Source organism: Trematomus bernacchii, unplaced genomic scaffold (assembly GCF_902827165.1).
Source record: "Trematomus bernacchii unplaced genomic scaffold, fTreBer1.1, whole genome shotgun sequence".
In the NCBI taxonomy this organism is placed as follows: domain Eukaryota; kingdom Metazoa; phylum Chordata; class Actinopteri; order Perciformes; family Nototheniidae; genus Trematomus; species Trematomus bernacchii.
In genome coordinates, this window is record NW_022987851.1 from 3,011,493 (window position 1) to 3,083,581 (window position 72,089).

The window sequence follows — 72,089 nt, forward strand, 5'->3', positions numbered from 1 at the left end:
AAAGGTAAGTTATCCGTATCATTTCCAGCAAAGGTCTTTGTTTTACCTTATGTCCGGCATCTTCTAAGATCTTTGCAGCAGTCAGTCCAGCGATGCCCCCGCCGACGATTGCTATGTGACGAGGTGTCTTAGTGGGAGGCAGACCTTTATCCACAATGTCCAGAAGCTCACTGTAGTCTGTGTCTTGTAGGCACTCATACAGAGGGTCTCCAAAGATCCCACTCACAGCGAACACCACAAGCCCGATGAGAACCAGAGGAACTGATGGAACAATAAACCGTGAATTCAAGTGAATTAAAAAAATCATGGGGCAAATTCAGAAATGGAACAATACTTCCATGCTGTAAAAGTCAGAATGTAACAGCTTGCACTGAAAAAAGAAACAAAGCGTCCAACTTCCAGTTTCCTTTCCTTAATCCTGAGCTCACAAACACACAGCACAGCTCTAGCAGAACTAAGGATGTATGACCAATCATTGATTCCTATTGCACCTTCACAATAATCCACCTGTTTGGCAAAATATCTCACTTTCAAGATGCAGATTCAATGATTAAATCCATGTCAAATAATAATTGTAAAATATATATAATACACTATTAATGTAATGTAATAGCAGTTTAATTAGTACTTACATAATTTGCACAGTGCCATGTGAGGGATCATCTTGAGAATGGTACTCCACTTCTTCCTTCTGATACTGACACTATTAGAGGAAGCCTAACAAAGACAGACATGTTACAAGTTAAGTGGATAAATGTTCAGGAAGTACTGTCAAAGCAATTACTAGATACAAATCTCCTTGTAGTACTGTAAATGTGTTCACTTGAAACTGTTTTTTTTCTTAGAAAACTCTAGATTCTTAGAATTTGGTTCAAAAGCGACCAATCATATCATACGCAAATCATCTTAAATGGGTGAGAAATTCTCCTAGTTCAGACAGGACTATCTCTGTGTTCCACTCACCTTTGACAAAGGTAATGTCTTGTAAGTTGTCCTAAGCCTATGCATGACTGAGGAGAAATGACTGAGTCCCTGCTAAAACTAAACTTTCTAGTCTTTGTCTCTCCATCCATAAAAAGCCTGGAAAACCCGGACGCGTGGTATGTGTGAAATCCCACACAACGTCATTCTAATGAGGGACTGAGTGGCTCCTCAGGTCTTCCAGAAAAATGTTCCCACACCGGCTCAAGAGTCAACCACACTGAACAAATCAGATTAGTGAGGGTATACTAGTCACTAGCATACCTCATTTCCTCCATCTCCACTCTTTTTAATATCTGACCTGAAAGTGAAAATGTACTGGTATCTAAAAATGTGAAACTTAATTTAAACTTAAAAAATGTAAAAATGTTTGCTGTTACAAATAATACATTCAAATTGATTTAACTTCTTACCTGTGTAGTCTTTTTGCCAGATTAAAGCACTCATCTAACTTAATCTTAATCTGTCAGCAGAGAATGGCAAATAAACAGCTTTTATAGGCTGTAGGAAAAAAAGCAAAAGCAAGAAGAAAAAAAAAAGAAGCCAAGTTTTATTTTCCAGACAGCAGCAGCTGACATTGAAATGGTTTTGTGTTCAAAGCTTATGCAGGCAGAAAAACTACTGTTATGGAAATTGAAAGTGACAAAAGTAAAAGAATGAGGAAATATTTTTATTCAAATGGACAAAAACAAGCAAATAGATATAAGACATAAAAGTCCAGTTGAAGCCTCGGAGACAGACACCTTGCCTAATGAAGCTCGCGCTGTCATCATATTTCAGATAGTTTGTCATTATGACTTACAGGACACTTATTTCCCCTTATATTTACAGTTTAAATGTAACTTCATCAGTTTATGCTGCTCTACACACTGCAGGTATAACATATCATTAATGTTTAGGGACTTAATCCCTAATTTTCTGCATCATCATCAGAGGCTTGGTCCATTAGGGTAGGTCTTAGTTTTTTTTCTGCATATGTGACTGATTTCTTCTTTTATACTCTTTATGGTAGTTATTGAATGCCATACCAAGGGGGCTCAGTTACAAGTAAAAGTCGTGCAATCAAAATGTTCCTCAAGTAAAAGTACAAAAGTATTAGCATCAAAATATAGGCTACGTAAAGTACCAAAAGTAAAAGTACTCATTATGCAAATTGGCCCATTTCAGAATAATATATTATATTTATGGATGCATTAATGTGGTTATCAAAGCTGGTAAAAGATGATAAAAGCCTTTATGACCGGATATTTTTTTCAAAACTGACTTGTAGGGCCTACAGTGAGTGATGTGTGTATGACCATTTTCTTATTGAACAACATATCCCATGAACCTCAGCCGCCAACAAAGCATCATGGGAGCTGTAGTTGTTGAATGTCAACACAACTATCTGTCATTTATCTTTTTAAACGTGTAGTATATAGTGCCGCGCACATATACCATCAGGACGTTACTGATGTGGGGCGGCTGCGGAGTGATACGTGTGTATGCAAGCCCGCATCTTGAACGCATGTATATATCATGGCTGAAGACCTGCTCAGTAAATAAAGATGCCTCATACAAAGGTCTACGGATACCTTATTACTCTCCATGACCTGCGGTCAACTATATAGCATAAAGGACTATTACATGGTGTCAGAAGTCGGTCCAGTTCGTCATTTTGCTGTAAACAGATGAAAGTTTTGTTAGCCTAAAGCCTAGCTAACAGGTGCGGTCCCCAGAGAGCGGGAGTCGCAATATTTTTTTTGGAAGAAAGAAAAAAGAGAGAGATGGATCGATTCGAATTACCATCTCCACTGGTACTCACTGGCAACTTGGGAGAAAACTGGCGACGATGGGAACAACGCTTCCAAATCTACATGACCGCGAGTGGTGCAGACGGTAAGGACAGGAAGATTAAAGTGGCCATACTGCTGCATGCACTAGGAGAGGAGGCTCTTGAAGTTTACAACACGCTAGACATCGCACACGGTGAAGATGAAGGTGAAGAAGAAGATGAACAGACTGTTAATGATATTCTAGCAGCATTCAGAGCCTATTGTCTGCCGAAGAAGAACACAGTGTTTGAGAGACATCAGTTTTGGGCACATCCTATGTCAGGTAACACCACGATTGAGAAATATGTGACGGAGCTCAAGCAAAAGAGCAAGGATTGTGAATTTTATACCACAGAAAATGACATGATCAGAGACAAGATTGTGTTTAGTATGAATGACCAGAGACTGAAAGAGTGACTTTTAAGAGAACCTAATCTCACATTAGAAAGGGCCATAGACACCTGCAGAGCTGCTGAGATGGCCAAAGTTCAAATGCTAGCTATGAATGCAGCAGCCCAGGAGATGTCTGTACTTGCAGTGCACAAGAATAGTCGACAAGGACAAAAGACACGCACACCGCCTATACAACGTACACAAGACATGGGACAAAGACATGAAACATGCAAACAATGTGGTAAATCACACCAGCCAAGACAGTGTCCAGCATATGGAGTATCCTGCCATAATTGTGGAAAACAGAATCACTATGCAAAAATGTGTAGGTCAGCTAAAGCCCAACATCACAAGACAGTACATGATGTTTCTCCGGAAATAGACACCCTATATATTGGGACAGTGAACATTGATCAGCTAAAGTCTAAAGCTGACAAGTCGTGGCATTCTAATGTAAATGTTGACTGCATGTGTGTCAAGTTTAAGTTGGACACAGGAGCAGACCCCAACGTCCTGCCACTGAAAGTATTCACAGCGATGACTCGAAAAGCCAGACGTGAAAAGAACACACCTCAAACTACAGCCTACAAAGACAGTGCTGGTGGCATATGGAGGGATGAGATTGAAGCCGGAAGGGGTGGTAACACTCAAATGCTCCACTCCCAAAACACAGGCAAGTCTGACATTTTATGTATCCAGGCACTCATCCATTCCCATATTAGGAAACGAGGCATGTGAAGAACTGCGCCTGGTGAAAAGAGTGGACATTGACTCAATAGAAGTGAAACATCCCACAACAAAAGAGGAGCTCATAGCTCAGCACCCAACTGTCTTTGAGGGTTTAGGTGAGTTTGCTGGAGAATATCACATCCACACTGACCCCAAGGCCACACCTGTCATACATGGCTGTAGGAAAATACCACTGGCAGTAATGGACAGACTGAGAGACACTCTCGATGACTTGTTACAAGCTGATGTTATTGTACAGGTAACTGAGCCTACACCATGGGTTAATAGCCTGGTGATCACAGAAAAAAAAGACAGAAAAAAGTTACGGGTTTGCTTGGATCCCAGTGACTTAAACAAAGCTATACTCAGGCAGCACTACTCCATTCCAACGACCGATGAAGTTCTGTGCAAACTAGCTGGTAAGAAACTTTTCACAGTGCTGGATGAAAAAGATGGATATTGGCAAATAAAGCTAGATAAAGAGTCATCCCTACTGTGCACATTTAACACACAATGGGGGAGATACCGCTTTAAACGTCTTCCATTTGAGATCAAGTCAGCAAGTGAGGTTTTCCAGCAACGCAACTGTGAGACATTTGGAGATATCCAAGGGATCCACATCATTGCAGATGACATGATAATTGCTGCATCGTCAGAGAAAGAACACGATGAGATATTACAGAAAGTGATAGCCAGAGCAAAGGAGGCTAATGTGAAGTTCAACAAAGACAAGATACAGTACAAGGTGAGCAGTGTCAACTACATGGGCCATACTGTCACTTCAGAGGGTGTTAAAGCAGACAACGCTAAGATCAAGGCTATCACAGGCATGCCAACACCAACTGACAAAACAGGACTACAGCGATTGCTGGGCATGGTAAAATACCTAGCTCAGTACATCCCAGGTGAGGCCACCATATCAGCACCACTGAGACAGTTGTTGAGAAAAGACAGTGTGTGGCTGTGGCAGCACGAACATGATGAAGCAGTCAAAAAACTGAAAGATGCTCTCATTACAGCAAAGAAACAGCTCATCATACAGGCAGATGCATCCAAAGATGGTTTGGGGGCATGTCTAATGCACGAGGGCCACCCAATTGCCTATGCATCAAGAGCACTAACACAAACAGAAAAGAACTATGCTCAAATAGAAAAGGAACTGTTAGCAATTGTCTTCTCTGTTAAGAGGTTCCATCAGTACGTGTACGGATTGAAAGTGGATGTGCAGTCAGACCACAAACCTCTGGAAAGCATTCTGAGAAAGCCGCTTGGAGCAGCTCCTTCCAGACTCCAACGGATGCTCCTCCAGCTGCAGCGATATGACTTGAATGTCATCTACACACCAGGTAAAGACCTACTGATTGCAGACACACTCTCACGAGCTGTCACACATGATGAACATTCAACAGTTGATGACATCACAGATGAGAAAGTTGTCTATGCTCTGGAGCCAACAGATGCTTTGAGCACTGAGATGCTGCAAAAGCTCAAAAGTGGAACAGCTAATGATGAAATACTACAGCTGCTTCAGGAAACACACAGACAGGGCTGGCCACGACACAGAAAACAAGTACACACTAAACTGGTTCAATACTGGCCTATCAGACATACTCTGTCAGTAATAGATGAGATAATGTTTGCAGGTGACAGGATAATCCTCCCGAGCCCGATGAGAAGTGACATGCTGCAAACATTACATGTGGCTCATCAAGGAATGCAGCGGACAAAAGCACTTGCCAGAAGGCACTGGTACTGGCCAGGTATGTCAAGAGAGATAGAACAAATGGTCGAGAATTGTGGGACATGTCAGCAGTTCCAGCCCAGAAACCAGAGGGAGCCTCTGATATCACACGACATTCCTGAGCTTCCTTGGCTCAAAATAGGGGCTGACATCTTTGAAATAAAAGGACAATCATTCCTATTGACGGTCGACTACCTGTCAAAATATCCTGAGGTGCTTAACATTAACGACAAGACTTCACACACTGTCATTAAGAAAATGAAATCAGTCTTCTCCAGGATAGGAATACCAAAAGAGATAGTGTGTGACCATGTCCCATTCGCGAGTCAAGAAATGAGGAACTTTGCAGACTCATGGGGCATAAAACTCACTCATTCCAGCCCAGGCTATGCACAGTCCAATGGCCTGGCTGAAAGGACCGTACAAACTGTTAAACATGTTCTTAAAAAAGCACAACTAACGAACACAGACCCTCATCTTGCCCTGCTCATCCTGAGAAACACACCTGTAACAGGCATGCAATACTAACCCGCACAAATGCTCATGGGGAGAGTGCTAAGGAGCACCTTACCGAGCTCCACCGTGGTGCTTCAGCCTGCTGTGCCTAAGGATGTTCACTCGACTCTCGAGAATCTACAGAGGAGGCAGCAGCAGTATTATGACAGAGGAACGAGGCCGCTTCCTGAGCTGCAACCAGGAAGTACTGTTCACATGGAAACTGAACAGGGTTGGCGTCCAGCTTTGGTCACTGCACAGAGAGATGAGCCACGTTCCTATGATGTTGTCACATCTTCAGGTCAGCACTACAGGCGCAACAGGAGAAATCTGAGGAAAACACCACACGATGCCCAAATGGACCCAGAACCTGACTTACCTGAAGACAATCAACTATGCATGCCAGATGCAGACACATCAGAGACTGTTGAATGTGAAATGTCATCACCGCAGAGCACAAGAAGAACCAGATGTGGCCGACTTATTCGACCACCTGAGAGATACAAAGATTTCCTAATTAGCTCAGGCTAAAGGTTGTGATAAGACAGAGTTAATACGTTAAAATCCTTACTCTATTTGCTTAAAAGAAAAAGAAAAAAGAGAAGAGTAAGGTGTGTTGTTTATATACAGGATTCATGTTTATATGAGGATGTTGGAGTGATATACACTGATTCTAAGTTGACATGTTAATGTTCATACAAAATATAATTCCATATATTCTTATGTTAACAAGTGAACAATGTTAATATTGAGACCGTTTATTAAATAAATAAATAAATAATTTAATATATATATATATATATATGTATATATATATATATATATGTATATATGTATATATATGTATATATACGTATACGTATATATGTATATATACGTATATGTATACGTATATATGTATATATATGTATATATACGTATATGTATACGTATATATACGTGTATATATATATGTATATATATATATATATATATGTATGTATATATATGTATATATACGTATGTATATATATATATATGTATTTATTAAATTATTTATTTATTTAATTTATATATATATATATATATATATATATATTTATTAAATTATTTATGTATTTATTTAATTTTTATATATATGCCTATGAAATACATTCTGAAATAAATCAATGAGGCAATACATATGTATACATGTACATTTAAATACACATTTATTTATTTCAAGAGACTTTTATTTCATAATGACACATTTATTTATTTCAGGGGACTTGTATTTCATAATGACACATTTATTTATTTCAAGAGACTTTTATTTCATAATGACACATTTATTTATTTCAGGGGACTTGTATTTCATAATGACACATTTCCATTTCTTATATGCAAATGAAGGGGCGTGGTTAGCTCACAGATCCAGACCAAAGCAACAGCACCGCAACACTGATTTAGCTCTGGTTCTTCCTGTTTCAGCCACAGCGGAGCCGGCTCTAAACACCGAACACCGGTTCTTAGCTGACCCCACTTGGCTGCCCGGCAAGAACCACGCTCACGTCGGAAGGGGGCGAGATTAACCTGAGCCATAATAACAGTTTATGGCGAGTACGGAAAATGAAAGTTGTAACAAGCAGTAGCGCTGAGCAAAGTGACTAGAACGCAACCACACACTTATAAACAATCACACTTTATAAAGTCAGGCAACACTAACCAGGCTTAGTGTGATTCTGTTTATTTGTATCTTACTTTGACCATCCGTTCGCTGTTATTGATCATTGTGGAGAGCAGGCAGACGTTTTGTTTTGTATTATAGCAGCTATCAGATGGAATCAATACATGGGCTGTACAGGTTGTCATGTCCGACTATCACAAGTAGAATCATAATGAAAAGGTAAAATGTGCCTGTAGAAAACGGCTTATGCCACAATAGGATAGCAACAAGTAGTCAAGATAATCAGTTCAGCTTCGGTTGCTGTTGCATAACTGCGGTCAACTCAGCCGTATCTCGCGTTCGCTTGGTCAAATCAGCAGCTATTCATTTTTGAGTGCGCAATTAATAGCGCCTTTACGGTAATCGCTGTACAAGAGTAAAATAATGCATGTTTTTTTCTGCTTTATTTGCAATACAAGTCATTTGTACTATAAGTTCTTAATAAAACTGACACTGTTTGACTCAGTCCTAGTTTGACTGCTACAATAAAATGAAGTAGGCTACTTTTACTGTGTACTTTTTGGGTAATACTCTCTCAAAGTCCCCTCCTGAGAACAAACTCATGCCACTTCTGCTATATTTGATGAGAGATAAAATAATTTTTAGCCATAAGTTCTTAATAAAATTGGTACTGTTGGACTCAGTACTTGTTAGACTACTACCACAAATACAATGAAGTAGGCCTACTTTTATTGTGTACTTTTTGAGTAATACTCTGTCAAACTCCCTTCCCAAGTACAATAATGCATGTTTTTAGCTATCTTTGGTGAGAGATAAAATGGTATTTTGCCAAAAGTTCTTAGTTAAATTGATACTGTTGGACTCAGTACTACTTGGACTACTACCACAAGTACAATCAAGTACTTTTACTGTGTACTTTTTGAGTAATACTAGGTCAAACTCCTGTCCTGAGTACATTCTTTCATGTATTCTGCTATCTTTGATAAGAGATAATAACTATATTTCAGGTATTTATTTAAATAAGAAGTGACCTTTGAATAAATATTGCAAAACAAAGCCTATATCACCTGCAGGCTTAGCCAGTGTGTATTTCTTCCTGCACTACAAGATTTCGATGTGTACACATCTGGGCCATTTATTGTGTAATTTCTCCAAACATATACAAATGCCTGTATTGGAGTCAAAAAGGTGCAGTAGAAGGACTTTAGCAGCATCATAAGAGGCCAACAAGAGTGACAGGGGTGTGTCACTGTGCTGAAGGAAGGTTGTGAACAGCTATCCAGGATAGTCTCTAAAGACTTTCCAAGGGGTAACAATGCTGCTGCTGGAGTACTGATCTAGTGGATCGAGTGTTGATGTCATCTGTCTACCTTATCCTCTTAAAATACTCTGTCTAACATTATCTGTACATTACATTACATGTCGCTTTTATCCAAAGCGACTTACATACATTCAGTACTGTGGACAATCCCCACAGGAGCAATTTGGGGTGAAGTGTCCTCCCCTGATTCGAAGTCCAGCACACTAGCCACTGAGCCACAGCCTCCCAGTATTGTGAACGCTTTTAACGCTTATTAAATATAGCAGAAAACATGCATTATTCTACTCAGGAGGAGAGTTTGACAGGGGATTACTCAAACACTTGATTGTACTTGTGTGAGTAGTCCAAGTAGTACTGACTCAGTACAGTATCAATTTCATGTAGAACTTGTTGCAAAAAATCATTTTATCCCTCATCAAATATAGCAGAATACATTAATTATTGTACTCAGGAGGGGAGTTTGACAAAGGATTACTCAAGAAGTACACAGTAAAAATACTTTATTGTACTTGTGGGAGTAGTCCAAGTAGTACTGAGTCCAACAGTCCCAATTGTATTAAGAACTTATGGCAAAATATCATTTTATCTCATCAAAGATAGCTAAAAACATGCATGATTGTACTCTGGAAGGGAGTTTGACAGAGTATTACTCAACAAGTACACAATAAAAGTAGGCTACTTCATTGTATTTGTGGTAGTAGTCTAACAAGTACTGAGTCCAACACTGCCAATTTTATTAAGAACTTATGGATACAAATCATTTTATCTCATCAAATATAGCAGAAGTGGCATGAGTTTGTTCTCAGGGACTTTGAGAGAGTATTACCCAAAAAGTACACAGTAAAAGTAGCCTACTTCATTTTATTGTAGCAGTCAAACTAGGACTGAGTCAAACAGTGTCAGTTTTATTAAGAACTTATGGTACAAATGACTTGTATTACAAATAAAGCAGAAAAAAACATGCATTATTTTACTCTTGTACAGCGATTACCGTAAATGCGCTATTAATTGCGCACTCAAAAATGAATAGCTGCTGATTTGACCAAGCGAACGCGAGAGACGGCTGAGTTGACCGCAGTTATGCAACAGCAACCGAAGCTAAACTGACTATCTTGACTACTTGTTGCTATCCTATTGTGGCATAAGCCGTTTTCTACAGGCACATTTTACCTTTTCATTATGATTCTACTTGTGATAGTCGGACTCGGACATGACAACCTGTACAGCCCATGTATTGATTCCATCTGATAGCTGCTATAATAATACAAAACAAAACTTCTGCCTGCTCTCCACAATGATCAATGACAGAGAACGGATGGTCAAAGTAAGATACAAATAAACAGAATCACACTAAGCCTGGTTAGTGTTGCCTGACTTTATAAAGTGTGTTTGTTTATAAGTGTGTGGTTGCGTTCTAGTCACTTTGCTCAGCGCTACTGCTTGTTACAACTTTCATTTTCCGTACTCGCCATAAACTGTTATTATGGCTCAGTTTAATCTCGCCCCCTTCCGACGTGAGCGTGGTTCTTGGTTCTTGCCGGGCAGCCAAGTGGGCTCAGCTAAGAACCGGTGTTCGGTGTTTAGAGCCGGCTCCGCTGTGGCTGAAACAGGAAGAACCAGAGCTAAATCAGTGTTGCGGTGCTGTTGCTTTGGTCTGGATCTGTGAGCTAACCACGCCCGGTTCATTTGCATATAAGAAATGGAAATGTGTCATTATGAAATACAAGTCCCCTGAAATAAATAAATGTGTCATTATGAAATACAAGTCCCCTGAAATAAATAAATGTGTCATTATGAAATACAAGTCTCTTGAAATAAATAAATGTGTCATTATGAAATAAAAGTCTCTTGAAATAAATAAATGTCTCATTATGAAATAAAAGTCTCTTGAAATAAATAAATGTGTCATTATGAAATAAAAGTCCCATGAAATAAATAAATGTGGATTTAAATGTGATGTATACATATTTATTGCCTCATTTATTTATTTCAGAATTTATTTCATAGGCATATTTATATATGTATTTATTTAATTATTTATGTATTTATTTAATTTTGGCTTAAATGGCATTCCATAGTATATATCATGGCTGAAGACCTGCTAAGTAAATAAAGATGCCTCATACAAAGGTCTACGGATACCTTATTACTCTCCATGACCTGCGGTCAACTATATAGCATAAAGGACTATTACAAAACGGACATCATTTTAGGTTCTATTGTTTCTTTTGTTTATCTTTAAACCTAATCTTTCGAGTTTCTAAAGCACTGCGGTTGGTTTGGAGCAACGGGGAGGCTTTTTTCATTCTAACATACGTCATGATACGGGAAGTAAACAAACCAGAGAAGCAGTTGTCATCACGCTCATGAGACCTCACATCCCGTGCCATGACAGCTCTTGCAGGTTTGTTATTATTTATTTTATTGATAGCTATGGACAGATTTATCTCGGAAAGGATGACACTTCATTACGCAGGACTTAACACTGTGCCTGCGATGTGCTCTGCAAAGTTGTAACGTTAGCTAGCTGGGTCCTAGCCAAACGCAAGACAAACGTGTACCAATTTAAGGTAGTCATGATTATTGGCAAGAAGGCACACTTTAAACGACATTACTACAGACCTCAAACAAATGCTCAGAATCTTTTCTTCGTTTCGGCATGCATTCAGCACACAAAAAAGCCATAGTTTTATTTGATTTTGATTTATAACGCCCCGCCTTACATCGAGTCCTGTTCCACTAGTAATGAATTAACACCAGCGTAAAAGTGAAAGGTGTAGACTGACGGAGCAGGATTAAAACGTCAAATTAATCGCAACATTGATATAATTTGGAAATATATTGTTCCATGTCGAAACATCTGTGTGCATGTTCTGCTATTGCATATAATGGAGGCAAATCTCTTAAAAAACGTGTTTTCCCGACCTATACGCCATGCCAGAAACACCGAGTAAATTGTCAAATATGTAAGTGGAGTTTGGTGGCGCGTTTTATCAACCAAAATGATAGCGATAGGACTATACTAATTCAGACACGTTAGGTAAATGGTGGGGTTATAATAAATGATAAATACAGTCTAAAAATAATAAATGTGTGCCAAATACAGGTTGTGCTAATGTAGAGTCAAGCTAATACACATTAGCTGCCGAGACAGCTATCATCAATATTTGCACAATCTATTTTGTTTTGGCTTTGCAAAGGCTGTCCATTTAAATTAGTTATTTATGATCAGTGAGGCCAACCGAATGTCTGGTAAGTGTGCACAAGGTATTGATAAGAAATTTGCATAAAATGAAAAATCAACTGTTACAATTTATAAAACACATTCATAATAAAGATTATTTCAATTTACAAAGTACACATTCGGGTAGAAAAGTAGTAGCAGCAGCAGCAGCAGTATTTATAAAATAAAGTGTAACATGTAGAATGTAGTTTGGTAGAAGCTAGATAACAGAGGTACAATTATATATTGCACAGAGATACTTACAGAGTCTTGTTACAGCATTTCACGTCTCAAACAAAGAAGGAAGCCAGTAATAACTGGCAATATGTACATTTAACTGGGTACATATTGCACACAAGTGTTATTGCATAACAGTGATGTCTTAGTCTTTGTTTAGCTAAATTTGTCTTTAATAAAACCATCAAGCATGAGCAGTAGTTGGTTTCTGTGGTTTAAGGAAAATAACTTAAAACCTGCCATTTGTAAGCGACACTGTTCTCCATGGGTAATTATAGCACCATAATTCATGAAAAACTAGTTTGAGGAAAAGGGGTCAGTAGAAATTACTTGATGTCTCTTTAGCCTAACTTAACTTCTTCAGATTCTGTTTTTAATATTATACATAATCTGTATTCTCTATTGTTTTTTGATATGTTGCTCTGGCATGAATGATCTCCAGATCTCCCATTGAGGGTGTCAAACCGGACAGTAACCCCCGCAGTGCCATGGCTGAGGTGTTAGGACATAGGAGCTTGTTGGGCTTTGGTGTTGTGTTGGCATGGCTGGTGCTGTTCCACCTGCTGGTCAACATCTGGCTGCTGTGCGTGTTCACCAGCCTGCTGGTGGTGCTCGGGGGCTGGCTCGGGTCACAGGCCGTCCTGGAGTCCAACAGTGTGGTTCACCTGGAGAGGTTCATAACCATGGAACAGGTAAATGTGAATTTAACTTCCCGTGTTTTGGGCAACGGTGTATTATCACTCCAGTATTACATCATTTACACTTTGTCCTCGCTAAATCTCAGGTTCCACCAACTGTGGAGGATGAGCAGAAATTGGACCAGGAGATTCACAACACTGTGAGGAAAATCATCAGGGACTTTGTCACCTCCTGGTATTCCACAGTGTCCTCTGAGAGTGCGTTCGAAACAGAGGTTCAAGAGGCGATGATCTCTATGGCCATGGAGCTAAAAATACGTGCTAGACAGCTCGACAGGAAGGTAATTTGATTCAAGACATCATTGTTGGAAAAAAATGATTAGGTTGATTTTGATAAATGTTTAGGAGGTTAACATGCTGTCAATACTGTCAATGTATGAATAGAGTTAGGTATTCAGGGTTTTATGCGGCTTCCCTGCGGATACATCACTAGTTATGTGTGTTTCAAATCAATTTTAAATAATCAACACGTTGTAATCAGATGCACAAGGCCACATCTGTCTGTTCTGACTATGTATGTATGTACTATATATATATATATATATTATGAGATTTATAAAAATAGTTCTATCATGCAACAAAGAGTTTTTTTGCAGCTGTCAGACAAAGAATATATCATGTGTATATCAAACATGCTGTATGTTGCACAATAATGGTAACAGATAACAGAAACTGTTACCAGATTAACTAGATAAAATTATACTGGTTTTATATTTTTTTTGGATGACTTCAGGAGCTGACCCAGAGGATCCTGGATCTGTTTGGCTGCCACCTGCAGGACTACATCAGAGCCAAAGAGCTGCTGACCGAAACACCTCGGACAGCAAAGTACAGCAGTGAGAGCGAGCAGCTGTGGAAAGCGTATTCCATGGTTACCACGCCTCATCTCGCCATGAGCAGCGACACGATGGAAGTCAACTACACCAGAGCGGTCACAGATTTGTTGCTGCATGTTTTGGTTCCTCCTCCTCACTTAGACACCCGCACCGGCCGCTTCGTTGTCGGAGAACTCATCACCTGCAACGTTATGCTCCCTCTCATTGCTAAACTGTCGGACCCGGACTGGTTAAACTTTCTCGTGATCGGCATATTCAACAACTCCTGCAAACCACAGGAGCCAATTAAATCAGAGCTACTTGCTTCATCCCCATCTCTACCACCACCTCCTGCTGAATCCGAGCTTGCTCCACCGCAAGAGACCACATACGTTCCCCAGAAGAATAACGACGTTTCTGTGACTGACGCTGTCAATGATGCAGAGATGGCCTCGCCTGAGCTGGCAGCCTATGATGTGATTGACTCCGAGGAGATGAACGAGAATATAACTGAAGAAGAAGAACCCACTCTACCCTTTTTGAGGCGTTTCACGAGAGGAACCAAGTCAAACCCATTTTACCAGGAGAACGACTCTGACCTCGACTCTCCTTCCGCTGACTATAAGCAAAGTTCCATTGATTCCCTAGTCATGATCAGCCCAGAGGACAACAGTAATGGTGGGGACCTGGAGGATGTTTGCCCCAGTCCAGTGCATGGTTCTTGTCCTAAAGTCCTGGTGAATTCAGAACCGGTGGGGCATCCTTATGATCCGTCGTCAGGTAGGATGGCAGAGGGGACTCCTGGTAACGGTAGACTTCAGGACGTGGACAAGGAGGGCATTTCTCCTTTAGTAAATCCAGCCAGAGAGTTTCTTCTGGGACTAGAGACGGCTGGGTTGGGGAATCCCAATGAGCTGACTGTCAGTCCGTTACAGGGCTCCTCCCCTATACAGTCCTTCAGTTTTGAGCCCCTCAGCAGCCCTGATGGACCGATCATGATCCAGAACCTTCGCATCACTGGCACCATCACAGCCAAAGAGCACCGCGGCACCGGATCACACCCCTACACCCTTTACACTATCAAAGTAAGAAGAATCTAGTTCTGCTTCTTCATCATTTTTTCATTATTCTGGGGATTTTGTCATGCAGTTGTTCCATGGTGGCATTAAGCTGATGCAACGTCCAAAGATTACGACTGAAAGACCATTTAAAAGTTGCAAATGAAGAATTGTTAAACATGTGAAGTTAGCCTTTGGAGATTTCTGCACAAGCAGCACAAATGCTTTTATAAACAGCATGTCAGCACCAGGGTTCCTTGATTCACTTCCTATTGTTTTTAGGATATTCAATCGGCGAACATTTGTTGGTGGAAATGTACAAACAACACAGCAATGCACCAGCTTAGGCCTCGAAGAATAATTGTGATATATGCCCAAGGTGACATATTTAAATTGTCTGTATTATCCAATAATTTGTCCAAAATCAAAAGATATTTACATTAGAAAAAAAAGAAGAAGAGAAAAGCAACAAGTCCGCAAAATTCCTAAAATTATAATCGATTATCAAAACAGATTCCAATTAACTTTCTACCAATCAACTTACCAATAATCAGATTTATCAATGTTAATCATATTCCATATAGGAAATAACAAGGCAGAGACTAGCCACCATTTATTGTTCATTTGGTTTTATATTATCTCCAATGTTTAACAGAAGTTGAATATTGCGTGAGGGCAAGAAAGGTTGTGTTCACTTTAAACTGTGTTTTCAGAGCTGAAATATATTTCACTCTAAACTACAATTACATAAATGAGTCTCAAAGAATTTGAATATGAAATGTATCAAATGTAAAAAAAAAGGATTTATAAAATATGAAAAAAGGAACCATTTTATGTTTGGATATTGATCCCATTTCTACATTTTAATATATTTGTATATTGCATTCAAATTGTGAAATTGGATAACTATTGAATATTGGTACGTGTACTTAAACTCCTGACAGTAATTGTCAGGAGTTTAAATACACAAATCTCTTTCTTTTACAAAAACATGGGTTGACCCCAATATAATGTATCACAGGATTCTGCGACATGTGACAAGTCTTATACTCTGTTGTCTTGGTTTTCAGTATGAGACAGCAATGTGCTGTGAGAACCCAGAAGGGGTCCAGCCGGGCTCTGAGGAGGCTGAAGTCCCCCCCTCAGGCTATGAGAATCCATCGCCCATTCAGCAGGTGGCCTATCACATGGTCAACAGACGATACAGCGAGTTCCTCAACCTGCAAACACGGCTGGAAGAGAAAACTGAAGTACGGAAACTCATCAAAGGTAGGAAGGATCTGGATAGTTTTACGCAAAAAATAAATCTAACCATGGCTTACAAACAAACCTGGTTCAAGTCTTGGCCACTGCTGAAATTCAGTTTAATAAATGTTTGGTACTTGAGCTAGCATCCAGGATTGTTATCTTTCAGGTGTGAAAGGTCCAAAGAAAGTCTTTCCAGACATGCCGTTTGGAAACATGGACAGTGACAAGATCGAGGCCAGGAAAGGACTTCTGGAGACCTTTCTTAAGGTTAGAGGATTGGTATTTTATACCATTTTAATGTATTTGTACGCCAAATGTACAATGTCATTTTGTTTTAAAGTGGTAGAAAAGCATTCTGTCATCTTTTTCAGCAACTTTGTTCCATCCCTGAAATCGCCAACAGTGTGGAGATGCAGGAGTTTCTGGCTCTCAATACAGACGCCAGGATTGCCTTTGTCAAGAAACCTTTTATTGTGTCACGCATAGACAAGGTTTGATCCTGAATAGATTTGTTATGGTACTTTTCCTCAAGTCATAAAGACCAATATACACATGATAATTTGTTTTAATGCTTGTTCATTGTTCATGGGTTTTGTGTGTTTAGATTGTGGTGAATGCCATCGTGGACACTCTGAAGACAGCGTTTCCTCGTTCTGAACCTCAGAGCCCGACAGAGGATAACGAGTCAGAGATAGATGGAGGGAAAATGAGTACGGACAAGAAGAGGTATGACTCCAGAGATCCAGACTAACTTTTATCCACATTCCTAAAAAAGAACCCAGAAAATGCGGTCGGAGTGGCTAGAGTTTTTGCCGATTCGCCCCTGCTTTACCTCTGCTCCATAAACTTTGAGTCAGCTTTTGATCCCGATAGCAATGCTACCAGTTCTGTCATGTGTTTTAAAAACAATATTATCATTTGACAGAACCTCAATATCTAATAAGTTGATGTTCTGATGCTGCAGAAAATATCACATGAACTTCCTCAGCAGATGGATTTTGCCCAGTTAAGGAAATGTTTAAATGTCTTATTGTTTTTATCAAGCACTTAAAGACTTCTTGTCCAGACAACAGAATTAGGTTTTAACCTCAAGTTCTGACCATTTCACTGGATGGGAAGCCACTACTCGGCGTAAAACTTCCTTTGAGTTATCCTTGCCAAGCCCCTATCTGGCAGGTGAAAAGAAGCAGGGTTTTTCTTGAAGCAGAGTTTATTTGTTTATAGTGTCGTGGACAGTGCCCATTGATCAACTGTCACAAAAACAGTAAATGGAACAGCTTTAGCAAACATTGCTAATTTCCAGCTGTTGTCCCCGGCCAGATGATAATAGACACCCTTAAAATCGCAATACATCAACAGCATTTGTTATAACAAAAAGGACAAGTAGATACAGGCGAAAGGATAAAAGAGAACAATAAAATGCAAACAACACACGCTACTACATACATGTCACATATAGCAATCACATAACAGAAACGAGGGGCAACATGCGTGATCACAACATCTAACACACGCCACATCCAACACAGACTAGTGCGTGCAGGTGTAGTTCTCAGTGAACCATGTGTTCACCGTGTTATGTATTCCAACTTATGGCGTGTTTTATCATACTTTACATGATGACTGTTTCAGTGTGAACTCATGCAGTCATATTACATGTTTAATTATTGCACAAATGACAAACAAAAGATTTGATTTATGTGCATATTAATGTGTCTGTATGATCCCAGGTCTCGTCTGAAGTTCTCCAGTAAAAGCATCCCCTTTATGAACGGCTCAGACATTAGACCTCCGCTCTTGTTCAGTTGGGACCAAATTAGCACAGTAAGTAGTGTAACTAGCGTGTTGACATGCACCTATTTGACATTTAGGTAATCAAATTCCTTTTTGGCTTATTCATTTAATACTTTCTCCTCTCTGTTCTCAAAGGTGTTTAGCGGGATGTCTTTTGGAGACTTGCAAGCGTTTATCACTGATCAAGAAAAACTGTCTGTCAGAATCGAATCAGAGAGGGAGGGCAGTCCTGTGAGACGAGAATTCGGAGGTGATATTTGTGACCGCATGAGAAGGAATCTCAGTCAGGAACCTGGTAAGAAAGGAGCTTTCACTGTGATTGATCTCAAGTTCACTCAGGTTGCTAGTATGTACTCCATGTGTCAAAGCGGCTGTTGGTATGTTTAAAGAGATCAAGGACAGATCTTGTGGTTGTGATGGTTATCATTTGTGGTTGTCAATCACAAATGATTGACAACTGCTTCAGTAACAAAAGGAATATCAGACCATTGGCTAGGCTTAGAAAAAACTCTTACCTAGTCTTTTACTTTTACATTTTGGCCTTTGTCTTGGCTCAAAAACTGTCATTATTTGAAAAGTCTGACCTTGAACCGGATCTTTTCCAGATTAATTCAATACCCGAAATGTAAGAATTCCCTTAAATAAGGCACGATACAAGTTGAATAAATCCCTGCTTTGTAATCTTCGGGGGAGAAAGGAAGACGCACCTGGCGGTTATCTGCACTCTACTGAGTGCACTTTAGTTATCTACGCAATCATCATGTCCGACTCAGCTTTGTCTGATGTCCTTTTCCTGTGTCTGTGTCTGCTTAACTCTACCGGTTTCCATTTAGTATCTCACCACGATTACAGCAGGAATAACTGATAGAAACCGGCTTGTTCCATATTCACAATTCAGACTCTTCAGACTGGGTTCATATTTTGAAAGCCCTTGTCATGCTGGTATAGCTTAAGAGACAAAAAGCAATGAATGTGTCTTAGTGTTCGAGCCCTTTTATTTTTCCTTTCCTACTCAAAAGCTTCCATTAAACACCAAACACTGACATGGGTTAAAACTTTGGCCAAATGGTAAAAGTATAGAACGCCGAACAGTTCACAGCGCCTTTCAATAAGTGACATCAAGATTTTAAATCAACATTTAAATACTCCGTATTTGAAGGCTACACAATTACGACTTACCACTTTTTAGTGGTTCAGTTGACTAATTCCTTGTTTTGGTGTTAGTCAACAAAGATTTATTGAGTCAATTGGATGATTTCATGATTTTTCCATGCTGAAGGACTTATTTTCCAATACTTACGAAAACATCTCTGGTAAACACAAGATTTAAAGAAGTGCATTTGCGAGATTCTTTGTGAAGAGACTCAAATAATTTGATCGATTAGTCAACAAGATTGTTTGGGGGATAAGTCAACTGAGAAATTGTTTGGACAAGGACAGCCCTAATATTATCAATAAATAATATAATAAAGTATTACACTTTTTGTAAATATATATTCCGGTGGTGACTGCATTGTTCCCCTCTCCTGTGATCAAAACATTTCCTTCTGAGTGTTGGAATGTCCAAAAGTCAAATTCTATTGAAAAAAGGACAGGTGTTATAATTTCTAAACCCTGCTCTACCGCTTGTCGCTCAAATGGGAGGCACGACATTGTTGTAACAGGCTATTACTGTTTGTTAGACACAAAGATTTGGGTGATGACATCAAATCTAAACCTTTATTCGAAAAAATCTCCATAGAAGCTTTGAATACAAAAAAAGGGTACTGTGTACAGCCCTTAAAACAGCACTACACCTAGGGACAAGTCAAATAGAACCCCATGTTCAGTTCACCCTGAGGTCTACAGCGCTTCATGCAACGTTCCAGGTTTGTGGGTTGTTGTGTCTCTAAACTAAAGGATGCCTCTCCATACCAGTGGGGGATCGGGTTTTTCAGGACATTCACACCACGTACCCTGAAAATCTCTCAGACAATTCATGTTTGATTCTTTAAACTAACAGGAAGCATTAAAGAAGTACCTTGCTATTTCACATTGCCCTCCTATAACATTATGACATAAAAAGCAGCAGAACAAGATATATTTTATTTTTTTAATTCCACACATAAATGTTTTCCTTATGAAGTGACCCCCTGCCCATTGTTAGCCCTAACCGTATCCCTTAAGGTCAGCTGTCCTTAACTAGATTGTATCTCACCATCCACCATATTGCATCACGTATCATCACTACTATTCCATCTTTCTCCATCACAGGGAATCTCCATAGGAAAAATGCATGATATCATTAACGTCATATGGGAACTATCTTTGCATTGCTAGACATTGGAATTCCAAACATTCCGCGTTTAATTGAATCCAAATTGCATTTCTTCCTTGTTAGCCATCTGGTCATTGTCCTTTTGAAGGACAGATTTTTTTTCCAGACAGTCAAGGTGAATGAGAAGTGAATAAGCGCGTAGTCCTGACCAGACCCTGAAATGTTCCACTATAAAAGTTACTGGACTGACAGTTTATTGAGAACTAATTGGATGCTTTCACATCAGATGTATAGATGTCTGAATACCTCAATGTTCCAATTAGTGCATTTTCAGTATGTTGAATCTTTAAAAACAACCCAATATCAAATAATGAAACTTATTCCGTACTAAAATATTCCAAAACTACAGTTTTTTTTTTGGACTGAGCTTGTAAAACTCATATACCAAGCACTCAAGCTTGAATGGAATTAACTTCTGTACAGTTAGGTCACTTTTATAACGCAAGATACGGATGAATAACTGGAAGTAATACAAATGACATGTTCACATTTAGAAATACAATTACAGAAATCTTGTTATATAACATTCATTTTCCTAACGTGAGCATTTAACTGGAGAAGTTTCATTGTGATATCTATTAGATAAATCTTAAAACTACATATTCTGCAGACGGCAATAGGAACACATAATACATCTAGATTTAATGAAGAGTGGTTGATTTCAGAGTGCAATAATGACTCTTAGCAGAACCAGCAGCTGCTCAGTGTGACCACATGAGGGCAGTGTTACTAAATATATGAAGCTGATGATATTACTGGTCCTTCATGTTCATCAGATGCAAACAGAATCAAAATACCTCTTTAAACAGATTACTTATGTTAGGTTTGAGATATACATACATGTCCCTCCATCTGTCTACCAAGTGCTGCTTTTGCATGCTAAACCGACATACAGTATGTTGAGTATGATATTTGAATGTAGAAAAATTATCTTTGTCTATAACAAAGTCATTATCTTGTAATATTGAGTTTTTAATTTGTCTTGCATTTTGTGGTGTAGCCTCTGAGATGGAGCTGGCTGAGGTGGCTCTGAACATCCTGTGTCTGCTGATGAAGGAGCAGTGGAGCTGGTTGTGCAGCGAAAACATTCAGAGGACCATCAGGCTGCTGTTCGGGACCCTTATCAACAGGTGACGTGATACATTTGTTGTAGAATGCCACAAAAAGTTACTATAAGTAAGGTTTTTACATTAGGAAGAGATACAGAGACACAAAACCATGTTTAAAGCTTGGATAAGTAACATTGGAGAAGCCAGCAAGAGTAAGTTTGATTTAAAAAATCCAAACAATACAGCCTTATGTTTCCAACTTTTTTCCAAAGAAAGTTGCAATAAGCACAGGTTCCAGTATTCTTGCAAGAAAATAGCAACACTGACATATATTCAATAACTATATGACATATAGACTGTAGAAAGTAAAGAACAGTTTAGATATTTTTGGCAATGCAAGATGTTGATTTTTGATTGTATCCTAATCTTAAATTATCCAAAAGGCTTTATTTACGTATTCAAATCGCTGACATTTTTTTATAATGAATGCCTCCGAACCCTCTTACCTGTTCTTATCTTTGTATTCACTACTCTAATAGGGATGTCGCAAGAACCGATACATAGGCAAATCAATAAAAAAAAATGTAACTTTGTTCTTAAGTAACACTAATGGGATCAGGTCTTGAGACCAACGGCATCGTATTGTCCAGCCTAAACTCACTATCCACTATCTTTCCTGATACATCTACATGGTTAAAAACAAATCTGTGTTGAATTTGGCAGGACCAGAGCTAGTTAACGTTAGCTGTTAGCTGTTAGCTGTTAGCTGTTAGCTGTTAGCTGTTAGCTGTTAGCTGTTAGCTGTTAGCTGTTAGCAGCCGGCAGTAGCTCTATTGTGTAAAACTCTGTTTTAGGTGAAGGTTGATTATAAAGTCATTAAGATGTGTTCAAATATAATTTTGTGAAATTTAGTTTTTAGTTAATCTTGTTCAAGAAGATGTTTTCACGGCAATAAATAATAGATTCAATAGAGGGAACTATCACCTTTTAACTTCCCAGCAAAAGAAACAGGATACACACGGTAATATGTAAATGTGTGGTGAAATACAGTGATTTATCGGAAATGTTTCTTATGGTGGTATTTAATTGCTTATCGAGAATCATGGAATTTCACTGGTATTGGAAGCAACTAATAAATGTTTCAACACAGTCTCACGGCATTTCGTGTTATAGTCACGAAATTAATCTATTGATTCGTGTTCACCAACACGATTTCGCCATTTTTTTCGTGTCACACAGAACGATTTTAAAAGCAATGTAAATAATAACAAATTAGAAGGAAAAAGACATTTAAAAAAATACAGATTTAAGTATTCTGACACAGAACGATTTTAGAAGCAATGTATTTATATTGGTAGTATGTTTCGTGCCTGCACCAAATAATAACAAATTAGAAGGAAAAAAAATAAACATAAAAAACATAAAATACAGATTTCAGTATTCTGAGGCTCTGAGCCCCATTTATTTTCCTCACTGACGGCAAAAAAACTCAGACATTATACAATTTAAAATAAAAGGGATAGGGTTAGGCTTAGGGTAGGATATTGAGTAAGAACATGTTTTTATGAACCATCTGGTCTTCCAAGACCCGACCGGACAAAAAGACGTGTTGCAGGCACGAAACATACTACCAATAGAAATACATTGCATTTAAAATCGTTCTGTGTGACACGAAAAAAATGTGAAAATCGTGTTGGTGAACACCAATCAATAGATTAATTTCGTGACTAATAACACGAAATGCCGTGAGACTGGGTTGAATGTTTGGTATTGTGACAACCCCATTTCTTGGAGTTCGCAGGTCTTTAAAAAACACTTTGGTTGAGTCATAATGACACTTTTATGGCTATCCACTTGTACATGTTTTGTTAATCCTGATGATAATGGATATTATTTATGTAATATTGCTGAGACACAACTTTACTTGGAAAATGCAGACACTTTCCCCATCCTCAGTGACTTATTATAAGCAGATGCTGGTACCAATTTGAAACCTACTAATATAGATCTTTCCAAGTGAACCTGGCTGACGCTGCCACAACAATGCAAATCATTTTTCTCTCCCTTTAACAGCAGTAGCCTTTGGTTGACTCTGTCTTCTTAAAGTACTTTTACGAGGTTCTATGCTACGAGCTTTCGGCTGCTAAGAAGTGATGGAAATGTAGACGTAGTGGGACTTTGTGGACTCAGCCAGGTCAGGACATGAGAACAAATGGTTCCTAGTGGAGATTCCACAGAGAGGACTGTTTATGAGCTGGAGAGGGGACTCTGGCTCATGTACAGTCGTTAGTCAAGAGAGTTGATATTTAGGCTTGGCCACGAGTCTTTGCAGTGGTCCGTGTTTTAAAAGGAGCATCACTTGCCATGCACTGTATTAACCACTTTACAGAAACGAAAGAATCAGAGAACTTTGCTCTTGCTAAACAGTATGTGGTATTTTTATTATTACACTTGTTGTTTAATAGTTTATGTGCATACGTGCATGAATGCTCACCTATTTGGCACTATAAAGAATGCCTGACAGCAACTTCCCAAACATTTGTCGCAGATAGGTATAGCTCTGACTGCCAGTAAACTGAACATGCAGACAATGTTCTCGGGTTCTAGTGTTTGTGGTGTCAGTGCTGTGACCTCACGTTCCCCGGGGTGTCAGTACCGAAATATCGTTTCTTCACATTGATACTGGGCCCTCTATTTTAAGAAGTTCCACCAGCCAAGTATGAAAGGCCTTTTGTTTGGCCTTGTCTATATGAGGCTGCCGTCTGTCAACATTGCAGTCAGAGCTCTCGGTGTGGCAGGTATCTCCTCTCATCGACTGGTTTCTCTGTGAGAAGGAGACGAGATGCTCTGGACGGCTGTCTACAGAAACACTACCTATGCAGTTGTGTCACTAAGATAGCTCTGTTCATGTATCATTTTTCAACGAAGTTTAAAACGAATGCAAAGTGGTATTATATGGTAAGAACATGAAGAGTACAACATTAAATGTAATAGAAAAGCAGCATTTGCTTGTGTTTAAATCTAAAATAATATCAAAAACAGCCATTGAAGCAAATTTTCGGACACCTTCCGTTTCAGTCCCGTGATATCATTGGGCTCCAAATAACTTTTTGCCATTTACTTTATTTGGAAAGACACTTCTGTTGACATACGCTAAATGAACTACCTCGTACAAACAACCTAGTTTGACAACTTAAAAGTTGTAAAATGTGCTTAAAGCCAAATCCAAAGCTGTTTTCAGTTTCCAATCGTTTGACAAAACTGAGACCGGACGTGATGCTGTCGTGAGGGTTTGGTTTGGAGGCGGGGTTTAAGGAAAACGTAAGTGACCATGCTCTATGGGCCCAATGATTATAGAATATTTCCGGAAGGTCCAGGGAAGTATTTTCAGGCCATTTTGTAACTCTCATAGGAATGAACGGGGTCTGGCCTCCAACGCTGTATTCAGTTCTCTTTATACATCCATGGTCTCGACCCACAACCTTTGGGCTTAAGCCATGATTTACTGATGCTTAATAGAAATTATGCCTTTTTATTTTTTGGATTTCCCCCATTTGATTAAGACATACAACACATTTTGGGTCCAATTCAAGAAGAATTTTAGCCTCTAATAAAAAAATGCTTTTAGCCATGCCAGCGTGACTTCGAGGGTGGGAATAATGGCTGGCCAATTGATCTATCACTCTGGTCCAGACTGAAATATCAATGGATTGTCTTGGAGTCTGTCACAGACACTCATGACTCCCAGTGAAAGAATCCTAATGACTTTGTCGATTCCCTGAAATGTAATTTGGGACCAGGCCCGCCCCTCCCTACACGCAGATCACGCAGACTGCGGAGGGGGCCTCATCTTGCGGAGGGGTCCTCATCTGATGCGGTGCACTAAACTTACATTTGTAACACTACAGATTCACACTGATACTAGTCACCTCGGTGGTGAAACAGAACAACACAAGTAGCAACCACCTGAATGTTTATTCTAACATGGAATCCAACAGCACTGAAGAGTTAGAGAGCCTTCATTGTTTCAGTTTTGGTCAGTGATTCCTTTTCATAAATTGATCCACAGGGTTAGGGTTCCATACAAATCTTAATGTTTTTTAGTGGGACTAGCAGTTTATTTTAGAAGCTGCAGAGAGAAACCATATCCATGTGTGTTGGTGGGAGATAAAACCAGGACACAACTGTGTGTGTGTGTGTGTGTGTGTGTGTGTGTGTGTGTGTGTGTGTGTGTGTGTGTGTGTGTGTGTGTGTGTGTGTGTGTGTGTGTGTGTGTGTGTGTGTGTGTGTGTGTGTGTGTGTGTGTGTGTGTGTGTGTGTGTGTGTGTGTGTGTGTGTGTGTGTGTGTGTGTGTGTGTGTGTGTGTGTGTGTGGTGTGTGTGTGTGTGTGTGTGTGTGTGTGTGTGTGTGTGTGTGTGTGTGTGTGTGTGTGTGTGTGTGTGTGTGTGTGTGTGTGTGTGTGTGTGTGTGTGTGTGTGTGTGTGTGTGTGTGTGTGTGTGTGTGTGTGTGTGTGTGTGTGTGTGTGTGTGTGTGTGTGTGTGTGTGTGTGTGTGTGTGTGTGTGTGTGAGGTCTGGCTGGAAAAGCCGGCTCTGTGCTCCTATAAATGGGGTCCAAGGCAAAGCTCTGGTTTGGGAGATGTCTGAGTTTTATGGACTGGAAAGTGGGAAAGTTTAGGATGAATATAGTCTCTTTCTCTTAGACAGCAGTCTGGATGGAAAATCCAGCTGGAGCCAGATTGTTGTCAGTGTCTAGATGTAGCAGCCACTCTATGTGAACATCACCAGCATTATTATGAACCCTCATGTTCTGGTTTTAAGTTAAACGTAATGCTTCCTTCGTTTGCCAAATAAAAAGGTTTATCAAAAATCACCTTGAGTTAATGCACTTGCGTTTAATCTGTAAACCTGTAAACATTTGTATCGCTTATTATTAACGTTACCAATTTGACCCCACTTTTGTCCCGTAACATGTAATGCACTGACTTGAGTACATCACATTTAAAAAAGATTTGTTGCTAAAACATGCGCTAGCCAGTTTCTTCAAGTTGTACTGGAGGAGATAGGGGGATACAGTCACCATTGTAGGAAAAGACAGTGCGCGCAATATGTTAGCGTCAGTAAGAAAACCCCCCATGATAAATGTTCCGTTTAGCGTACATTATACAGAGGGGAATCACAGCTGCTCTCCGTGACTCTGGGACTTCATGCCAATAATTCAGAAATCATCCAAACGCAACTCAAATGTTATAAAGTAAAAAATACTCTACTTCCTCATACCAGTTTGTCATCCATTCACGTATATTTGTTTACAACCCAGCCCAAAAACAGTACAAGCAAATACTAAACGCAATTAAATTATTTTATCCATTGACACGACTACCAATAATACAAATAAGTCAATGAAAAATTCAGAGCGTTGATACTTATGTCAGCCTTTAAAATGTGTGAGGTAATTTCTATAAATGCTTGCGTGAGTGTTTAGGTTGCCCTACTACAGAATGAAATACGCCCTCAGAGTCTCTGATATTCACTTACAAGCACCAGACAACCCTGGCTGCAGCGATGCGGTGGAGAAAGACAGTTAGTCGCAATGATGATAGAATATAATGATTGTAATTAATCTTATTGCATCAAATGGTTCAGATTTTCTTGGAAAGCTGTTTTGCCATTGGCTGTGGTTACCAACACACTAAGTTTGGAACATTTCCCTTGAGTGAGTTGACGTCATTCGGGCTGATGGACGGACACATTTACCACTCCAACTTATTGGAGAGTCCACCTGCTCTACAGTGCTGTTGCTGTCTTTGTTCTTGTTTTGCAGTCGGTTGTCTGTAAGTTGGACCGGCTTCCTTATTGCATTTCAAGACATTTCAACGCAATCATTTCCATGTGGCAACTCCATTCTGCCCATCTTTTCTGCACCTGTCCCACAATGACATGATTCTTTATTTTTACTCACTAATACAGTATATTAATACTTCTATAAACAAATCAAATGGTAGCACAAGTTCTTGCTGACAGCTTGATGATGGAGGTGAGGATGAAGGGAGCATGGAGGATTTGAAGCTTGTCAACAGTTGTCATATAGAAGGCTCTCACTCACTCAATCTTTGTATTTTGCCCTCTCTGCTTCAGCTACACTGTTAATTAATACCAAGGGATCTCTGTCTGACATACAGTGGCCTGCTTGGGTTTCAGCGGTGGTGAACAACAAGTTGTTTGGCTTCAGGAAGGTGGTTTTGGTCTCACAGCTGCACGATTTAGCTCGTGACCACATTGTGGCATTTGGAGAGAACTCTGAAGATGCGGTCAGAACTCCAACATTACCAAAATACAAAACACTGGGTTTTATAAGTAGTATATTTTATTCACTATGACTCCACTGGCATGTTATTTCATAATTTTGTTTTTCGATGTTTCAATCTGGCAGTTTCACTCTTAGAGCATTGATTCGGGGTGTATCCAATAACAACAGTCTTCAATGTTAATCTGGTTTAATATAGTATTTTCTAGGGTTTTCACTTCAGGCTCATGAAGATTACATTGTGAAGACCCTGTGATTTAACAGTTGTAACAAAGCCATATACCAAAATCTCCAAACTAAAGTGTTTTTTAAGGCACTGTAAAACCATAATCAGGGCTTTTTCGCAGAACAATATTAACACATGAGCCTCTCACTAGTTTTTTTCTCAGATTTTTTATAGGAGTATCTCACAGTCTTCATCAGCAGACTTTATTTCTTACTGAATCAAGTCTTCAAGTCAAGAGATTGTCTTTCAGTATTTAATAGGCTTTCTGCAGAAAGGATATGTATGCTCTTTATCTGCTCTTCGTAAGCTTTTAGAAACGCAGAATTGTTGGGACTCTTAAACAGTGTAAAAACAACAACTTATCTGTATTAGTACATTTACTTTAGGGTTATGCACTGTGAGAAAAAACACACAGCAAAAGAACATTCAGTAACTTTCCCATTCTTGCACGTGATTAATCAAACGCATCAATATTGCAATTTTCAATTACAATAGAACACATCTATGACATGTATTATTTATATATATATATATATATACAGTTTTCACTCAGTAAGAGATAGGATGTGATCTCTTTGACAATTGAGCAAAAAACTCCTAATGAAAAAGACTAGGAAATACAGGTAAAAGATGCAGAAAACATTGGTTAGAAGACCTTGCGCTACGATTGGTTTTGTTAATGATATGAAAAAAAAGTTGCATCTCAAAAAATGAAAGTAAACGATTTAGAGGAATATATATACCATAAAGCAGAATATGCTACAGGTGGTCTGGTTTGGCTTTTGATCTGTCTAAGAACTTAACCCATTCACAGTGTATTTAAATTCATGAAAGTCAATTGTAATGTACTTAGTTCCACATTCTCCTGCCAGTACAATTTAGACCCAGCTTAAGTTCATCCAAGTTTGATGCATGCTGCCATCTCCACTAGAGAGAACAAGAGTATTAAAACTAATTGGTAAAGGCACAGTGGTCTTAAATTACTACATCTGCAAATATGTATCAGCAGATATTTAGTTTGAGGTATTAACAGTAGAAGAAAACAGTCATACGTGTCTGGCTTTGAAGACTATTATATATCTTCGATAGTTATTACTTTAGTAAGCGTTCCCTGAATGTATTCTTTTGGATATTGTGTATCATTTGGCACGTATGTCTGGCTTCCAGAGTTTATTCTTTTTGTCATGTCCTTACATAACAGAAAACCTCATGCAGTATGCAGTATGAATACTCTAAAGACCCTATTATTCTCAATGATGTGGGGAATCCGGGGATTTAGGTATTTGGATTCGTCTAAAAACCATCCACTCTGGATTGTTCTTGACACTGCTGCTTGTTTCCACAGTGAGGAGGTTATATCCTTCGCCGTTTTCCTGTTCCTTGACATATGGGTCCCGGGGCCAGGCGTGTGGTGTAAACAGAACACCCTGCTGGGAGCTCCAAGCTTCTCCTGTCAGCAGGAATTCACTCTCAGGCCCAGTGTGCTGGTGGTCAGACGGGTGGGCTACACAAGACAGATCTGGTATTAGTGGGAAGAAGAGGAGGGAGTGTTGGATGGAAAGAGGCTGTTACATAATGGAGCTGGGCTATCTATCAGGCTCTGTTGAGTGGAGTCAGTGCGACGACCCTGGACAAGCTGTTCCTGAGAGGAGACAAATTCAGACTCACCCCGTAAAGTGGGATCAGTCTGTAAGTGGTTTCTATCTCACCCCGTGTTTCAGTTGGACGTGTGCCCTGTGTCATGTCACTATCACGTTCGCTAGAGGAATTATTCCCTTTTTACATCTACGAGCGTTTCTGAAGAATAAATATTGTCTTCTATTACAGGCTAATAGTAGTCTGCAGTTGCTTTCCAATTCTTACAGACCTATGTAATCCTCTCAAGGGGACATAATAGGTCAAATACTTAGGTCACTTTTCGTGAAGGTTATGAAACATACTTATCCCCGGGCCCCTGGGTGCCATCAGTTCAAGCTTGCCAGCCTCTGTGTTCATTTATCCTTATTTAGTGTCAGCGAGTTGAAAGGACGACAAAATCCTCCCTCCCCAGGACATGAAAGATAATATGTCTCATTATTATCCACACTCTTGGGAAGGTTAGATGAAGAACAAGTGTCGTGTGCTTAAACACCGTCCGGATGTTTGCATGATGAACTTGATAAGCGACCCTTTGGCCCCTTCACATCTCCGGTGTCTGCTTTCCCCGCTCACCTGAGCCCGGGGGCCCGAGATGTGGCTCCAGAGTTCGTCTTCTGTCTCCCGGGACATACTTGTGCAATGACATCTTGTCTGTCGAAAACTGTCTGTAGGCTTATTTTAGCTCCAATGGGACCTGGCGTTTACCATAGATGGTAACTCAAATAAATCCCACTGGAGTCCAACACATGCATAGTTGTGCGCCAGCTCAGCTGATGTTCTACGATTTTTTTGGATTCTCTTGCGTCACATGTTATTGATTTCCTGCCAAGTCATCGAAGTATCTTTCTTCCTCTTTTAGCTTGGTTGCCATTGATTGTGTCAGTTTCATTGTTGGAGTTGAGCCCTGTAGTTCATTTAATCACTCCTTCAGACCCATGAGCTTGTAAGGGTAACTGGACTCTATCTCAGGACTTTAAGTGAGGATCTTTTTGAGGCTAAGACTACATGTGTTGTCACAGCTAGAGGAACATGCTAATGCTAAGAAATTAGCATGAATATATGTGGTGGCTTTTTAAAATTGCAATGTTTCTGCAGTGTTAACACATTCATATTTTTATTTCATACAAAAAGTAACTTTTCTCTTCTTGTGAGTCGACATTTGAAAGAACAATCATAATACAGCAAAAACAAGACATCTTAGAATACTTATTTTTCATGTATTGCTATGATGCCTTGCTGAAAGAGGGGGAAAATGTCCTTTGGCGATGTTTGTGTGATATAAAGTATGACATTCTCAGTATTGCACCACAAAATGTTTCAATGCCAACCCTCAAATGTCAGTAAACTTCCACGGGACGGAGACACAAAAACAGTTTTGTCCCCATTTGAAAAGTGGAAAAACATGCACAATCGCTGCAGAATATCTACAGTTTATCCTTTCTTTCACAGAAATACATGATTATTCAAATATTTAGCTGTAAACTAGCAATAATGTCAAAAACACTAAATCTGTCAGTTATGTAAATGAACGACATTTAGCTGGAAAACTAGCTCAGGTAGGTTTCACAAACGGTGTAAGAAGTATTACCAGTCAGTCCAGATGAGTCAAAGGAGTAGGAGGATGTCATATTTGGAGTTGTCAGGGATCTTCCTCTGAGCTCATCCTGGGTTGGCACTGCCTCCTCTCTACGCCTGCTACTTGTGTATCTTTGGAAACTCAAGGGCAATGCTCGAGGGTATTTTCCTCAAAGGATCTCAGTATGTCACCTGCACTGTACACATCTGTTTCCTGGCAGCACTAACACAGTAATCATTACCACAGGGAGAAGCTGGCTCTCCTCTCCTGTGAGCGGCTTGTTTTTCACCCAGCAGTCTTGGGTCGGCCACTCTGTGTACAGCACTGCTAGACTGTTCAGATAAAAAAAAACATGGCTGTAATATACATTTATTTTCTTTATGATAACTGCTGTACACATAAAAAAAATCTAAATGCCAGTGAAGAGGGTGAAGTTTGTTAAACTTCATGCTGATAGAAACGACAAACTTAGGAAACTTGTCCTGACAAGATCCGTACTTGTGTGTTAATGATAATTTAATTTGTTTTTTGATCAATTTAAACCTCATCAATCCCCCAGGCAGAGAGCAAAACATTAGTTAAATGTGAGTTAGAAAAATATTTCTCTGACAAGGGTAGCTGGAAAAGTACTGGTGGTTTTCATGGTAGTAATAATTCTGTACAGTCTAAAACTTTACCAGACCACAATCCCTCATATAGACTTACTTGGCATTTGTCAGCTCTAATTGGTCGATGTGTGTGTGTGTGTGTGTGTGTGTGTGTGTGTGTGTGTGTGTGTGTGTGTGTGTGTGTGTGTGTGTGTGTGTGTGTGTGTGTGTGTGTGTGTGTGTGTGTGTGTGTGTGTGTGTGTGTGTGTGTGTGTGTGTGTGTGTGTGTGTGTGTGTGTGTGTGTGTGTGTGTGTGTGTGTGTGTGTGTGTGTGTGTGTGTGTGTGTGTGTGTGTGTGTGTGTGTGTGTGTGTGTGTGTGTGTGTGTGTGTGTGTGTGTGTGTGTGTGTGTGTGTGTGTGTGTGTGTGTGTGTGTGTGTGTGTGTGTGTGTGTGTGTGTGTGTGTGTGTGTGTGTGTGTGTGTGTGTGTGTGTGTGTGTGTGTGTGTGTGTGTGTGTGTGTGTGTGTGTGTGTGTGTGTGTGTGTGTGTGTGTGTGTGTGTGTGTGTGTGTGTGTGTGTGTGTGTGGTTGCATGGGCCAAAAGGAAAAGTAATCTCTTCGGTGATTGCCATAAGACTGCAATGGTGATGACAGCAAGTTCGAAGGATGTTAGTGTAGCATAGGCAAGAACCTTGACCCGTGTGTGTCTTGATGTTTTCATGCACTGACCTATCTCGTTAAGCATGTGCTAAGATGTGACGTGTGATACCCAGACGGTGTTAATGCAAACCTCTGTGGGCCATATGGGATTAGATTCTGGCTCAGGTCTGTAACGTCACATGTCTGTGTTTTGACCAGCCATGGGGAACACGGCGCCATGACAGTCCCTATAAAACCAGACCCGCACACTCAAACATACACAGAGAAACAGAGCTGAGTGTAGACAGAGGGGCGGGCGGCTGTAAGACGGCACCATGTCCTGAATGGAGGTGCTGATGTGATGAGCAATGTGCCGGAGGGCTGCACTGGGAGCAGACACATCACACAGTGAAAACAACTGTTCCCACTGCTGACATCTGTGTTCCTCACAACTGGAAGTCTGGTCCTTAGATATAGAAATTCTGCAGGAATGGATAATTCTGTAGTATGAGTAATACTGTGTGGGCTGTTAAAGGATGATGAAACCCACCTTCCTGTAATTATATTTGCCTTGTCACTGCCCACTAGTGTTCGGTCTAATGGTCTCATCGTGCCTTTTGCATCTGTTTGTGCTCTTCCTTGGTTGATGTGTACAGTACACGAGAGTGTGGATACGATATAAGACAGATGGGTTGGGCCGAGTTTTGACAGTTTTATACAGATTGTGTCCGGGTTCGGCCTACTTGACACGGTGCTTGAAGCTTTTTTCAAAGTGAAAATAGAGTGTAAAGATAAATAGAAAGGATGGGTTTTCTGTCTGTATTGGGCTTCTACTTGTTCAATGATTCTATGGTTTTTGAATCTTTATTGACAATGTATACTTATATATATATATATTTTACACTTTCAGATTTCCTGTAATAAACCTCACATTTCCGACTATTTTAAGACGAATAATGAAATATCAAATACCCAGAAAAATCACTTTTCCAATGTAAGTATTTATCTATGCGAATATTAATATTCATGACTAAACTAGCACAAATCTTAGTTAGAATAGGCCAATAACAATGCCCTCTCAACATCAGCCTGTTAATTCTTAGCATGTCAAACTTTAATTATCTCAACCGAGCCTTGTCTTTTCAAGAAATGTACATGATCTCATTGAAAAGTAAAAAAGCCAAAGTTAAAAGATCATATTTATTTGTTGAGTTAATATGTGAACCTTTTCAGTGGCGCAGCCCTGCATTGCTAGGTGGTTAACGAGGAAATGAAACATCATCATTTTACCAATCAGGAAATCCCTTTAAATGTTATTTAAACTAGACTTAGTGGCATGTCTGTCTTAATTTTCCTGATAACTTATGTTGAATAGCGTTTCTCACACTTTTAGAGATGATTGTTGGTCTGGTGGGCTTTAAAACATCATCGAAATTTAAATCCAACCTTCCATCACCTTTGAAAACACCATCAACACATGTAGTTTTGTTTAGTAAACACTTTAAACACCGTCATGCTACTGTATTCTCAAATAGTGCAAGTTGTATATAAACAGGTAGCGATTTTAATCTTAGTCTCTTCTTCTTTCTATATCCATGACTGTTCTAAGTAAAGCTTGGCTGTAAATGCTGGATAATTAACACTTCATCACATGGAATGACCTCTAATTTTATCCCTGCTTCTTAAATTGAACAGAGCAGGTTTTGGTGAGTAGCTGGCACTGACTTTATTTTTGCCATGACGAGCAACTTTCTCTTGGAAGAAACATGTACTATATTCCCTTAGATCTGTACTATTTACATTGGCTATATGTATCAAGACAATCAACATGTGTTTCTCTATCCAATCATACCTTACTTGCCAAAGTGAAGGATGGCCTAACAATTTATCTGCGTTTTGCGCTTGGGGAGAGCTAATTTCATTTCCCGATCTGAAGACTCAAGATAAAAAAAAATAGGACAAAATTGGCCTTTAGTCTTAGCCAATTAAGCCATGCTTACAGCACAGCTTCTATGCTCATGAAACATGATGATGTGTTCCTATGAAGAAACTCTGCGCTGACCATTATCCCAGGAAATCTTTGGTCACGGTCTTGCACAAAGATAATTTCCACATGACTCCTGTCTGCCACACAGCCGTGTCCACATTATGACTTTTGATTTCTCCTTATTGCTCACAGGCTACAGACACATGATCTCATATGTGGGGATGCAAACTGTATTCATTATCTCCATGTGCTCCAGCTGTTCTCTCTGATGTAAGACCATTTACTGACAATGGAAGTCTTAATGGGAACCAGGGTAAACAGTATGGTTTCCCAGCTGTCATACACTTACCTAAGAAGTGAGGTCACAGATAAATCAGGTTTATATTACAGATGTAGAAATTCATACTTATTGGTCACTTTCTTCCATATGGAAATCTGTGTAAAATGTCACCTTTAGAAATTGCTCATGCTTAGACCCAAGACTAGACATGGTGTAAGAAGTAAAGAGCTTAATGTGCCCAGTTTAGATGTGGTATCTTTAGGGTTGGTAAGCGAAACTCTGTACCAAATTAGAAGCTAATCCAAAAGTACCCAATAACATTTTTGAATTGACAGTATCTGCAAGGAGCTACCTAGCTATCTGGCAGGACCTGTCTACGTGACAAAAATACCGGTAAATATAATTAAACTCACTTTGTAGATGGTTAGTTAACACTCAAAATATCTATATTTTTTCTTATCTGAACATTTGACCTCTGGTATTTTATTCACGATTAAAAAAAAAAGATTTGGTAAGCAGATTTGGAAAACGATACAATTCATACAATCCCCGACCTTGTGTTTTTTAACCCTATCACTACAACTCTGTATTCTCAATAATGTAGGTGAGTTTTATGTCATCAATTTTTTACTAGGAACCACTTTTTAGTCAGTTAAACATTAAAAGGTATTTACTTAGTCTGTGTGCATCATCCATTAAATACCTTTAATGGATGATGCACACAGACTAAGTTATCACATTTAAAGAATGCCTTTTTCCTGGGATTTCATATTTTCACATACATTTCAGTTTCTGTTAAAGGGCCCATGTCATGCTTTTCCGGTTATTACCCGTCCCCTTGTGTGTTATGAAGGTTTTTCTGCATGTAAACGGTCTGCAAAGTCACAAACCCTCAAAGTACACCCTGTAGCGAATAAAACTCTAACACAGAAAAGACCTCTCTATGCTGCCCCAGAACGCCTCGTTGGAGATTTCTCATTTTCCATTGTTTTCTTCCTGGGTTCTGTGACGTGTGAACACCCAAATCAACAACAAATGACCGGATTGGCCCAAATGGACCAATCCACGGAGCACCTCACACACCAGGATCCCTTGGCTAACTAACAGGGAGTCCCCATTGACTTGCATAGAGCTCCCTGAACGCTGGTAATAGACGAGTTGGGATCGCGGAGAAATGCTCTCCGCAGACCCATTCTCACAGCGTTATAAACCTTTTTCTTACTCAATATCAAGCCACACTTATTGTTTTTACTTCGGCTGTGAGTGTTTGTGTGTGCTCAGGATGAGTTTCGCTGTGTTTCGCTGTATCGCCGACCCGGAAACCTGTCCACTCCTCGCAGCAGCTCGCAGCGGCAAGAAATGGCCATGACATGGGACCTTTAAAACAGAACTTCAAACCAAAAGCCTGCAGCGAAAAACCATATGGAGGTCATTTAGGATAACTGACAGGCCTGTGTGAGAGCTGTAATGCACTAACATATAGTAGACCATAACCATCTTTATTCATTTATTGGCTGTTTTTTACTTCACATCCTGCCTGGAGAGTCTGTCTTTAAAAAAAAAAAAAAAACTTACTAGCAATTTATTCTATAATGTTTGGATTTACAACAGTGCAGATAACTGTTAAAGGAACCCTGCATAGTTCTAAACCTCTAGTAGCACTATGGAGCTTGTTTTTCCATGAGTGGCTGCCTGTTTTGTTTATCATTTGCACGGGCTGGAGCATGCACATGCGCGCACCAATGATTTAACACTATTCCTCTGATCTACTGGTGGCCGATATGAGATCCTCTTACAGTAAATGCTGTAAGCCAGTAAGCTATATGTGACCACTTTTAGATCCCAAAAAATGGGGATTTGATCTGATTCCCAATTTGGCTTTGGCTATCACTCGGGAATGTTATGCAGCAGTAGAGGTTGCACATTTGTGATCCTAACTTAACATCTTAATATCTTTAACCATGAGTATTATAATAAATAGTTTCTGCTTGGCCTTGACAAGTTGCTGCCAGGTGTTCCTGCCTAGAATTTGGTATTTTCTTATTTCATTATCTTGATTATGTTTTGATGGGTCTCAGCCGATGGAAACTTGGAGCAGTCCGCGGACTGCGTGTCCTCAATTAAATCTGATCACAGACCAGACTGTGTCAGCGTGTTAATTTAGACTGAAGTGTGAAGCTAGATTGAGACACTCTGTCTTTAACCAGCGGGTTATTCATAGGAACATAGTGCATCATTCCGGCCATTAACACAGACACAATTTATGGGTACCAAACACTATTTTTTATCTGCTTTGCTTTATTTTTTTAAGGTCTTCAAAACACTTTCATTTTGTCCACATTTAACCACACACAACGTCATTGTCCTCATGTGTTAAGCAAGAGCTTCTGGACAGTAATGTTTTATCTTTTGAAGTATTTTCTACTTGGGACAATTATAATCATTTTTTGCACAGCATGACGGAAGTTTTGAAGTTAATTTCACATTGCATTGTATGTGTTAAAAGCTAAGTCCCCGAGTGATGCAAGATGCTATATTGGGAGTTTGGCATTCAAAAACTACAGGTGTAGAAGATTCCCTAAAAAGTATCCTTATTCAAACGATGTTACATCAGTTCTGAGCAAAATCTGCAATTATCTGTCAATCAGCCCATATATGTACTTGTACCTTCGTAATTTACCATTTCAAAAACCGGTGCGATATATCCATGTTAAATAGCTCCCAGTCTTCTTCTTCTCCTTCTTTGCTGTCAGATTGCTGTAAACCTTGGCACGTTAACGCCTCCTCTTGACCACTGCATTGGTGAGCAAGTGTCTGGAATGTGTCCCAAGTGTGTGTGCAAATGCCTCCTCATGCACTAAACAAACTAAACAGGTTACTAGAAGTCTAAAACTCCATTGGATACCTTTTTATTAGACCATTTATAGGTGTAAATGTTCCCTGCCATTCATTGTACGATTAACACAATTTAATTTAAGCTTGCAGCTCATTCTTGACCTTTGAAACCACAGCTGACAAAACAATCTCAACTCGAGGTCCACTTGTTTGCTTGCTACGTGACGATTGTGTGATAGGGTCAATTGAGTTGAGACGGATTTCTCAGATTTTCTGTATTAGCACAATGATTTACTCGATACTCGATAGTTTATCTTCTGTCTTGACAGATTGAAACTGTGTGTAGCTGTGATTGCACTTGCCTTCATTGTCTTTATCAACCTTGACTATGGCAGACTGGTTGCATTGGTTGCCCCGCTGTACACTTCGAGCTTTCCTTCTTTCTTTTTTTATCATGGTACCACAACAATTGCACTGCAGGAAACCTTTAAGGAGAATACCCTCAAATGCATGATGTCTCAATTACATACAGGAAAATTGGTCCCATGACTTGTTTTGTTCAAGGATATCCAAAGTGTAAAACTAGAAAAGTTGCTTCCGTTCCAAATCCAAAACATTAAAATGAATGTGTGGCAGTCACTGGCCCTTCAAGCCCATTAAGGAATGATCAACACGTTTATCCTGTAACACCATGCAACCATCAGGTGTTTTAAGGATTTACAGTTGTAGCTCTTAAGAGACGGTTGAATCCCTGACAAACTGTATATGTCCAAATAATATTTTGTTACTTCAGCTCTTTATTATGCTGTCAGTGACTGTAGGTCTCTGTTTCCATATGTTCCTGTTTGCAGTGGCCAGTCATAACCCAGGGATTTAGTGAGCTTGTCTCTGACTGGTATGAGCTGGTGAAGAGACAATCTTCATTGTCCACCTGCTGAGCTTTAACCAGCCTCGACCAAAATACACTGTTACTGGGGCTGAGGCTAGACTTCAGTGGACAACATACTCATGTAATCTGCAACAATGTGTTTGTGTATGTGTGAGTGAAGAATTTACAACCTAATTTGTTTCCCTTTAAGTTCTTTTAAACCCACACAAACTCAACTCATTTGAATACATGTCTGTCTAATATTTGTGCATTTCGAATAAGTGTTTAGTTTCAGTGGTTGACTGGCTACAGACTGAAGAATCTTTACAAAAGAATTGAAACTTGGCTTTAATTACATTTATTTTGTCCACATACATGTATTAGGTTAGTTAAAAGCAAAGATATTAAGTACAACATAAGTGTTTTGCTTTTATCTAACCTAAAACAATTATGTGAAACCTTTTGGCAAATTACATTTGATTAAAGTCAAAGTTTGAACTATTTGAGTTTTACAGCCTATGAATTCTGATAAAACCTTTTTTTTTTACAACTGTTTTGGAAATCCCAAATCGATAACATTAGCACTTTCATTTTACCACATCGTACAGAAAGTGTCCAGTTAGCATTAGCTAATGTATGACTAATAGTTGGTCCACCTGTGGTCACTTACATAGACCTGTTACCTCAACAACTCTTTATCTGTCAAATCAAAACACCAAGTGCACCGAGTGCTTGAGTCACAAATGAGACTAAACATCTGACGAGTTCTGAGCCCTGCTAATTGCCTGTTTTGTGTTTGTTGGGGCTGAAGTTGTGATCTGTTTTTCCCGGAACATAAATGAACACATCATTATCTGAGAAAATGTCTCCCGCGTCTGTTTTTCCGCCGCAGTTGAACAACTTAAGGAACAGAAAATACTTTACTATTAGTATTACATATTTGGCACCCCTTGTGCTGTTATAAAACACTATGGAACAAAAAAAGTGTAAAGTAGTGAAACCTAAAGTTCTGGCTGGCACAACTTGTCCATCCATAGCTTCTCTTAGAGTAGCTCAGCAGCGTGGTAACTGGCCAGAACAAGCTAATGAAATAACTTAATTTGGGACCACATGAAGTGAGCAAAAGAAGCAGAACATTAGGACCAGAGGGAGGTCCCTGTTTTTTTAACAGAGCTCTGAGGTTTGGACATAGTTGCATAACAGCATCTGCATGGTGTTACGTTTTTAGGGTCTGTTAGCCCTATGAATCTTTTTATAATACCTGAAATTATATTTTTCAAGATTTATTGGTCTTGAACACCCTCAATTTGTATATACTAACTTTGTTTTTATTTTGACTAATTCCAAATGACTAGTACCTCCCGCAGATTTATGTTCCTGACCTGTACAATGCTTGAATACTTGAGCTACATCGAGATGTTGTTTTTAGCTTTTACTTTGTGCTTTTAATAACCTCCTCATCCAGTCTGGGTGGTGACTGGCTGTGTTTTCAACCCCCAGATGGTAAATCTTGGCATGACAAAGGTCAGGTCAGAACCACAGGGTCAACGTTTCCGAGCTACACAGAGCCTATTGAATGTACTCATCACAAGACCTTAAATCCACCAGTTATATAGCAGGCTTGAGGGTGATGGCCTCAGTTTGAGATCACTTCCAGTGTGAGACTGTGCCAGGCTGGACCCCTGTGATGCATTTTTTTGGTTTAAAATCCGCGTGGGAATGCAATGAGGCATGGGTTAAGTTGAAGGGATTGGCTGGTCTGAGACCAGGATCATTGAGAAATGGTGAGGTCAGGCAAAATGGCAAGGTCAAACCACATTGACTGACCGACTGAGCGACCTTAAAGTCAAGAAGTTAACCAACTGTAAACAAGTTCTTTTTGCTGTGACATGAGATATGCTTTTAGGTAAAGCAGCAGTGACATAAGCAAAGGGAGGGCCAGACGCTTGGTGATGTAATGACTTCTCACAGGGCTTGTTTGTGACCTGCGGTATCTGAAGAGCTAACCGCTAACGTTCTAGCTGGCCCAGTAATTCATCTCCAAGAGCTTCTCTTTATTTACTTTCTACTGTTGTTTTCTTAACATAACTGGCTGGCTTTCTGTTAACTGTTGCACACAATTTCTACGAATAAAGGTTATACAAGAGATAAAATTAACCTCCTGAGCTTGGCTAAATTAGCAGTTTTCATAAGATATATTTTTACCATCGACATAAGTCCAAAAACTGCCAGCAAACCAATCCTTTTTTTCTGTGGAACAGTGTTAAGTCTGATTGATTAAATGAAACTGAATAGCGCAACACATCTAAAAATGCTAGCTTCTAAGGGTGCACTGATCGACCAAATTGACGTGTCATCAGATTGACTACGAAGACTGTTGGGTGTATATATAGAGAAAGCCTATCAATCTATTTACAACAAAAATGATGTTAATGAACGGTGGCTGATTGATCCGAACAACGGTTCATCATTTTAGGGGTTGAACTGACTATGCCCTTCTAGCAAGTGCACTGATGGATAAAGTTTGCAGTAAAGTTTAAATACTACTGACCGCTGTTGTGTGTTTGTGAATTTCAGATGGCTGGATGTGAGCGTAGCCAACCTGACAGCCACTGCATATTGGGTGGTGTACCTGCAGGTCATCCAGGAGTCTGTGTGGCCAGGAGGAGCCCTGCCCACTGCCCCTCAACTTGAACGCAGCCAGCAACAGAAGGACAGCACCAGGCAACAAGCCTTACACTGTCTGATGAGCCTCCTACCAGGTACATGTACACCCAAACAAAAAGTAACCATTTTGAGCCAAAAATGTGTATTTTAGTACCAGACCAATTCATTTCAAGGCCAGTATTATTGCACCATTTCAGATTATCGATAATTTCGTTGATATTGTTTATGAGAATCGGGTATTTGTAGGCTAATAATGATCAAAAACATTTTTCTTGAAAGACATGTTTGAGGTAAATTAGAAACTGTTTTGGAGAATATATGTCATATTCTCAAATGTCATTATAAGCCTCAAAACTCAAGTATCAGCCGTGCTCTAGAAATTGTTTTGCTTTATTCTAACTATACAACTAGTTCCTCCCTATACAATCATGAGAAAGGGATGGACGCAGCCAACAAACAGCTGGTTACGCTGTGATAAATAATCCTTTTTGTCTTTGCGTCTTTAGATCTGGTCTCTGACATGTTGGGCTCAAACAAGTACAAACTGAGCTGCGAGACTGCGCTGGACTCTCTTCAAAACCCCTACATTAACAGGTTAAATACACTATACACTCAATGGCCTCTTTATTACAGTCAGTCGCCATTTACAGTTTAGGCAAATGTACCCAGGGCATCAGTGCTTTGGGGATGCATGGAGAAGGGGAAAGAAACGCTGGGTGGTCACTCTGCACCCCTACTTCTCAGATTCTTATCTCAGTCAATGATGTAGATTCTCTAACACAAAATTGAGTTTAAGGTCAATCCCAAATCTAGCAGAACAAACCCCCAAAGCATGATTTACAGTTTCTGTAAATAAGCAGAACAGGAAAACGCAATCATGAATTGTGGACTAATTTATTCACTAAACAACAAAAAGTTGAATAAACAGCTGGAGAGGATAAAGGTTTACAGATGTAGAAACAAACTGTCATGTAGTGTTTTTATTTGTTACACACAAACCCAGACAGACATCAGGATGCAATGAACAAAACCAAACAGTTACAAATCTTAACTTTTCCCATATAATGTTTTAAATAAAAAAAACATTTACATTTGTATTTGATTAAGGTTTCTCATTCATGGTGTCTGCAAGACAGAGAGCGGTATAAGAACTCATACCGTACTTATTATAAACTTGCTCCATTTGATCTTGATTATGGAGCACATTGTGCTCTTGGGAGATGTCAGTTGAGCCTTCTGAACCGTATGACCTTATTTATGTATATCATTAAATGTGAATTCAGCTTATTTAGACAGGTATATGCCTTATTGAATTATGTCCAGTGAGAGGAAGTTTGTAACTCAAAGAGGTTACAGAGCGCCAAGTCTAAACAAAGGGCCTAACATCAGCTATCATAGCATAGCGTCTCCTAACCAAGTCTCGTTCAAATTAATGCTGAGTTGCATCAGCAAGGATTCATTTAACCCTTCCTCAACTTTAAATTATCTAAAACAACATCTAAATTAAGAAAAAATTCAAAATGAAAGTCACCTTAGTTTTTACTCTCATAGATTACGTCATCCTAATAAAACGTATACTATTTGGAATTAATCCTGTATGGTCAACTGAGTCCCTAAAGAAAAGATGCTGACTGCTAGTGCTATTTTCTCTCAGATATCTGGTCTTCTGCCTATTTGATCTTCTGTTGGAGTTCCTGGTTCCTGAAATACCCATGGAGGGCTTCCAGAGGAGCCTCCTGCACAGTCTCTCCAAGAACCCCGAGAAGCTGCTGGCATGAGAGGAAACCCACAGGAACACCAACACAACCAGATTAAACCTCCATCATCTGGACTGATCTTTCACCAATGTTGACCGCTCCTGTTCTACTAACGTTCTGCAAGACTGAGAGTGTAAGTGAATGTTTCTGGTCGACCAAATACTCTCTGTCCCCTCTTTAATCTTTGAAGTTTCCTCAGGCCTGACTTTAATTATGTGTTGATGCATCGTCATACAAGGCTTTATACACACACAATAACACAAACTGCAGATGAAACGGCTTTGATTACATTGAAACACCTGGTTTGTGTTTGATCTCAGAACAGCTCTGAAGTACTGGTCAGATCTAAACATGTGGCAAAGCCTTTTCCAATCTCTACATCAGGCCTTTTCCTGCTCGCTAAACTCTCCGGCTTTAGTGAAACTCACTTCAGATGGTCTTTGCACTCTACCCTCATTCCCTCTCGCAGTTATGGGGTCAAAAAGATTTGCTCTAATCTCGAGAAGGAGGATTTGCTTTTCACCCCGAAATTAAATCTCAAAATGCTCTATTTCTATTCTCTGTTGAACCATTCCACAATATCCTACTGGCTCTGTATCAAGACAGACATGTCATTATGACTTAATGTGATCTATACATCCTAAATCTGAGCCTTCCTGAGGGATTGCATGTATCTGGCAGGGTTTTGTTCTTTACTTCCCCAGGTGTAGGAAAAGTACATACTGTGGTGTAGTGAAGAGTTGACCATAAGATATTTTACTGGCTTCACAATGCGTCACAGTTCTTTAACAGGTCCCTCTGAGAATTATATGTGCAGTTAATGTCTGAATTATATAAGAACTGGGCTCCACTAAACCGGTATTTGAAGGATTTAGGATTGGTTTTGGTCCACTCAACGCGAACTTGAACTGCTGGAGTTCCCTCACTTTTTCTCCCCTTAACTTTTAGTTCTATAAATCCATGCTATCCAGTCCAGAAATGTCTGTCTATACCCAAAAATAAATACCTTTGTGGTAGTCAAAGCGTTTAAATATAAGTTTGGAAAATGTCAGTCGATGTTGTCCCTGTGATGTTAAACCAATGGTTTAACATCACGTTATTGTTGACTACGGTATTCAAGCCTTAAGTTTTCCATTTTGGCTGTTGGCATGTTGGCTTTCTGGAACCATCAGTCACACGAAGGGGTGTGAGCTAGGTACAACTAAACGCTAAAATGACATTTAAATGCCAAAAAAGGTTACAGTTAACGGAACAAACAATAAATGGGTTGAAGTTGTAAGACAGAAACACGGACAACACCCAAACCGGACAACATTATGGTAGCAACCTGCCCAGCCCTAAAACAAATGTCTTATTATACCCTTATTGTGACCATCACTTATAAAGTGAACATCATGCATTGTTGAAGAAGACTTGAAACTAGTGATTGAGACTATAGACCTTAAACGAGAATGATTACTAAGTTAATAAATCAAGTGAGAAGTAGGGTCGATTTTCATAGACTTCTATACATTCATACTTGTTTTGCAGGCAGGGAAGTTGCCCCCTTCTGGCTATTAGAGACAAGAGACAAGTACATTTTGGATCTGATCGGCAGTTATATGGTTATTTTTGCATCTCACATTTAATTTCTCCACCTGATTGGTGAGTCATTTGCCGCAGCTTTTCCAAAAGTGGAAAAGGATCATTTATTTTTTCCTGGTTATTACAAAGTCCTGCAAATACAGTTTTATCATTCAGTCGATCCCTGCAAACAGATGGGCTGGATTAGACAGATTCAATTACTCATTCCAAACATCCACCTTTGCTCTTCAAAGTCATACCGTTTGATAACTGTGGTCATTATCTACTCAACTTAGAAACCTTGTGAAAAGTTTGAATGGTGTAACCACCCGGTAAAGAGAAATGTTCAACATATTGTAGAAGGTTTTTGCACTTTGTAAATATGCCTTACCGTCTTACTGCCTGGTGGTTACACAAACAATCAGCACTTCATTTCTCAGTTGGATAGAGACAATGAACAATAAACTGTTGTAGTTTGCTGACGAATATCCAAAGTATGTTACAACACAGGTTATCCTTTATATCAATTACAGTGTAACCATAATGTCTTATCACAGGCTGTCTTAACATTCTTCAGTTGCAGCTGGCCAGAAGGATCATCGAGAGTTAACCTTTTCTGGAAACATTTTAAGGTTCCAAAATGTTATGTCTTGAATTTGGTTGTTATGTACATTATAAAGCTGCATCATTTTGTGTTTAATTTTTACGAGTACAGAGTCCAAATTGGTCAGGCTGATATTAAGATATGCAGTACTTTCTCAAATATCAAATAAGTCTCCTGGGACTGAATCTGCATATTCCAGTTAAATCATGTGGAGTTCTGATGCCAGGTTCCACAAATGTTGCATTCCATCTTGGAAGTAAAAAACAAGTTTTGCATTCCACTGTTTTGCACTCGTATCATGGTCCAATTTGTTTCCTTCCCGTTGTGTAATCTTGTGATTCAGCCTATTTATTGACCTATTTATTTGTTTGATTTACTAAATTATGACTTTTCCGAGGTGTCTGCACTGACAGAGAGGTGCGTCCTCGTTTATGAAGTGCTTTTAACTGGATCTTGCCTTACAAGGTGACTTGATAACGTTTGTTTTGCCTGTCCTGCAGCCTCTGTAGGACATAAGCACTAAGTTACAGCTCTCTGTAGTAAAACCTTTTTTTTTTTTAATCATGTCAAATTTGCATAAAGCTGTTACAGTTATTTGTTTAGAAGATTTTCTTTTTGCTTGCTGACATGTATTGTCATGAAGGAATCCTATGTATGTTGCCATGTGAAACACAACACATAATCATGCTTGTATTTAACATTGCATATTTCTGATAATGAGATCTTGGTCTTTACTTTATCACTTTTGCTTGTTATAACATAAGTTGGTATATGGTTGTAATGAGAAATCAAAGCAATGCCCTTATTATGGACGGTGTAGCATGCATTGACTTGAAATATTGACAGTGAGTACATTATATTTGGTTATGTTTTATTTAATGCCTGGGATGAGACGGCCAATGTACAGTATAATACAAAGTTAGAATAAACAATGCTTTGCAAGTATACAAAAAACTACAACACCCATCAAGTACTCCATTCTAAATGTTGTGCATATTTAAATGTATTTCACTGAATTTTCAGAAAATCTGCATAAGAACATTTATTTATGCATGCTTTCATCCACTACTGTTACGCGCAGCTATATCCATAAGTTCACCAAAGTAATTTTTGAGAACTTCCACAATATGACCAATGTCAACGTGATGAACGTTTTTCTACATCTAGAAAATAAGCTTTGGACGCGCAAAATATTATATGAAAAGAGTTGATCCCATAATACATAAAACACTTTTAGGATGACTGATTGCAATATCTCTTTTTTACAACAGTATACCAACTTATTATGTTATAAGAAGAAACGTGTTTAGCCCTAATGGAGCATTTTATGTAATACTGAAAATTAGTTGATATAGCAAGATAAAAAACATGTTACAGCGTGAAAAAAATAATTGGTATGTAGCAATAGATTAAAAGTTGTCAAAATAATGAACATAACATAACTAGGAAAATTCTGCTCGAGAAGTGTTTGACCAAAAACGAATAATTATTTTAATTTTAATGGCAGCAACATGCTTCCGTACATTTCTGCTTTATAGATGTTACATTACTTATGTTACAAATGCACAGTGCTGTTTGTCTTTGGAACGTCACATATTTATGCCAAATGTTACTTAAAGCTGCCAATGTTTTTATAAACACTGACCATATAGATATTAAATCTGTTGTTGAGAAGTATATTTGAGTAAGCATAGTATATAGGTATAAGTCGTACGGTGAAACTAAGCTGTAAGCCTGTTCTCTTTCACCTTTACACTCTTTCTCACCCTTCTGTCCCGTGTCTGGTGTTCATCTCCTCTGTCACTTGTGGACACGTGGCATTGTGTTGTACACTGTGAAACTCCATTTGCTAGCACATATTGTTTCACAGTCTTTTAAACATTTGCTGGGTGTTCCTAAACATATTTGCAAAAACAATAAAGATACCAAACATGAGTTATTAAACCTTCAACTGTTGTTCACACTCATTATTTTCTTGGCTTGCGGTGGGTGATGCAGTTTACAAGAGGCTGGTGAGTTGCTCTGTTATCTTTTATGAGATTCACTTTAAATGTATCCCAGGCTTGTTTTAACTGCTGGAGGTTCACCAGAAATATACTGAGCCTCCTCGAGGTCATTTATACATTTCATATTATTATTTTCTTACCCGTCTGTATGGACCCCATTCAAAATGCCCTATCATCTCCCCGCTCATTTGCTACAGCCTGCAGACTTGTGGTTCACGTCCAACAACAACAAATAAAGTGTGGATGAAGACCTTTAAATACCCCATAATAAAGATCAGGCCCATTTCTTGGAACAGTTCCTGGTAAGCTCCAATTCTCTAACAACAAAAGCTGAGCTGAGGGTTTGGAGGGTGGCTTTGCAGTGCAGAAGAATCCTCTTAAATCAGATTTACACATAAAACTGTAAGCAACACTTTAGATTAGTGAAGCGCAGAGGGATATGAATGTGATCACTGCATGATATTATTTATATTCTTAAAGAAAATGTACGTTGAATAAATTATATTTCTTAACGTCAAATATAAAAGTCTCTTAAGGCTCTAACACACCAAGCTCCAATCAAAGAAGTAGTATCTGACTGTTGGCCAAAAAGACGCATTCGAACACAACGCATAGACTAAAGCCTCCTGCCAATTATCAACAAACAAAAGAACCGTAGAGTGTAGAGCTGTTGTTTGGATTCATACATTCAATAAAGCAGCGTTTGTCTCACTACAGCTACATTCCAGTGAAAATGTTCATGTATCATAATAAGCAGATGAGATGAGGATGCAAACTGAAAAGAGCCTCTGTATTTGTCTTGAATGAAGACGCTAGTGTTTCTCCTGTTTCTTTCTCTAGTTGCTCACTGATTCGCTTATGCAATACGCACAATCAGAATTATAGATTTTGCCAGCAGGTTCTGCTGTTGATTCAATATGTCGAAGTGGCAAAGCATGCCAGGGCAAAAAGTTAGGATGGTGCAGGACAAAAACATGGCCGCCATATGCTCACCATGGCTCCAACTTGACCAATGACCAATTGGCATGGGACGTCAGTCCTTGGCAAAGTTTCATACAAGTTCAATTTCAAGATCCAGATTTTATTTACTAGACTTAAGTCATTTAGATATGATAAGGTCCTCTAACTTCGATGAGCGCCACCATCTGATACAAAATGTGTCAATACTTTGGTTTAGAACCTGCAAAACTAATGACATTCTCTTCAGCCAAAGCTTGTTTGCTTAATGTTAGCATACTAACATGCTAAACTCAAATAGTGAACATGGTAAACATTCCTGCTTAACATCAGCATGTCAGCATCAACATTGTTAGCATGTTAGCATGTACCTCAAGCAATGCTGTGCCTAAATATACAGCCTGCTAACATAGCTGTAGACTTGTAGTCTTATTACTATTGACTCTATTTAGTTTCTTCTTCTTCACGGATAATTGCAACTGGATGGAGAATCTGACCATGCTTTCTCGTCCAACCAATATATCTGCTAGTTGTTTACTCACTTGGCAATTCTATTAAAATGGAAAAAAATATTCCACATTTGACTTTTTGACTGTTAGTATTTCACCATACTGGTACTCATATTATGACTGCATCTTGTCATACATCTCATTGTTAACACACTTATGCAAATAATCAATCCTGGAATATTATACAGAGATGGAGCTTACTGATCAGAGTTCTCAATGACACAAGGCAACAGTTATATCCATCTTAGGCCGACACTTGTTTAAAAATCAAGTGATTTAAACACTTGATGTTCTTTATTATCTTCAAATAAAGCACCATTTATTTGCAAAAAAAACAAGTATTCTGTGTTTACCCTGCATTTTAATCATCAGTGTGGAAAACCCTCAAAAGCATCCCTCTACATTAAATGTTAACTGAAATGTTTGTTTAGTGGTTTGGCCGGCCACCATTCGGTAGCAGGAGACCTCTGGGATCCATAACTGCTTTTAAATGAAGAAGTACTATAATTCGCCAAAACAATATTGCACAATTAAATGAATAAATGCAATTTCCAATGGAAATAAAATGTAATTATGAGATTCCCAGACTTCTTTAATGTGATTGTGGTTAAGGAGGCGCCTGGTGGCATCATGGATGACACAACACTGTAACATCAGCACTGTCCTCTCATTCCTAAAGACAAAGTCTGAAAGATGTGCATCGTTTCTGGATCACTGGATCGACTTCTCCTCGGTCCGCAGCGGCAGGATGCCCTCGGCTGAACACTCTTTGTGTTTTTGGACTGTGTTGGAGAGATGCCAGGCCTGCCACCGTCACACACACATGACCAGACCGACTCTCAGGGTCGCCGTAGCAACTGCACCCAGACATGGAGGAGGGGGGGTGGTGCTGACATAGTCAAGAGCAAGTCACAGATTGCTATGGTGACAATCCATCCCATTTTAAGCTTCTTTATTACTTCCTGTAAGAGATCATCTAATGACATAATAATAATATTTTGTATTATAATTATTGAATTACATTTGATTAAATTGTATTACATTTGATATGTTTTTATCTATTTGTTTTAATCATACTTGTGTTGATTATATAAACATGCTTTGGCGACATTGTCTTGTATGCAATCATGCCACTGAAGCCACTCAATTTCAAATTAAAGTGGTACAATTATTGAAAGTATGCAAGTTAATTATAAATCTTACATGGAAAGTGTACCCCGAATCCAAAATCCCAAACATATTTTTCTTCTTTTTTTACTGTCGTGCCATTTTTCTGAATGTTTTGGTGTGGGCTGTCAAAAAACTGTCACTGTCATTTGGTGAATACAAACGAAAAGACACGAAGCAGTACAAATATTGAGTGATAATGTAACTCACTTGTTGAAACACAACTCAATGTGCTCTGGAAATATAACTAGATCATCAGCATACAAAAAATTGAGAAACAATCAAACAGAAGTTCCCACTTAGTTATAAAAAATGACTGCACGTGCCCGACTGACAGGCAGCAGACAGACCGTTTTTGTGGGCAGTAAATTAATTAAGATCTTTCACGTCAGCGTCAGTCTGCGGCCGGGCTGATAGACATGGAAACCACATGTTCTTCTTCCTCAACAGGTTATGCAATCCTCTCCCCTCACCACCCCCCCCACTCCCCCACACACACTTTGGTCTCTGGTTGTTTTCCACCTCTGCTCCCTGTCAAACTCTTGTTTACTTTTCTTTTCTCACATAATAAAATGCAGACACACACACAGGCCTGCAGCTCTGAGGACATACAAGTTAGAGTTGACTGCTTTTCAGAGGACAAAACCTCAGACTCAACCCAAAGAACGTATTTTCACTGACCTGACGTCTATTTTTTGGAGGCCTCATTAACTGCTCTTCAAAATATGCCACTAGGATATTTGGATGAATTCCCCATTTTGGTTTTAATGTGTTGTAACAAAAACACAAAAAACATGTTAAATTCATCTCTGAACGCTGTGGACAGCCAGACGAAACAGCTCAGCGGAGTGTGGTTGCCTTTTTAAAATCAATCTGTCCAAGCTAATGAAATCAGTGTATGCAAATTCTTAGAAATGGCTGCTCACACACACGCACACACAGACACACACAAACAAAGACAGAAGCAAGAACTTTTTGTCCTTTTTGGAGTGAACGTGTTGTGTTCTTTTCTCTGCTAAAATGAGAAGCTCTTTCTTATAGGAACATCTCTAAGACTCGTGTTATGTCTACAAATGTCACATTTTATGGAGTTCTGGAGGTGAAAATGCAGCTGTTATATGTCATCTCACTTACTTTTCAGACAATCAGATTGATTTTTTCATCAATTAGGCCAATAAAATAAAAATAAATATTGGTAAAGGTTCAATAATAGTAAGGGGACACTGTGCTGCAATACTCTGCCCTCTTGTGGCTCATAGGCTAGAACACTTTTCTTTCACAGCATCTTTTGAACACAGTCAAGTGTCTGCATAAGCTTTACAATATCATATAATTAAATCTAAATTATAGTTTTATGCATAACTAATCTTCAACTGCATGTGCATTAAAGTGTTTAAGCTGTAGGGTTTTGTCCATTTGCCATTTGGATATATTCATGGTATTTTGGTCATTACATCCAGAAATATTCATTTTACTTTATTTCTAAATCTCTCACACAAAATTATAATAAAACAAATGTAAGGCATAGGCTATTTATTTAGGGCATTTCATAGGAATGTTCGGGCTTTGTGGACCCTTCACCTCTAGATGGCAACACAACCAAACAGCTGATTTAGTGTCCACTTTAAGAGTGACCACAAGGAGGCGCTACATGCTAAGCTAACAGGGATCCACCTGTTACTGCTCTGAGAGGAAAGGGAGGCTGTGGATGAAGCAGAGTCAATTCTGTGTTCTTTTTTAATATGAATAATAATAACGTTTACTGCTAGTATCACTGCCATTACAAAGTCTGCTGAAGTAATGCATCAGTTTGTATGCGACACAATTGTATTAAATCATGTAAATTAATGAGTTTTGGTCCGGTTGAGGAATATGGAGGGAACATGTTAAGAGAAGAGCAACAACAGCTGGAGGGGTTAACTCCCAGTCCAGCCAGTTGTTTACTGGTAACCAGCTCTCCACCTCGCTGGCTGCAATCCAGCTAAACCGCTGAGCAGTCAAAACAACCACCACAGCTGTAATTGCACCCACAATCCTCCCCTTCCTAATTCGTTGCAACTGCCTGTATAATTGTCTGTGTTCTCTGTATTTGTTATTGTTTGAGAATGGGGAAATAAGCCTCCATTTGTCAAACCACACCAAACTTTTTTAAAAGGGGATTTTAACAGTGCTGCTTGTTCTGGATTCTATCCCATATATTTTGTTACAGCCAGTGAGGTCATGGTGAATTAAAGAGGTGGGGAAACAATGACATGCAAGCAGTGTTCAGCCGAAATTAAAACTGCCAACAATATTTCTACAAGAACATTCATTTAGGCTGTATTCCACTTAACAACAACCGTTTCAGTGAAAAGACTGGAAAGAAGCAACGCTGTCTTCTAGAAAGTGTGTTCATTCTACTCATTTGCAACGGCAAGGACATTTTAAGAAAACATATTTCCACGAAAATACAGCTTTAATCAACAATAATTAAGGACAACATATTTTGTATTTGTTTTTCTAGAATATACACTCTCAATATCCACAAAACTAAATCATGTTTAATGTTTCCCATTAGCTAAGCTAGCAGCATGACTGGAACATAATCAATTTAATCAGTCTGTCGGTCGGTCAGCCACCACTTTGGTCAAGACTGAAATATATAATTAGGTTAACATGTTTTGGCTCTATGAAACCTGATGGACTTATATGATTCTGTTTTCTTCAAGTTTGTATCTTCTTGGTCGAATGCACTTATTGTAAGTCGCTTTGGATAAAAGCGTCAGCTAAATGCAATGTAATGTAATGTAATGTAATAGACTGTAAAGTGTAATGTAATGTAAAGTGTGTTTCACAAATTTGAAAATACCTTGAAAACTAATGACATGTATTGCACATCAGCTATATTGAATGCTAATTAACAATTGCTCTCATGCTAACATACAGATCTGAGATGGTAAACATTATTCCTGTGTAAGATTAGAAAGTTAGCATCATGAGCATGTTAGCATGCTGACTTTAGTCTTTTATAGTCCTAGCGTAACTGCAGATGCCTTCATCTTCACAGAAGGCCTTCCAGAAGCAGTTCTTCCTGAAGCTACTTCTACAGTGCTGCCAGATTAGACAACCTTTTATTCAATGGGTCAAGTACAACAACAATGGGGGTGGTCTTAGATATTTTGGGCATCTTTTATATCAAGGCTCTTCCCACACCACAAGCATTTAGGATATAGGCCTAGTTTGGAGGTTCTATGATTGATTAAGAGTTGATGAAGCCGATCTTGACCTGTATAGACTGACAACCTGGAAATGACCACATTTGAGATAATTCCAAGTTACAGCATGAATGTTGTTTTTACCTTCAAAATAATGACGTAGCTCTGTGATAAAAAATACAGAAATTACTGGAAGTAAAAAAAACTGTTTTCTGAAGAATTAGCATGGGACCAAAAGTGGCCCCAGTAAAGACATGTAACGTATTTCCCATGCCATTCCCACATCCCCAAAAGTAGCCAAGCTCTGATTGTTTTTTTTGGCATGAGTCGAATTTGGCAACATGGGTAAACAGCTAGCTTCTCCTCCACAACAACAGTTGTTGTCCAGAACACAAGAAAATCCACTCACAACATAGGAAATTGTCCTTTTTTAAATTTGTTTGTGTACAGGTTAAACAAGATACATTTTTAATGGGAGCTTTAGAGGCACTCTAAAGGCCGCTACATACCCACCTGAGACCAAAGAACGCGTACCGAAGGCGTCCCGACTTTTACGTCAGCTTCGTCGCCTGCGTCCGCTACGCCGCCCGCTACGCCGCCCGCTGCGCCGCCCGCCTACGAACACACCGCAAATACTTCAGTCGACGAGTGGCAATAACTGTCATTACCAGCAGGCAGCGGTAGTGTGAACAGCCAATCAGAGTGATTGCTTGGGCCGACTTTCTCTGGCATCGGGAGGTGTGAAAAGGTGCCGTAAAGACACGACGGTGCGGGACACACCAACCTGAGTAGGGCGCCGCGAATGCCCGACTGCCTCTGACGGCCTCTGACTCCCAAAATCGGGTTGGTGTGTAGCCAGCTTTAGGTGTTTATTGAAGTTGGCCAAAGAAAGGCTAGCTGTTTCCAGACTTTACGCTAAGCTCGGGTAACCACCTCTTGGCTTCACTACATCGACATGGGACTGAGAAAAAAGCAAAGTATATTTCTTCTAATTAATTTAAAGTAATCTAAGTCATATAAACATTGTCTGTTTTTGTTAAGAAACTTGATCTTCTCAGAAAAATAATCATTTTTTAATAGGTCTGTTATTATCTGGTACGTATCTGCCTTGCCATGTAAACAGTATTCATATTTTCATTATATTGCCTTCATTGTTCACCATCACTTACATTATTGTCTGTAGAGTTCTCTTTGTTGCATGATTTGTTGATTTACTGAGCAATAGGAAATATAACATGGTTTGATGCCAAAAGAATAGTGAGTGTGAAACTGCCATTCCACAGACCTTTACAATGCTGGCAACGAAAGCACACACACAGGACTGGTGAGACACACCTTCACACTCAGTTACAGTGCTGGTGGTGAGCCACACACACAAACACAACCACACACATGGCGTACACATCAACACGCCTACAGAACTTAGAACAATAAGTATGCTCTTTGGCTCCGGTGATGCTGTGTGAACTTCAAATTAACAGTCTGCTCATCACATTGGAATATCTGCAAAGAGGAACACACACATTTTCTTTCTTTCTCAAACACCAAATCCTTTCCTAAAATGCTCTCCTTTAATTGTGGTTCAGCTGGAAGGATGTGTAGTAAAGCTGGGGGCCGTGAAGAGATCTGACCTGATGCACGCTGAGGTCAAAGTCAATACACCTCATGAATCACCATTTTATGACAAGCGAGTTGTTGTGATTAAAGTTGCATCATAAAGCATTGCAACATCAATAAGTTTGATACCTTTTAATATTCATTCGTACAAATAATCCTTCATTTCTCCTGTATATCTGCCAGGGAAGGTAATAGAAGGAAAAAAATGACTGTATTCTCTTTAAGAAAGCCAAATATTTTGCTATAGGGAAAGGTTGTTTTTTAGGGGAAATATAGTTTTAAATAAAGCAACAATATTGTAGAGTTTTAGGGTTATTAATAACACAGGTGTAAAATAGAAGCTATCCATGTTAGGAACGTGACAGTAGTGGAACTCAAATGCACGACTGAGACGAGGTTGCAAAATCAAAAATGTTTTTACTTTTAAGTTCAACAATAAAATCACTAATAAAGAGGCAAAATACAGAAAAGCAAACGGGCAAAAACATGGAACTAACTAAACTTGGCTGTGGAATATCACTACAAAGATTCTTGGTTCCAACGCTAGCGCTGTTGACGACACAAGAAACAAGACGAACTGGCACAGGACAAAGGGAGATGAGGCCTATATACAAGAGGTAATGGGACACAGGTGGCAACAATCAAGGGAGGGGCTGACAATCACATTGGAGGGAAAACATACAATGGCAGGAAGGGCTCTAAAGGTCACTGAACTCAATCAAGTAAAGGTGAACCAATTGAAAGATGTCTCTCTACAAACTGCACATTTCCCTAACATGTAAGTTACATACTGTAGTTTTTTATATAACCAATTCAATAATGAATAACATTTATACATCATGCCTAGCAAACTCTCTGGAGTTGAAGGCAATATGAAGTTATCAAGTCAGAAAAAACTGAGCATCACTTAATATATTTTGATCAACCTTAACCAAATTAGCAGAAACTAAAGCTGAACACAAAAAACTAAACAAAGATTAAATATAATATGTACGTCTGCTCCATAGTATATTTATGACCATTCCTTTTTTGCATATGATCTTAAAAGCAGGGTTTTTTGCAGAAAACATTAGAAAATACCACTTTATTGTTCTCCAGTGGTCTACCAGCTCAATAAAACAGATTTTAAAGGTACAAAATGCATTAAAAAAAAGACTACAGCCAAGAGTACAGAAAGAGGGAAAAGTAAAGGGATAAACTGAGAGAAAATGTCTTCATTATTTTCTCCTTTTATATATTTATAATACTAAGGTTTCACCATTCATTGGACAGTAACAAATTACACTGTAAGTCTATAATCATGTCATTTGTACTTGAATTAATTTGCTTGGGATGCTATGGAGCAGAACTGACCTCAGCCCTGCATCAGTAGCTGAGGGTGAACCGCACTCTCCTGGTCTTATATGGATCTGTTTTGACTGGGGTTCTTTGTTTATAGGACTACCTGCAGCTCCAGACTCTGCTGGCAGCTGACTGTGTGATCTTCATATTAGTGGATGATCAAAGGCTTGACCCCTGTGTGACCCCTCAGACTAGTCTGATCCAAGCCTTCTCGAGGTGATGTTTACACACAGTCCAACGAGGCGGTCTGAGTGGAAAAATTAGCAGCAATCTGTCTCTGTGATGTTCCAGTCACATATAGAGAACATTTTATTTTTAAATATAACAAATGTTAAGGATTGTATTTTTCAAAGACCACAAAAAAGTCTCTATTGTAGCATGTTGTTATATATAGGCTACACTACAGTATGTATTTTGTAATGTGTAATTACCTTAATGATCTACATTACAAGTGTTGACATTTTTTATTTAATTTTGTATTAAATTGTATTGTGAAACCCTCTGTAAGTGTGAACCCTCATGATTCGTATGATAAGTGGTAATGAGCTCCATCAAAGTACAATAGGAATATTTTAAAACTTGACAGTGTTAATCCACTTTTGTACACGGACAAATGGTAGATTGGGTTGATCTGGCAGTCCAAAAGTTTGAACTTGCACCATTTGTTAAACTGAATAGGATTTACAAGGATGCAAATGACATTATTCATAACCCGTAACTGCCATGTGCTCTTTATTCTTACTATATATTTTTAAGTAATAATGAGGATTAATGCCAATCTTCTTGTTACAAACCTCGTTATAGGTTTAATTTGCTAAAATAAGAGTTGTTTGATTGATTGAGATTGAAAATTGACAGATACTGAGTTCAACAAGATTATCACAAGAGGATTGCTGAACTATTTTGCAGTCAGCCATGATTGGATTTCAAGATGGTTAGCGCCTGCCTGTCTTTCTGCCTGTTATTTAGCATTTTAATGGATAACCTCTCTGTGTATCTCTCTGTCTTTTTGCTTTTTGCTTTCTTTCCCAGTACAACAATTGCTACACGTACTAACCTTCAGGCCTCAGCTGCTCTCTGAGATCTAATCATTCACAACTTCGATCTCTCTGGTTGTGATTTATGCAAAACACAAGAGTTTTCTCATCTCCCAGAAAGTAGCCCATCTGCTTCTCTCTAAACAAAAAAATATTAAGTTAAATCTCATCTTATCCTCTGGGAGAGTAGGTGGCAATTGCTTCTGTGATGATGCAGAAAACACAATTCCATATAAACTCAAGTGCTGAACTTTTCTTTAAACTTTTTAAAGTGCCCTGACTCATATTCTGTATAATTAGATGTACCAGGCATTAGTAAGCTGTTTATAACAAACTAGGTTATATGACACAAGTCGAATGGCAAAAGAACAAAATATGCACATTAAAAATGTGATCAACAACAGCTGTTTTAATCTTTATGTTTGAAATCCCTTCACTCTTTCTAATGATGATTTTCTACTTGTATCTCTGATAAATCTTTATCATATAACACTTGCTACTTTTTTATTTTGGATAAAAATGTTAGCATTACTGTAGGTGCTTCCCAGGTAGCTGAGCACGGAGCCTAGCCAAGAAACTAGCTTAGCCCAAACAGTAGGCTAGCTTTTTGTTAACTGCACCTTCGCAGTTAGGGTTTCACTTCTAGAGAGACATGTCTGTCGTCCATATCAGCAAATAAGCCAATAATAAAGCAGACAGAGATCAGAAAAGCTAGCATAGCCAGCAATGACATTAAATTCAACAACTTTGATACAATTAATAAATATATACTCCTAAACGCACTAGAAAATATATTTGGTGTCTCTGGCACTGCTAAGGTCTTGTTTTCTATAGTAATACAACCAAAACATAACACAATTGAAAGATGTTGTACCCCAGGGCTCTGTTGTTGGTTCTCTGCTTTTCACTCTTTACCTACCTTGATGACTCTGAGTTGTATGTGCTTGTAAAGGTGGATGATGCCAAGTCAAAGGCCTGCTTTGTGTCCTGTGCAAAAACTGGATGTAACGTTATATCCTGGTTCTGAATCTGATATGATTAGCCCGGCATTACATGGACACCCTTTTTCTTTAATTAACATTAACCCTAACTGTGTGATTTCCTGAAGTTCACCAACCAAGAACCCTAGTGTTACCAGAACAAGATGATTTACACCAATTTTAGCTTCTGGTAGGTTGTTCTCAGTCTCAATTAATAAGGCCTACCAACGAGAATACTGTAAAGTTGTGAAAATGAATGCATCTGTCTAATCTTCAGGGGTTTTGTGGCCCATCTCTCCTTCTCTTCCTAGTTTCTCCTTTTTGTCCACTCTTCTCTCTTTTTTTTCTGTGCCGGACCATCAGCTGTCCTGGGACTTCTCTCTCTCTTGGCTGTCGGGGCCTCATTCCAGATGTTTGGATCTGGATCTTTTTCCTCCAGGAGACTCAGCCCCCTCCTCTCTCTGTCTCTCCCTTGTTGCCGTTCTCTTGTTCTTTTTCTATGTGTTTGTCCCCTTTCTCCTATCTCCTGTTTTAAAAGAGTGCTTGAACTTTGCACTTGTGTCTTTGTGTGGTCTTTCTAGGTCACAATGGTGGAATGATGTTATTTTGCTCATGTCCTATCTATTCAGCAGCTCCTGGCAGTTTCTTGATGTCTTTTTGATCATTTTTTATTCATGATCTATCAATCTATATATCATTTTGTCATGCATACTGTAATTTTACATTGTCTATTATGCACAAGTGACAACTATTGCATGTCTGTCTGTCCTTGGAGAGGGACCTCTCCAAATTCTCCTACTTTTTTTTACCCATTAAAGGTTTTGTTTTACCATTATCGAGGGTCAAAGATAGAGGGTGTTGTACATGCTGTACAGATTGTATTGTACAGATGAGCGATTTGTGAAATTTGGCAATACAAATGTAACTTACTTGAGTTTCTCCTCAAAAGTATAAATGGTTGTGAACTTCAGTTGTACACAAGTAAAAGATGAAATTATGAAAACCACAACATTCCCAATACAAAAATACAGCCTGTCCTCCTAAAAAAAACGACCATATAGGTCGATTGTTCAGCAGCTTTTTACGACCCAGAGTCACGTTTTAAAGTGTAGCACCTCTAGTGGTCATGTAAGAAACAACATGCTCCCGTTGATTGCAAACGCTCCGGAGATTCTTTTATTCACAAATAACCCTCTCTGGAAAATCCTAAATTGTGCAATAGTTTGGCCATTCAAATGCTTTTTGATTCGATTTCTAGAGAGAAGTGTATATTGTACATTTATAATCTACGTCCAGTGGATGTGTAGGATCTATAGTTTGATAGATATTACGAAGATGATTTGAGGTCTCGCCAGGAGAACGTGTATATGCGGCAGCTTCCATGTAAAGTTGGCGTCAACCCTCACGGGGCGAAAACAGTATTTCCGGTCTCAAAGTTTTCATAATAAAACCGGAAGTATTCCCCTCACTGTCATTACACAGTGATATCTGCATTACTCATCCACTAAAAAACATCAGTTTATCCTTGTTAATTACACAATATTGATTGGTTTAAATTGTGTACAATGCTTTTGTGTTTTTAACCTTCGATTCGGAGAAACAAATAGTTTTTTCTGAGTTTAGACACTACAGAGTTTCCGAAGACACTACACTACCCAGAATCCCGAGCTATCGTTTGGGACTACAACATCCGCCTTGCTTTACAAACCCCGTGATTAGTCCTCAAGCTCTGTGATTGGATGTTGGAGTGGCAGTGCGACAAGGTTACGCCGAGCGTCAAACAGCTCTTTGAAATGGAATGGAACCACGGCAGACTATCCAAAACTGGACTTGGACGGGTCGCTAACTTTACATGGAAGCTGCCGCATATACACGTTCTCCTGGCGAGACCTCAAATCATCTTCGTAATATCTATCAAACTATAGATCCTACACATCCACTGGAGGTGGATTCTAAAAGTACAATATACACTTCTCGCTAGAAATCAAAAAGCATTTTAATGGCCAAACTATCCTACAATTTAGGATTTTACAGAGAGGGTTATTTGTGAATAAACGACCCTCTGTTTGCAGTCAACGGGAGCACTAGAGGTCGAAAACGTTAAAACGTGATTATAGGTCATACTCAGCGCTTGAAGAAACAACCTATTTGGTCGTAATAAGGGCTTGAACAATCGACCTATTTGGTCGTATGAGTTGGAGGACTTGTTGCAAAAATATTGTCTTCTTCACCGACACAATTCTGTATTCTTATGCAGATGTCTGTTCGCAAAGAATGTGGCATGCAGCCTCCCCCAGTTCCACCTTCAGAAAGGAGTCTTCCAAAAAGCATTTTGTTTGGAAAAGTCCTCAAAAATGCATCTGTTGAACCCATGATGATGTAGGTTTTTCCTAAAGAGGAAACACAGCTAGACTTAGACAGCTTAATGTAACCTGATATGCACTGCAACTGATATTTCAACACGACTTTCATTTAAATGATCATTGACTTTGTCAATACAGTATCTATTGGTGATTACGTACAGTAAACACAAAAGGTGTCATGGCATGGTCATTTTTATTTCAAAATGTGTAATCAGCAGGAAATATTGTCTTTTCAACTTGAGATATGATTTATGTTTCTGATGGCAGCAACAGCAGTTGGTTTGATATAAATGTAAGACAACCTGAGTGAGATCTTGAGCAGATAAATAATCTGCGGAAGTCAGTGTTGAAAACTTGTCGGCTCCAAACTTGACATCAATGACAAGGTGACGTAAAGTGTTTTATGTGGGTGGCTCCATCAGATGTTGAATGCATTACTGTGTGTCTTCTCATCTCCTTTGGCATACCTAGCAGGATCGTGGGTTGATGTCCGTCAGCAGTAATTCTTATTTTAAACACTGATTTTCTCATCATGCCATTAAAAAAATTCTGTATTCAATTAAAATGTCTGTGTGCAAGTCACACAGTAGCAGTAGATTGATATTGGTACTTTTGAAAGTGGAAAACTTTCAAAAGTTGCAAAAAACAAGAAATTAATTAGCCTGTTAAGCACTGAGCCTGTTTTTCAGGTCTCAGGCTCGAAAATGAAATTCCCAGAACAAATGACCATATCTTCCCTTCTAAAAGGGTTAAATTAATAATCTTTATTCTCAAAGCAAGGTTACATCTGTGAGTTGGATGGAGAATTGTCAGAATCAATATAGATGTTTTTTATTTTAAAGAAAATTCAGATTGAACATAGTAAAAAACTGTAAATTATAGTGTCCGTCTTTTATTATTTTTTACTTATAGTGAAAACTACCCTTGGATGATGGGTTAGTAGACTAAAAGCTTTAGGAATCCAAAGTACAACAAATAAGTACCCTGTATCAAGATTGATGCAAAACAAGTGAAATTTGACCTTTTTAGAGAGATTTAGCCAAAAAAACCCACTTCTGGGGTCATTTGGGTGGATTTGACCTATCTCTGGCCCCCCTTGGTCGATTTTGATGAATGAAATCTCTTTATAACCGCTAGAGCCAATGGAATCGGGGGAAAGTTCTATACACACCAACACGTTAACAAATAAGGAGTGAGAGTGATGCGTGACCAAAACCGGAAGCTGCATACACTCTGGTGGCTACCATTAGCAGCTAACTTTTTCGCTCCGATTTTTACATAAAAATGGAATTATGGATTATAAATAATTTTTTCAAAGGCACAGATACATTATTAACCTATGGATCAACAGTTGTAGCATTTTTTCGTTTTAATGCCATTGAACACGTCTTTTGATCAGATTGACAGCTACGGTGAGACGATCTCCCGTAAAAGCTCCGTGTAGTGATGTCTGTGTTTGCTTCCCCTGTCGCAAGTTCGGATCGCTCAGTGATGATACTATACCCATTATAATCTGTGGAGTCTCAGCTTTAATCGGATATATTGTATGTGCAGCTACGATAAGTAATAAGGGTATCTTTATCTTGAGTTGTGTGCTAAAGTGCGTGCATTTTTTCGCTTAGTGCTAATTCAGAGGCTTGGTATTACCCTTGTGTTTTGTTTTGGTAAAAATGGTTCATATCTTCAGTTAGCTGAGATTCTTCCCGTTAATCTGGTGCTACACATTAATAGTTTCATAAATGTTAAGAAGCCCTGAGACATTGTCTCGGAAAAAAAACGGTGGGAGGGGTCCAATGGGGGGAGCGTCGTCCTTAAGAGGTTAAAACAATAAAAAATGTACCAGAGGTGTCAGCTGTCAGAACCCTAAGCGGCTAACCTCTAATCTCATGTCATTTTCCTTTTACTCACTTACTGTGTTCTGACAACTGCCATAAATGTTAACGTCTTACTCACTCAAAATTGAGTTGCCATTGTAAAGCCATTTTATATTCTACAGTTCATTCAGATAACGCCGGGTTACGTATTGTAACCCTTGTTATATAAACACAGGCGGAGCCCTCTACTGGACTCTATGGGTACTACCTTATCCCGCGTGCATTCTCCCACTGAGACTTCTATAGACGTAGCCGGCCCAGGGCGGGCCTACCTGAATGCGCGCGCATCACACCGTATAAAAGGAGGCCTCGCCTCTGTTAGGATGGCGTGGAAGGGTAGGACCCAAATGCAGACTATCAAAAAAGGTAACAGGTCTCGTAACAAAAAGCAAGCTTTATTTTAAAAGCTGATCAAAAACAAGGCATGAAACAAATGGGTTGTACAAAAAACTGACCGTGACCAACATGGAGGGAGACAGGAGAGACAACCGTGACTGACATGGAGGAAGACAGGAAAAACCAACAATGAACCGACAAGGCACACAGGGAAAGACAAGACTAAATACAGAGAGGGGTAATCACAAGACAAGACACAGCTGGGGTAAGGGAGGCAGAAACACAAGGGCAACAGGTGAACACAATCAGACAATCAGACACACCAGGGAAACTAACGACAGGAAGGCAAATACAGGAAGAAGGAACAGAGAAGACACAAGGAGGAAAACATTTCAAAACAAAGGTGGAAAATGAAAACATAAATACAAAACCGTGACAGAACCCCCCCCTCAAGGGACGGATTCCAGACGTCCCAAGAAAACCCCCAAAAGTCCAAAACCTCTAGAAGGGTGGGCGGAGGGGGCCCGGAGGAGGGACGCACAACCAGGACCAAAAGGGTGGGTGGAGGGGGTCCGGAGGACGGGCCCGGAAGGGGTCCCGGGCGGACGGCCCGGGGGCAAGGCAGAGTCCAAAAAGGGGCAAAGGCCACAGCGGGCGAACTCAGGGGCCCGGGCATGAGAGCGAAGGCAGTGGCTGGAAGAGTCAGGAGGCCGGGCTCGAGGGCGAAGACCACGGCTGGGGAACTCAAGGGGCCGGGCTTGAGGGCGAAGGCAGCGGCTGGAAGAGTCAGGGGGCCGGGCTCGAGGGCGAAGACCGCGGCTGGGGAACTCAGGAGGCCGGGCTCGAGGGCGAAGACCGCGGCACTCAGGGGGCCAGGCTCGAGGGCGAACAAGAAGGCGGCGACGGGACAGCTCCGGAGGACGGGCAGGAAGGCGCTGACGGGACAGCTCCGGAGGCCGGGCAGGAAGGTGCTGACGGGACAACTCCGGAGGACGGGCAGGAAGGCCATGACGGGACAGCTCCGGAGGACGGGCAGGAAGGCACCGACGGGACAGCTCCGGAGGCCGGGCAGGAAGGCGCTGACGGGACAGCTCCGGAGGACGGGCAGGACCCAGTATCGGCCGGACAGGAACCGGAGCCGACGGGACAGGCGTAGACGGGATCCTGAACATGACATGGGCTGGTGTCAATGGGACCCCGGATGGAGCAAGGGCTGGTGTCGACTGGACCCCCAACGGAACAGGACACAGAGTTGGCAGGACCCCCGGTGGAACAGGTGTCGGCGGGACCTCCAACAGGACAGGACACAGAGTTGGCAGGACCCCCGGCGGGACAGGTGTCGGCGGGACCGCCAACAGAACAGAACATGGAGCTGGCAGGACCCCCGGCGCGACAGGTGTCGGCGGGACCCCCAACAGGACAGGATATGGTGTTGGCAGGAATCCCGGCGGAGCAGTAGTCGGCGGGACCTCCAACAGCACAGGACATAGGGTTGGCAGGACCCCCGGCAGAAGAGTAGTCGGCGGGACCCCAACGGGACAGGACATAGGATTGGCAAGACCCCCGGCAGAAGAGTAGTCGGCGGGACCCCCAACGGGACAGGACATGGAGTTGGCAAGACCCCCGGCAGGAGAGTAGTCGGCGGGACCTCCAACAGCACTGGACATAGGGTTGGCAGGACCCCCGGCAGAAGAGTAGTCGGCGGGACCCCCAACGGGACAGGACATAGGATTGGCAAGACCCCCGGCAGAAGAGTAGTCGGCGGGACCTCCAACGGCACAGGACATAGGGTTGGCAGGACCCCCGGCAGAAGAGTAGTCGGCGGGACCCCCAATGGGACAGGACATGGAGTTGGCAAGACCCCCAGCAGGAGAGTAGTCGGCGGGACCCCCAACGGAACAGGACATAGGATTGGCAAGACCCCCGGCAGAAGAGTAGTCGGCGGGACCTCCAACGGCACAGGACATAGGGTTGGCAGGACCCCCGGCAGAAGAGTAGTCGGCGGGACCTCCAACGGCACAGGACATAGGGTTGGCAGGACCCCGGCAGAAGAGTAGTCGGCGGGACCCCCAACGGGACAGGACATGGAGTTGGCAAGACCCCCGGCAGGAGAGTAGTCGGCGGGACCCCCAACGGAACAGGACATAGGATTGGCAGGACCCCCGGCAGGAGAGTAGTCGGCGGGACCTCCAACATCACAGGACATAGGGTTGGCAGGACCCCCGGGAGGAGAGTAGTCGGCGGGACCTCCAACATCACAGGACATAGGGTTGGCAGGACCCCCGGCAGAAGAGTAGTCGGCGGGTCCTCCAACGGTACAGGACATGGGGTAGGCGTCGGCCGTAGAGCCAACAGGACACGGGGGGCTGGCGTCGGCCGGAGAGCCAACAGGAGACGAGGTGCTGGAGTCGGCCGGACCACCGACAGGACACGAGGTGCTGGAGTCGGCCGGACCACCGACAGGACACGGGGGGCTGGCGTCGGCCGGGGAGCCAGTACTGGAGCCGAAACTGAAGCCGGAACCATGGCTGCTGGGGTCGGAACTGGGGCCGGAACCATGGCTGCTGGGACCAGAACTGGGGCTGGAACCATGGCTTCTGGGACCAGACCTGGGGCTGAAACCATGGCTGCTGGGGCACGGGCTGGAATCCTGGCCCTGCGTCTCTTAGAGGCCTTTTGGAGACGCTGTGGACCTCCAACATCACAGTAGTCGGTTCCCAGGAAAGGGTTAGAGGCTTGAGAAAAGCTTCCAGGAACACATGAAAAATGTTGTAGCCACTCGGGCAACAAACCCCTGAGCCCGGGCTTGCGAGCAACCTCCCGGCGTGCCTCCTTCAAAGCCGCCACTCTACCCCGTATAGATGTGGCGTCTCTCCAGGTATAAAAAATGTACTCCAGAGAGCACCCAAGACGATCCGCTTGTAGCAACAAACAATCAGAGTCTGCTGAGTCCAAAGCTGGTCGGTTCATTCTGTTAGGATGGCGTGGAAAGGTAGGACCCAAATGCAGACTATCAAAAAAGGTAACAGGTCTCGTAACAAAAAGCAAGCTTTATTTTAAAAGCTGATCAAAAACAAGGCATGAAACAAATGGGTTGTACAAAAAACTGACCGTGACCAACATGGAGGGAGACAGGAGAGACAACCGTGACTGACATGGAGGAAGACAGGAAAAACCAACAATGAACCGACAAGGCACACAGGGAAAGACAAGACTAAATACAGAGAGGGGTAATCACAAGACAAGACACAGCTGGGGTAAAGGAGGCAGAAACACAAGGGCAACAGGTGAACACAATCAGACAATCAGACACACCAGGGAAACTAACGACAGGAAGGCAAACACAGGAAGAAGGAACAGAGAAGACACAAGGAGGAAAACATTTCAAAACAAAGGTGGAAAATGAAAACATAAATACAAAACCGTGACAGCCTCCTGACTGCTATCCTATACCTCTCTTCAGCGAGCGGAACAGGACAGACAGTGCCCTGAGTAGAGGGCTCCGCCTGTGTTTATATAACAAGGGTTACAATACGTAACCCGGCATTATATCTCTCACAGGCTCCGCCCTCTACTGGACTCTATGGGTACAGTGGGTGGAGCCCTGATGTATACGCGCACTGTCGTCCAACACCAATCCACCCTACTGCCCCTGACCGGCTTTTCTGGTCAGCAGCTGCTGCCCCCTCCTCTCCTTTAACCCGGTTGTGACCGAGGAGAAATCTGGGCTGCGGCTGACAGAGCACACCCTGCTGCGCTTGCCTCACAGAAAGTGTGCTCAAAAAACAGTGCCGGGGGACCCCCCCCCCTCCGCCCCTAGACGGATGGGGAGAGCCCCCTCGGCCCCGTATGGGCTTACTACGCACCTGCCTATCCCGGGACCCTCAGAGGGCCCAGGAAAGGTGAAGGCGCATCACGTCCGGGGAGGGGGTCAGATGCCAACTGACCCACAACCCCCCCCTCCCCTACAAATTCTGTGTTGCCCCAGACACAGACGAGGAGAAAGAGCCAGACATGTCCAAGAGATAAAACCTTATAAAGGGGCCTGGCGTCGACCAAGACGCCGCTGTGCATAAATCCTCCACACTGTTGAATAAGGCTGTTGACACAGCTACAGCCCGTGTGGAGTGCGCACGAATCCCCGTGGGGCAGGCTCTCCCTGCCTGACCGTAGGCATGTGCAATGCACTCGCAGAGCCAGCCTGCCAGGCGTTTCTTGGACAGAGCTTTCCCGATCACCCCACCCCCGAAGCACACGAACAGCTGTTCGGTGTGTCCAAGGGCAGCCGTGAGCTCCACATAACATGCTAGTGTACGCACCGGGCAGAGGAGGTGCAGTTTAGCCTCCCTGGCCCACCATGGAGGTGGAGACTAAAACCCCCTAACTGAATAGCCCTCGACCTGAACGCACTCCTTAGGTCTTTAGACACAAAGGAGGGGTTCGGTCTAAGTGTCGCGCCGCTCCGGCCACCCCAAACTAGTAAACAACTCGGGTGCACCGACAGAGCAGTTAACTCGGACACTCTTTTGGCTGACGTTAAGGTAAGAAGCAAAGCTGTTTTCCACGACAATGCTTTCAGAGGGGAGAGCTCCAGAGGCTCAATGGTCCCGAGGCCAGAGCCTCGAGCACTAGGGGCAGGTCCCACTGCGGGGTGGAGACGTGCACTACAGGGCGCAGTTTCCTAACCCCCTGTAAAAACCGCGACATCAGTGGTTGATTAAAGGCTGACCTGCCACCAAAAACCCTCACGACAGGACGAGATGGCTGCTGCATACACTTTCACTGTGAAATGCGCCAGCCCTCTGTCCACCAGTAAGTGTAAGAAGGATAAAATAGAGCCCAACTCACAAGATAGGGGCTCTATTCCCCGCTCCTCACACCAATGCTGGAATCTCAGCCACTTTGGCCTGTAACAGGCTGTGGTGGATTCTGCTCTAGCTGCCTGGATAGACTGAATAACGCTGTCAGACAATCCACCCTGTCTCAGCCTGTCCCTCTCAGGAGCCAAGCCTGAAGAGGACGGCCCAGAGTGGGTAACGCCCCGATTGCACCTGCCCCTTGAGACATCGCCCCCCAGAACTGGGGGATCGCCCAGGGCTGGCCCACCTTCATCTGTGTCATTTCTGAGTACCACGGAGCCCCGACGCGATTCGGTGCTACCGGAATGACTGCCAGACGTTCTCGCCTCACTCTCCCCAGGAGAGGGAGAATGAGACGCAGCGGTGGAAAGGCGTATAGCAGCTTCCTTGGCCATGGCTTGTGTGCAAACGCGTCCACCCCCAAGGGCGGGTCGTCGCTCAGGGCCATGGAGAACCACAGGGCACAGTGGCTGTTGCGCCGGCAGGCGAACAGGTCCACTTCTGCTCTCCCGAACTGGGCCCAGATCTGCTTCACCACCTCCGGGTGAAGCACTCGCCTGGCAGGGGGCCGCCCCTCGACCTGAGGTCGGCCCCTCTGTTCTCCAGTCCCAGGACATGGAGGGCTCTCAGAGATAACACCACCTCTGAGGCCCATAACCACAGCTCCTCCGCTGTGGTCAACAAGGAGGCGGAGCGGACTCCGCCCTGCCTGTTGATATAAGCCACTGTGGTGCTGTTGTCGCACCTGACCATTACATGTCTCCCCTGAATTAGGGGCATGAAATGTCGGAGGACTAACACTACTGCCCGTAGCTCTAGGAGGTTGCTGTATCGAAACTCTGTCAGAGCCCAGCGCCCACCTATAGCTCTCTTCAGGCAGGTCCCTCCCCATCCTGTTCCGGACGCGTCCGTGAACACTGTGATGTAGGAGGTCACCCGTCCCAGTGGAGACCCCCTCTGGAGGTGGTCCGGAGACCCCCAAAACCGGAGGTTGCCCCCACTGAGGGGGGGGAGGAATGGTCACCAGCCGTCGTTTGTGCCTCCAAACGCAGGCTGGGGAACCACCTCTGCAGGCGGCGCATATGTAGTAACCCTAGCGGGACCACCATGTGAGCAGCCGCCATGAGACCCAGAGTCTGCATGACAGTTAAAGCTGTCACTGTCGCCCCCTGCCGCAGCCTGAGCACCGCCCTGAGAAGGGACGCACGTCTGCTCTCTGACAGGGTGGCACGCAGCGCGTCTGCATCGAGCACCACACCCAAATACAACGCCTGTTGGCGAGGTATGGGGGTGCTCTTTTTCCAATTGATCGCAAAACCTAATTTGGTTAGGTGTGTGATCAACTGTGCTGTGCAAAACATTGCCTGTTCCCGGGACCCAGCCATGACTATGAGGTCGTCTATGTAAAAGAAAACTCTCATGCCGTGTGCGCGCAGCGGTTGAAGCGCTGTGGCCACACATTTGCTGAATGTGCGTGGGGATAGGGAATAACCGAACGGCAGCCTGTTGTACTCATACTCCTGGAAGGCAAAACGCAGATACTTTCTGTGCTCTGGAATAATTTCCACATGAAAGTACGCGTCTTTCAGGTCGATGGTGGTGAACCAATCGCCTGGCTGCACAAGCCCTAGTAACTGTTTCACAGTTAACATGCGGAATTTCCTGCTGGAAATATGACGATTCAGGCATCGGAGATCTAGAATAGGTCTGAATTCCCCTGTTTTCTTGAGAACCAGGAAATACATGGAATAAAGACCCTTCTCTCTGTGCTGAGGCTGCACAACAGACACAGCCTGTTTCTGCACCAGAGCTTGAATCTCTGCTGAGAGGAAACCCATCTCCTCCTGGGAAGACAGATGTACCTCCCGCATGCCCATAACAGGAGGTGGGATGCTGCAAAACTGGAGTGAATAGCCCCGTTTCAGCGTCCTGTCCATCCACCTTGTCAGTACACAGCTGAGTTTCCATTCCCCATAACATTGTGTTAATGGGCAAGCCCTCAGCTGTGGGGCTGCAGCTATAAAGCTGTGATACTCTCTGATGACCCGCTCCGTCGCAAAACTCCCCGTAAAGGGGAGATTCGCCCGTGGGGGGTCGAAGCAGAAAGGGCCGATTATTTATTGAGGACCCTGAACGCACCGCCGCACGCTCACGTGTGAGTGCACGCTCCCTCGTAATGCTATTTTCCTCACTATGGAAAACAGTATTAACCGGAGCTTTTACAGGCGTAGTGTGTTTTACTAAGGCCCCTGAACGCACCGCCACGCGCCTCTTTACGAGTGCGGGCGTTGCTATAATGCAGTTTCCACTCAGAGAAAAAAACGGCAGATTTTCCACTGAGGTACCTGAACGCACCACGGCACGCTCCCGTGAGAGCGCGTGCTCCGCCATAATGCTGCTTCCTCTTAGAGAGAAAGAGGCATTAATCGGAGCTTCTTCTGTCCATGAACGCACCGTGGCCCGCTCTCGAGGGGGGGCCGTCATAATGCTATTTCCCTCACTATGGAAAACAGCATTTAACCGGAGTTCTTACAGGCGTAGTGTGTTTTACTAAGACCCCTGAATGCACCGCCACGCGCCTCTTTACAAGTGCGGGCGTTGCTATAATGCAGCCCCTATCACTATAGTAAGCAGCATTATTTGGAGTCTTAGCTTCAGGCATAGAATGTTTTCTAACAGAAAAACGTTGGCCAACATGTCCCTGTAACCGCACCGCACTATAACAGTGCTGCCTGCGGTTCATCACTCTCACCTGCGCACTCCCACTAGCCTCCTCCCTAACGGGAGCTATAGCTGGGGCGGCGAATGGGGAACTTGTACAGTCATCAACATGTGCAAGTGTATTGTGGAAACAAAGGACACTCAGACTTGGATACAGATCAACACCATCTTTATTTTAAAAGTTTTGACAGAGATCTGGGCATTAAATAGACAGATAACTCCGCGAAGATGGAGTTCCCCACCCGGGTGCTCTGCTGTTGCGGAGCCTGCCTCGGTTGGGCAGCTCCTCCCCGTGATTGCCGGTGCCACGGGGTGGGCCGTAGAGGTGGAGGGCGCTGCAGCTACGGGACCCCCGTGCCGGCGCCTCTCCCTCCGATTCACTGTCGTACTACGCTCCCTCCTCTGCATGGCATGCGAGGGGGGCACGTAGCGGAGCCTGAGGAGGAGCCAGCGATAGCATGCGGCTAAGCTGGACTCTCTCCTCCTCTAGGCGGCTGACTGGGTGACCGAGGAGACCGACCCAAAGAGCCCCTCCGTGGACACGGGGGCTCCGAGGAGATCTCTCGGTCCTTTTTTAGATAGGGCCGTGAGCCCTGGCCACACGTGACGAGACGCCACTGTGGCCAGGGAAATCATCCGCCCTGCTGCGGTGGCCACGCCATAAATCAGATTACTCATCTGACTAACAGCGTGGTCCGAATAATCGCTCTCGTCCTGAGACGGGAGGGCGGGGGCGTCTGCCTGAGGGTGATCAGGAAGACGCCAACACGCCAAGATTATCGGGGCCTTCGTTTTTAAATGGCTGCTGCCATGTCGCCTCCACACACCGCCATACCTCTGGCAGCTGGGGCGAAACGAAGGTCGGCTGCGCCGGATGCACCGGGCCATAGACCCCCGATCTCAGGCGGTTTACAGGCCTCGGTGGCAGCGGTGGGGGGGAGCGGTAAACCTACACGCTCCGCCGCCAGAGTCATCACCGCTGGGAAATCCATCCGCGCAGAGCTGAGAGTTGGACCTCCGGATAGCGAGGCGTCCTCGTCGTCGATCATCGGAACCGGGGCCGTCTGGCCCCACGGCAGGGAGAACCGGAACGATGTCCCCTCGCTTCCCGAATTGCCCATGTCCACGACGTCAAGATCCAGCTCCTCCGACTCCTCCTGCGGGGCAATCTTCTCCAGGAAGTGCTGCCCACGATGCTCCCTCGTGCGCCGCGGGATCGCCTGACAGGCCGAGCACGCCGGCGTCGAGCCCATACCGTTCATCGCGTGGTCGGGCCCCAAACACGTGAAGCAGAGGGGGTGCGGATCGACTCCTGAAATCAGGTTCGGACAATTTGGGCAGGTCCTATGGTCCAGCCATATTCTCTCTCTATTACTTTCACTTCAATACGTCTTACGTCTTCTGTGGAATCACTTCCGCTTAGCTGAAGAGAAAAAGGATGGCAGTCAGGAGGCGAGGCCTCCTTTTATACGGTGTGATGCGCGCGCATTCAGGTAGGCCCGCCCTGGGCCGGCTACGTCTATAGAAGTCTCAGTGGGAGAATGCACGCGGGATAAGGTAGTACCCATAGAGTCCAGTAGAGGGCGGAGCCTGTGAGAGATATAACATCACCTCGAGGACCTGAAGGCATCTTTGGAGCAACAGACTCAGAGGTCAGGAATACATTTAGGACCTTTCAGCATCAGTAAATCACTGCCGCTGTCACTCTGAGACATCCTGGATTGATTACTGCAATGCACTTCTGAATGGCCTTCCCATCAAACTCCTCAATAGACTGCAAATAATCCAGAACTCTGCTGCCCGGATCATCACCCGCACCAACTCATCCGACCACATCACCCCCATTCTCACTCAACTACACTGGCATCCTGTACGCTACCGTATTGAATACAAAAACCTTCTACTCACATATAAAGCTCTCCACAACCTAGCCCCCATCTACATCACCGAGCTCCATCAGGAGTACACCCCCTCCCACACCCTCCGCTCTTCCTCCGTAGGACTTCTCACCATCCCAAGCTCTCGCCTCAAAACCATGG

General features: G+C 41.5%; 2 protein-coding genes across 2 annotated transcripts in view; one reads left to right on the top strand and one right to left on the bottom strand.

Moving 5' to 3' along the window:
* The window catches only part of il4i1 (interleukin 4 induced 1), a 4,442-nt gene extending 3,779 nt beyond the window's left edge, over positions 1 to 663 (bottom strand). The window contains exons 1-2 of the mRNA XM_034113305.1: positions 633 to 663; positions 47 to 261 (exon numbers count right to left, since the gene is read on the bottom strand). Of these exons, the coding sequence (XP_033969196.1) occupies positions 47 to 261; positions 633 to 663 (246 nt within the window). The remainder of the gene's footprint in view (positions 1 to 46; positions 262 to 632) is intronic.
* Positions 664 to 11,438: 10,775 nt separating this feature from the next.
* LOC117468832 (sorting nexin-19-like) lies at positions 11,439 to 47,040 on the top strand. Its single transcript, XM_034113147.1, is given in 15 exon segments — positions 11,439 to 11,460; positions 11,463 to 11,523; positions 13,022 to 13,271; positions 13,364 to 13,558; positions 14,011 to 15,177; positions 16,221 to 16,419; positions 16,565 to 16,665; positions 16,770 to 16,889; positions 17,003 to 17,124; positions 18,129 to 18,222; positions 18,328 to 18,487; positions 21,510 to 21,639; positions 41,076 to 41,260; positions 41,672 to 41,759; positions 42,820 to 47,040. Coding segments are annotated over 15 exon segments (3,018 nt in total). The 3' UTR covers positions 42,944 to 47,040.
* Positions 47,041 to 72,089: the final 25,049 nt, after the last annotated feature.